Below are 72089 nucleotides of genomic sequence, written 5' to 3' on the forward strand. Positions count from 1 at the left end.
ACAGGAGCCAGCACCCCCTCCTGCACTCCAACCCCTTTCCCCAGCCCAGAGACCCCTCCTGCACCCTAAACCCTAGCCCCACCCCAGAGCCCGCACCCCCTGCCAGAGCCCTCACCACCCCATACCCCAACCCTCAGGCCCATCCCAGAGCCCCCTCCCACACCCTGACCCCCTCATTTCTGGTCCCACTTCAGAGCCCTCAGCCCAGAGCTCCCCTCCCACTGCCCAGCCCCCTGCTTCAGCCTCCAACCCCCTGCCCCAGTCTGGAGCCCCCTTCTGCACCCCAACCCCCTCATCTCCAGCCCCACCCCAGAGCCTGCACCCCGGCTGCAGCCCTTGCCCCCTCCCACACCCCAACCCTTTGCCCCAGCCCAGAGCCCCCTCCCACACCCTTATTTTTCTGCAAATAGAACGCTGGCCACACTAAAGGGGCAGGACCAGTCACTTTTCATGCTAGCTGCTCCGGGTCACTGTTCTGTGCAGTGTGGCAGCTGCCTGCGAGAGCCTGGCTCGGGAGGACAGAGGCTGAGAAAGCCAAAGGGTCCCCGCCCCAGCACATTTCTAGTTCGCTTGGTCACTGTCCTCAGCAGCCAGGCCCAGGTGTGGAGTGGGCAGCTGCTGCCACCACCTATCCGCCAGGTTCTCTCTCAGGCAGCTGCTGCACAGCACAGAGCAGTGACCCAGAGCTGCCAGCTTCAGCCCTTGTGAGAAGCCACTCCCTCCTGCTCCCTGCCCACGAGCTGACAGGGAGCGTGGCCAAATGTGCCATGGGGCAGGAGCAGCAGGAAAAGGACAGAACCCCCTGTCCGCTGACCCTGCCGGTAACTCTGGTGGGGCAGGGAGACAACAGCAGCCATGGGCTGGGAGCAGGGCGGAGTGGGTCACTGGGCAGAGGAGATCTATGGGGCAATCATGTGTCCTCTTTAGGTTGTGCCACCCCAGGTGTGAGGTGTAGCTCAAGTAGCACAGATTGGGCTCAGTTTTCTATATACACAAATATATAAATTTATAACCACAGTCCGTATACATATCTCATAATGACATCAGGTCAGAACATTACAGACTTATAAAAGACCTTACTCAATATACTTCTATAGTAAAACAATACAGTTTGCAAGCAGTTGGTTTTAACTGCTCATTTTTGGGGGTTTAAGCCTGTTCTCCCCCTAGGGTGTCTGAATCCTGATTGTCACAGTGAATAAACGAAGAGATTGAGCAGAACCTATTGTCTCCTTGATTTAAACTGTTAGGAAAATAGCCTGTAATATAAGGTCTGAATCCAATCAATTACCCTGCCCTAGTTGCTGAATTTTAAAGGCAACCTTGCAGAAAAGTGGAAAAGGTGGTTGGTTTAAGCAAGTCTGTTTATATAGTGTAATTAACTGGCTTGTGTACAAAGCAATGCCTTCTGTGGATTGGAATCTGACGTACTCCCTTGTGTGCAAACAAAGATTTTTCCTTCTGTTGAATTGGAAGGAGCTGGAAATAAATGGAAGCATATCAATTACTAAAGTGTCCATGGAGTGCTGCCTGGTCGTGGTGTGCTGTGCTGTAAAACCTAGTTATTTTAGTATAGTTCTAGGTGACCATCAGTTGTTATATCTTCTTGCCACAGCAAAAAATCAAACAAAAAAACAAACAAAAAAAACCCTATATTGCAAAACAGTAAAGACTGCTGCAGTGTCAGCATTGTAGGGTCACGTAGCAAATCCCAGTGGCTGCCTTTTAATGTAAGGGGACTGTTATCCCCTTACTAACATTCAATGGGGGTGTTTTGGTTGCTAGCTCACAGCACTAAAAGGGGAGAGATCGATGGCAAATCAGGACCCTGAGACTGACAGTCCCCAGGAACAATGGCGAGAGGCCAATGCTCCAGGTCAGCCTGATTGACAGGGCGGGCAGGCTAATCAAAGAGACAGAAGGCCAGGGCACAGCTTTTTGGGCTGCAGCTCTGCTCCTTGCAGTTTAGCTTGGGCCCTTGCTCTCTCCTTAGCTCGGCCCTACTCTGTCTGACCCAGGCAATTTCAGCTCACACGGAGGATGGGTCTCACCCTGGGAGGGGAGCTGCAGCAACCAGAGTCAGAGGGGCCAGACAAGCAGCCCAGGAAGCAGGTGAGAGCTGAGAGAGAGTCACAGAAGCAGCCTGCAGAGCAGACCTGCCCTGGGAGCAGAGCTGTAGCAACTGGAGCCAGAGAGGCCAGAGAAGCAGCCCAGGGAGCTGAAGGCAGAGCAGCAGCAGCAGCCGTGCTGAGGCAGTGTGGAGCTGGGGCTGGAGCAGTCCGGAGCTGGGTGCGGTGAGCAGCTCGGGAGAGCGAGGGGGACCCTGGGCAGTGGGCCCAGCACAGGGAGACGCCTCAGACAAGAGGCTCTGCAAGCCGGACTTGGAGGGGGATCATAATCCTGACAGAGTGGGGGTGACACTCGGGAGAAGGGTCCCTGCCACCCAGAGCCTGAGAGTGTGTGACTACTGTCAGAGCAAGTGTCCGACCTGCAGCGTCCCTGCAGCACAGCCAGGGCCTGAGGAGGAGGCCTGGGACCTACAAGGAACAGACTGTGAACTGCCCTGACATTCCAGAGAGACTATTTGTAATGTTCTCTGCCACAGAGCAGGGTGATGTGTTTTCCTTTAACCTTTCCCATTTTTCCTTATTCTTTTTTTAAAATTAATTGTTAATTAAATAACTTGTATTTGCTTTAAATTGTATGATGTGATCAGTGGGTCAGGGAGGTGCACAGTGCAAAGAGAGTACCCCGGAGTGGAGACACCCTAGCCCCTGTCCTGGGTGACCACAGCAGGGTTGGGGGTTGAGCCCCCCCCCAGGAATCCTGGGTCCAGCCTTGTTGGGGTTATGAGGACTCTGCCAGACAGGAGAGTGGGAGGGGAGTCCTCAAGGGCAGAGAGGCCTTTGGGTAAAGGAAGCGGGAGCGAGGACTCAGATCCTTTCGCCAGCACCCTTCACCGGGGTAGTGCAGAAGCCAGGAAAGTTCCCCACAATAGCGGGACCATTTCCCCGCTTACATTTAGAAGATGTATTTTAGTTAAACACAAGTTATTGGGCTCCAGAGAAGAGTAACTGGATGAAATTCTATGCCCTGTGATACACAGGAGGTCAGACTAGATGATCTAATGGTCCCTTCTGGCCTTAAAACTTATGAATCTAAGACATTTAGATCATAATTTGCCTTTACTAACCCCACCGTCTGCTCTGTTTCCCCTATGTGTAACTGTATCACCTTGGGCTGTGATCTTATGGGATCTCAAATAATTCTATTCTGGTATAAGGACGGACATAGAATTTCAGATTGATTTATATAGTTTTGACAATAACTAGGGTGTATATATATATAGTTTGAGCAGAGATGGGTATGTGTCAGTCAAAACCAGGTTGAAAATGCATAGTAAGCATAGGCTCTTCAGAACTAAAGTAAGTAGAAATTCAGCTGAAACTTTATTTCTAGTGGACTGAATAATAGTTATAGTGTGATGAAGCTTCCCGCATCCTTGCCTTGCTGGGTAAAATGCAGCTTGAGCTCCTGCTTCCTTTCTGCAAGCACTCTATATTGTAGTGGCATTTCTGAAAGCAAAGTCCTCCACCTTTCAATCTTAAGTATCCTCAGTAATTCAAAGAATAAAATCATTGCCCATATTTTGTCCTGCAGAGTGCAAACTGGAGAATGGCCATGTCCCTTCAACTCTGAAGAGGTTCGACTTAAGCAGTGTCATTCAGCATATGCAGTGAAAATGTAGTTTAAATTTTATCATTAACCCAGAGGTTGCTCAGATGACCAAACACATTGAAACAGTGCGTGCTGCAAGGGCCCATGTAGCATGGTACAGTAAAGTAAAGTAAGGTAGCCCTAGCATGGAAGCTCCAGGGCTAATCTAGGAGGATGCCCCTCCTAAAGTATGCAAGACAATGATTCAAGAAACTGACAACTGTATGGTGTAGTCTTCCTAAGGCCTGTAGAAGCCTGAATGTAGACTTGTGAGCTCCATGGGATTCCTAAGATAGACATAAGATGCATTTTAGAATTATGGGTAAGATGTGGCTGTGCAAGGGGGTGAGTAGTCATGTTCTCTTATTTACACCTGCATTGGCATGTGGGATCATCTTTGATTGTGAGAAAGAGCAAGGGTGCACATCTGACATCCACTGATGGTTGGGGGAGAGGTTGGATCACTGGGTTCCTCACTGCTCCTCACCATCCCCATGCACAAGCCCATAGAACTAAGTAAGCTGCATTCAAAAAAGGGATGTTGCAACTTATTTTTTGCAAGGAATTGATGTAAGCAGAATTCAGTATAAGCCATTTTACAACTGATTTAAGAGCATCCACAGAGGGTTTTGCATCAGTTTAGCTAAAGTGGTTTAAAAAACATACCTTGAGGCTATGGCTACACTAGAAAGTTTACAGCAGCACAGCTGCACCTACGCAGCTGTGGCACTCTAAGCTTAATTACTCCAGCCCCTGTGAGCAGCGGTAGCTATGTCGGTGGAGAAGCTCTCCTGACAACATAAGCACTGTCCACACTGGTGCTTATGTCAGCATAAATTATGTCGCTCAGGTGATGGCCAATTCACATTCCTGAGCGACATAATTTATGTTGATGTAAGCTGTAGTGTAGCCATAGCCTAAGTTAATCCAATTCAAATTTGTAAGTAGACAAGGCCTGAGGCATGATTTGCTGCTACTGAGACTAGTGCTATGCCAAACTAAGGCTGAGCCTAGGCTCTAATCATTAGTTCTAAAAATTTAGTTAAAAGCCACAGATTCACACTGAAAGTGAAAACTCCCACATTTTGGAACTTAGCTCTTTATAACATAAGTCCCTCTGTGTGTTTAAAAAAAAAAAGTGGAAAAACAATAAGCCTGCTGGTTATTTTTAATTTTAATTCTTGTTTTTAGAAAATGCTTTGATGCAGTCCTGTGTTGTCTGATTTGCCTCCCATGTTTCGGAAAAATGTTACCTAGGCATCAGACCTTGAATCTGTAAGTGCCTGTGGTTTAGAATTAGAAGAGGTAAATTCTTTGGGGCAGGGACTAAATTTTTCTGTGTTTGTACAGGGACTAGCACAATGGGGCCCCAGTCTTGGAGAGGCCCTAGTACTACTATAATAAACAGGATTGATTAACGGGGGTGAAAAATCAGGCTTGTAGCAGAAAAATAGGTTCAACCTTAACTATGGAGGACGCAGTCGCTCCATGATGACAATCTCCTCTAGCACCAGAAAAGGCTAACACTTTATACATGTGTTGAGGAACTAGGTACAGTATTGCCTCCAATGGCAATTAGTGTGACAACTTCAGAGCAGCTTGTGCTCACCCATTCCTGAATACCTGGCAGAGCTAAAATCCAGAAACAAAAACAAACCAACCAGTGTGTGTGTGTGGGGGAAATATTCAAGAAGGCTCTTCATTTAGGCTGAATATTGAGACAAGTATTGCAACTTACAAAATTATTTCTAAGCCCAGTGTGTGTGTGTGTGTGAGGGGGGAAGGTATAGTTTTTTCTGAAGCTGAAAAAATAGAACTAATCAATGCCATTGAAAATGGAGATCTCACCAGAAATGCAAGAGAATTGTATTTACTGTTTTCTTAAAAATGTGTTAGTCATGTTAGCTGTTAGTGATCAGCTACGGAGTTTTATTTAATGCCAAGGCCAAACGCAGGAAGCCATTCTGGTGCCAGACACTTGACAAATTTTGGGTCAAGTGTGATAGCAGCTCTGTTAATGAAAATATTAGCAGGACACAAATGTAGCAGAGGGTATAATATGAAAGGTGGAAGGAAAGGTCAGCACTGGTCTGGGACTGGGAAGACCAGTGTTCACTGCTTAGCTCTGCCCCAGCTTTCCAATGTGACAGTGAGCAAGTCTGAGGAGACTAGCACTTCCTCTGCCTCAGGGGAGTTGATGAATATTTTTTGGACTGCTTTGAGGTATTTACTTTTATTTAATTGTTTATAGCTAACTTTAGCAAAGCATATAAAATTTTAAAAAATTATCACCCTGTAAAGGTGGTTAAACTATATTTCATAACATTTTAAATATTCTTTAGCTATAACAATAATACGTTAGGGGCACCTAAAACCAAGATTGCTATTTTTCTTTAACTTTTTGTATTTATTGGCTATATTTTAACTTACGCATTTAAAATTACATCTTTAATGGCGTATTTTTATGGGGATTATGAGGTACATGATGCACATAATTAATTATGGACACTGGACAGCAACTTTTAAAACACCCATAATTACCACCCATGTACATAATTTGAAATTTATTAACAAATTGATTAATAGCATAATTTTAAAAAAATTTTAAATATACATTTTATGGCTGTAAGATATTTGTGGTACATTTACTTTAATTTTACATTATTTTAATTAGGCTTTTAATTTTTAAGTAGGTTTATTATCCCAAGGCCTTTTTTTTTTTTGTTACTCATATCCTGTAATCTATGGGCTTCATTACTATTTGATTAATACTATCAGAGGGGTAGCTGTGTTAGTCTGGATCTGTAAAAGCAGCAAAGAGTCCTGTGGCACCTTATAGACTAACAGACATATTGGAGCATGAGCTTTCGTGATGACATGCATCCAATGAAGTGGGTATTCAGTTTCACCCATGAAAGCTCATGCTCCAGTATGTGTGTTAGTCTGTAAGGTGCCACAGGATTCTTTGCTTCTTTTATTTGATTAATGTTAAAGCTCAAGGCTACAACGAGAAAACCCCATTATTTCTGCATCAGACATTAGTAAAACAAATAAAGGATTTAAAGAAATCACTGTATGATGGTAAAATGTATCTTTTTTTTTTTTTTTTTAAACCAGGCTTGCAAAGCTTTTTTAATCTCTGGGTGGAATTTTTTTAAATAATGCTCCCAATTTTCAGTGGGACTCTCCTGCTTATACCTTTTCAAATAATATTGATTATATTAATAATTTATATTTGCTTGCTTGCATGCATGCCACGGTCAAGAAACATTACTCTGGAGGGCACCAGCAGCCTGCAAGAGGCAGTCCATTATTTGGGATTGCTTTTATTCCATTAAAACCTGTGCCACCCCATCTTGTATGCAGCTTATCTGATTTAAGGATACCCTCAGGGTTGCGGCTAAATTTTTTAAGTATTGCCCCACTGCATTTATTTTATTTATAACAATTTTTTAATTTTTACTATTAAGAACTTTTACCCCAATACCAATTGCTCCCAAAATATTCCTCTTCCCCCAGTTTTTGCAGGGTTTAGGAATATTATAAAACTTTATTTAATTCCTTCAGCCCTTATACAATCATTGCACAAACTTTTCACAATGGGGTTCTATTGCCAAGAGGTGAACCTCACCTCAGCAGACAACAACTTTTTAAAAATACATATTTTATTGTTTACTGTACAGTTACATACTGACCATAATTTGACTTATTTTATTTTTTATATTCATTTGAACCACATATGCTTTGATTAAATTAATTACAGGTGGTTTCAAAATTTACATTTTTCTACCTTTTATTTTATGGGGTTTTTGAAGGAGCCATTTTTCTGTTATATTGGACTACATATTAATAACTATTTTACCAAACCACTATTTAACCACCCTATTATTCAAACATTTGTTAAAATATTTTTTTCTGAGGAGCCGGGGCCTTCCAAATGCAGGGCTGCCCGGAGGAGGGGTGGAGAGCAAGTGGGGCAATTTGCCCCAGATCCCACCGGGGCCCCCACAAGAATATAGTATTCTATAGTACTGCAACTTCTTTTTATGGAAGGGGCCCTCAAAATTGCTTTGCCCCAGGCCCCCTGAATCCTCTGGGCGGCCCTGTCCAAATGCAAGGCAAAAGAACCTTTCATTCCCCTCCTGATGTCACTATCTGTAGTCTTGCCTCCCCCAGACTTTCCTGCCCAATGTTTGGGTATAAATGGGACTGTTTCAGCCTAAAATGAAGTCTTTTCCCCTGGTGCTGCCCAGTTGGGGATGCCAGTTCATAAATGAACAAAAGGGGTTTACAGGTGGAAAGAGAACTCAAATTTAAGCTAGAGTTTGTCACCAATTTGCAGTCTCAAAGTCCCATACTGGTGTTGCTTTTTTCCTTCCACCACCAGATAGCCCTTCATGGTGGCATCTGCAGGTGTGTTTTGGGTGGGGTTACTTCTGTCCCACTGATATTTAATCACTTCCAGGAGGCCACCAAGTCACCAGGGTCAACATCAGTTTCCACTATGTCATTCACTTTGCACACCACTGTCACCCCCAGGAAGTTTTCCCACAGTGTGGGCACAACAGGTTCTGGATTCACACCATCAAAGGAGTAGGTCTGCAATCCAAATGCCAGTCAAAACAGCCCACAGGAATGCATCATCTCCAAGGTCTTTCAGCATCCACACAATTAATAATCTAAAATAATCAGCAAAACAAAACTTCTTTCCTCCCTATATAGCAGAAGGTATACATTTAAGCATAATTTAAACATTTAACTAAACTTAACTTGTACTTAGACCCATCTGGGCCTAAGTCCCTCTTTTTCCTCCCCCTTTTTCCCTGGGAGGAGGCTCTTTAACTTTTAACTGTGCTTTGATTGCCTATTTGTGCTCAGCAAATTCATTAACTCTGATTTGCTTAGGGCATATTTCACTAGGTAGTGGGCAGTTTTCAGTAACACAGGGGACAATCCCACCAGATATTTTCAATGCTGCAAAAGCCCAAACTAGTGCCCAAACCTCCTCCTCACAGGGCAAATTCTCTCTCTAAAGTTTTGGAGACATAAGCTCCAGGCAGTGGTGCTGGAACCAGGGGGGCCAGGGTCCTCCCACTTTTTGAAAGGGCAGGGGGAATAGGCAGGCCTGTCCACTTTTCACCAGGGCAGACCCTGACCCCTTTCCCCCAAGGCCCCACCCCCTGGCCAGGTTAGTGTGGAGCCCAGCCAGGGAGCCCAGGCAGCTGTGGGGAGCTGTGGTTGATCCTACACTTGCCCTGGGCATAGGGGGGCTGAGAGAAGCCCTCCACCAGCAGAGTCATCCAATTAAGTGGGGAAAAATCCACCACCAGCCTCCAAGTTCTACCATCACTTTTAAGGATGGGCCAGAGGGCAGCTTGATTGTTCCACTAAAAACCCTTTGGCTCAAAAGCCCCAAAACTGTTTCTTTCAGGTTGGCTTCTGCCTCCTTTGGATACCTATACTGCTTCTGGGGTTGAGGATCAGGGCTGTAACTAGGATTTCTGCATCAATTTTATCATATCTTAGCTTTATATCATTCTTTGCTGCCATAACTTTTAAAGTTTCACTGGCAGCATCGTTTTGTAATCTTAAACCCAGAGGTGAAAGTAAGCCCGGTATGAGTACTGGTAAAAAAAGGTGCAGTAGTGTACCATCAAATAAGTGGAGCATTCAGTACTGACTTACTTTCATTTCTTTTGTCTGCATAACAAAAAGTTCAAACTCAAAGCTAATAAAAGCTTGGAAAGGGAAAACTCACTGTCACATTTGTTTGTTGTTTTTCCCCCACTCCTCCTCCAGCCAGGCTGCCCTAGGCGGCTAGGCTCCGCATTCCCCCAATCCTCCCACTCAACTGGCGCTGCAGGGGCTCCCCTCTAGCTTGTAGCAGGGGGACTGGCTGGGGGAGAAGCCTCCCCAGGTAGCCTACTGCCTGCATAAGAACAGTTTAAACTTAGCTGTTCACTAGCGTCTGAACCGTGGGATTCGGGGCTATTTCTGGCATCCTTGTTAAGTTCAAATCTATCCCATTCCCTCCCCAGCAGAGGATCATAGCTGTGATATCCAAACTGCTTGCAGATCCTCTTTGAAATGTTACTGTTTAAAAAGAAAACAACAAAAAACTTGGAGAACATGGTGGGAAGATGCGTTCTGCTGATAGGGCAAAGTAATTTTGGTAAAACAACTAAAGATTCACAGGGAAAGCAAATAGCCCGATGGACAAAACCACAAAGGGATTGAAGGGGAAAACTGGATATTCAGGGAAATTATACCTCCTTTGAAAGAAATAATAGTTTTCATTCCACCCTCTTTATATATTGAATTAAACACCTGAAATGTCCTTAGGACATAGGGGCTCAGATCTCTTTTTGTTTTGTCAGTGTTGGTGTCCTGCAGAATGCGAAGGCTGAAATTGACAAAACTTTCTCTAAGTATCTTGTATATTTCCCCCCCCCCAACAACCCTGAGTGAAATTAACAAGGATGCCAGAAATAGCCCTGAATCCCCCAGTTCAGACCCTGGAGTGAACAGCTAAGTTTAAACTGTTCTTATGCAGGCAGCAGGCTACCTGGGGAGGCTTCTTCCTCAGCCAGTCTCCCTGGTCCCTGCTCCCAGCTAGAGGGGAGCCCCTACAGCCCCTGCTGAGTGTGGAGTCAGGGGAATGTGGAGTCTAGCCCCTTGGGCAGCCTGGCTGGAAGAGGAAGGACAAAGAGAAAAATGTGACTGAGTTTTCAGTTTTTCAAGCTTATTCCAGTGGTAAAGTTTTATTACAGACAGTACTGGTAGTAGTAATAGTAGCTTTATTTTCTATATCTAAGTCATGCTATAGGAGAGATCCATGAAGTATGCAGGAGAGGTGGATTGCTTGTGTTTGGACTGTATGGTTAAGAAATATAACTTACTTCCATCCCTGGCCCCACCCCTTCTGAGGGGTAGGGGGCGGAGTGGGACCAGTACTGGTAAGAGCTGTATTTTACTTTCACCTATGCTTAAACCTTCCATTCCCTTAGAAGGCTGTGTTTTTATAGCATCACAGAACTAATTCTTATGCTTTTTGCATTAAGTTTCTTAAGTGTTGCATTTCTCTGGTAAAGACTTAGCCATAAAGTACAATCCCTGCAACATAGCTTCTTTTTCTGGAGCAACACTAAACTCAAAAGATTACGATAAAGGCAGCATTAGGGAAAGCTACCAGTATCTTTCTCTGGTTTTAGCTTCATGTCATTACAGTATACTTTAAACCCCTTATAAGTAGGCTAAAGTGCTTCCTTTCCCTGGAAGGCATCCTGTCCCCATAGGGACAGACCTCATTCCGCTACCCATTTAGCAAGGAGGGTGGGCTCCTCAGCTAGCCCCTGCCCCTCCTAGTCCCCTTTTTTGATGTCTGGTGTGATCATCCTGCCACTAGATTTCAAACTTTGGCTGGTAGAAAGGCACAGGTATCCTGTCCATCTGCTGTGTCTGGTTCTATCAATTCGGTCCAAATGACCTAGGTTGCCTGCCCAACATATGGGTGTCATTTAGGGCTCCGGGCTCTGCCCTCCCTGGGCTCGGGACACACCCATTCCTGGTTGCTGTGGCACCTTATAGACTAACAGACGTTTTGGAGCATGAGCTTTCGTGGGTGAATACCCACTTCCTCAGATGCATGTAATGGAAATATCCAGGGGCAGGTATATATATGTGTGCTAGCAAGCAAGCTAGAGATAACGAGGTCAGTTCAATCAGGGAGGATGAGGCCCTGTTCTAGCAGTTGAGGTAGTTTCTCCTCTCTTGGTTTTCACACCTCAACTGCTAGAACAGGGCCTCATCCTCCCTGATTGAACTGACCTCGTTATCTCTAGCTTGCTTGCTAGCACACATATATATACCTGCCCCTGGATATTTCCATTACATGCATCTGAGGAAGTGGGTATTCACCCACGAAAGCTCATGCTCCAAAACGTCTGTTAGTCTATAAGGTGCCACAGGATCCTTTGCTGCTTTTACAGATCCAGACTAACACGGCTACCCTCTGATACTTGACACCATTCCTGGTTGAAGAACCTTCACACAGTGAATAGAAACATGTACATGTCAATATATCAACAGAATACACATACCAAGCATCTAATGTTCACCACTTGCAATAAAACAGACAGATGTCTCCCAATGGCCAGTCAGGGTCATGTTGCCTGGGGCTCCAGCTTCTACCCAGTCTGATTGTGCTGGGGTTAAAAAGTTTAGCAGCTTTGGTTTTGAGCTGTATCCCAGAATTAAGTTCCAACCGCCCCTCCAAATTTCCACCCACTAGGGATATGGGCTCTGCCCCAGCTTTTGCAGGCCCTGTCTCCTTCCTCTTTCTTTTCTCCTCTTTAACCCTTGGCTTCCTTCAAAACCTTAAATGGGATGGTTATTGCTTTAAATGAGATTGGTTCATGCAGAGCCACAGATCCTTATGGCAGTGGGCCCAATCCTTCTTTTGTTTAATTACTGCTTTTGTCAAAACTGCTTCCAAGCAGTCTTATTGCTTGGCAACCATATCTTCAAGGACAGTAACATACTTTCAGCTGTAGCATTAACCCTTAACTTTCAAAACAAAAACACACAAAAGAAGAAAAACAGCAGAGACAGCAGGGGAGGGAGAGGAAGTGAAAGGGGGGAGAGAGAAATGGAAAAGGGAAAAGGAGTGGGAGAGAAGCAGCAAAAGGGGGAAAAAAGGGGGCAAGAGGAGTGTGTGTGTGTGTGTGTGTGTGTGTGTAGAACAACTTAGAAAAAAACAAAAACCAAAGTCAAGAAAAGTACAGACAGCAACAACAATTCTAGAAGTGGCGCTCCATGGGCCAAAGCATCAGTGAACCCATACCCCTCGGCCTTATCCTGGCTCAGAGAGTGGGAGTTGCTGTCACATCCCACTGGAGTGAGACAGGGAGTGCCAGGTATCCTTGCCAGCTATTTCAAAGCTGTGCTCCATTTTAATGGGCCAATCAATTTCCCTGTGGCTCTAAGCCCTACCCATTCTTCCCCTCCCTGGTTACCCCCTTGAGGACCAATCTTTCTGACCATGGGGGCTATAGGTGTGGGCATGTGCAGCTCCTCCACTGTTTCAAGCAAGGAACCATACAGAGACTGCCCAGAAGAGTCCAAAGAAAAAGGAAACTCATGGGGACTATCCCTCTCCTACTCATAATGAGGATACGAGTCAAGATTCTCTGACTTGCCTCCTCCCACTCCTAGGCTACAACTCCCTCTGATCATAGCCACTATTCCCTTTTGCTCTCCCAACATGGCTCTGAGAGCACAGATTTGTCTCTTACATTCCCTGTGACCTGCCTGGGTCTTATCCTGGGACTCCTTTGGCAACTCAACTAAAACTGTCGCTGCCATCCACATTCCCACACTAACCTAGGTTTCCCATTGCTTTCAGAGCTGCAGGAACACTCTGGGGCCGATAAAGGCTCCGGACTTCCAAAAACCAATACTATGCTCCTGTACAAAAATCAATCCAAGTGGTATTTCAATGCTATCTCTAACTTTCCAGATGTTCTGTCCTAACATTTTCTCACTCAATCAGGCTTATTAGCCTGAGCCCTGAATCAGTAATGGAATGTATCTGTACATCAATTTGGGACTACACCACAGAAAATTACAGGTTTGCAACCCTGTTCTGTGTCCTCCTCCCCTATTCCAAAACACACAGACTGTTTGTATCAATCATTCCCTTCCTCTCCACCATGCCTGGCTTGCCAAATCTGTTATCTGGGGTTTTCAGAACACAAAGCAATGGTAACTTAAGGCAGTGTCAGGAACAAATCAATGGGAACACAGCAATTCCATCTGATTGATAAAAGCAAGTGTGCTCTCATTTAAAGCTGTTATTTATTAGATATTAAGCACATACACACAATAAGTTTAGGACATTTCAAATATAGTTACCCATAGTCTGAGATGGTTTCAAGTGATCACCAGCTGGACTTCTAGGGGCCCTCTTTCTGTCCAGCTGATGGGGAGTGGAAATGTCAGATCCCTGCACTTAGAAAAACTCCCTCAGACTGCTCTGAGGTATATACTTTTACCTAATTTTTTTTATAGTAACTTAAGCATATAACCTCTAGTGACTCCAAGTGGTAAGTGTAGCAACCTGTACTGCATCACCAATTTTTTTAAATTTTAACAATTTATTTAAAAACGTAATATTTTTAGCTACAACAATATGTCAGAGCCATCTAAAACCAAGCTAGCTATTTTAAAAACAAAACAAAAAAACCTCTGGCGCATCCTCCCAGTCTAATTAAACCACAAGTAGGCAGCTGTTGGACTGTCTCAAAGGCCTAAGATTTCCTAGCTATGTGATGTTTGGTTTTCAGCCAGTAGTGGCTGAACATACAAAATGGCTGACTGTGGTACTGTCAAGTCCTGGGGTACACGCAGGAATGTCAAATTCTGGGGTAACAGGGTGTTGTGAAGCATAGTTACCTTAGAGGGTGTGAGGTGCTCAGCTACCACAGTAATGGCAGACATAGGAGCACCTAAAAGAGTAAAGCAAAGCCACCAGAAGGAAATGAATGACTAGCATTTGGTTTGCTGCACCACTCAGCTCACAAATGTTTGCACACAGTGAGTGGGAGACAGTTATTCTGCACCTCACAAGTGACAGAAATGTAGCAAGCACTATTACAGCCAGCTCTTTCTATACCCCATCTGATTTCTCTCCACTATTCCCCCCCCCCCGAATAAAATTCTGCTCCTTGCACTGCAGATTGAAGTTATTTTTTCCTGTTCTTAAGTATGGATAGGGAGGAATGCATACAAGGCTAGAAAACTCTTCAAATATTTTGAAAAAAAAAGCTCAATTCAAAGCTCAATTCTTCACACAGAAGCAACATCATGAGCATTTTAGTGTGTGCTGGGAGCAGTCATGCTAGGAGAAGTTCTATTTTTGAAGATGCAGACTTGGTTTGGTTTGGGGGAAGGGCATCCTTCTGATCTTTAAAACTGGCACAAATGTGTAATTGTTAAGATAACACTGAGTATGTTGTAGAGCACCTTCAAAAGTAACCAGGAGTTTGATACCTGCTGCTCTTGGGAAGGTGTCAGAAAAAGCTTTTGAACAAAATCCAACCGATTTTGTCTGTTCAGAGGGACTGTAAAGGCACAGAAGGAAAGGGAAGTCTTAGGCCTGAATGGCAAGTTTTGCAGTTCTCACCCTTCCAGTTGCGACTGGGGGGTTAGTGCCTTTCCTTGCTGTCTCTTAAATAGAGAAAATGGATGTGTTTTGGAATAAGAGCTGAAAGGCCTTTCAACCAGCAAAATCTTGCTGGATGGCATAAAAACAAAACAAATTGACTAATACTATTTGTTCGGCAAGAATAAGAGATAGGTTATCAATTCAGACAAGCTGAAATATACTTAAGAACTGAGAAAAAAATCAGTGTCCATTTGTATGTAGAGACTGGATAGAGGATTCCCCACTTATTTTCCTGTATCATGGGCTTGAATCTAGCCCTAATCACACAGCCTAAAGCCCAGAAGGGCTTAGTTGACCAAACACATATCAGCTTGTACAGTAAGTGTAAGATTGGAATGCCCAGGTGCTCACATCACAACTGGCAGCAATCAGGAACACACAGTGGGAATAGAGAATGACCTACCTTTTCACATGGAAGAAAGTGCGTTCCAGCCAGAGTTGCAACACTGGTAGGATGGCATCAGGGGACATTAGGAGGGCTACAACTAACGCTGTTTCTGGTTGTGACACCAGAGTTCAAAGAGTTGCATCTTTCACATTTTACAAGCACGACCCTCTACAAAAACCATCTCCGTGCTGGTGTTATGAATCTTTCAGTCTTTTCCCCCCTATGACAACCTCCTTCGCTTTACAGTAGATGGAAGGAAACAGTCATGGAGGCTTACTAAGAAGTGATCACAGTACCAAAAACCAAAGCAGTGACTCAGACCGATTGTGTGGAGGTGACAAGCACCCTTAGTTCTGAAAAGTAGGAGTTGAAGGCCACTCAACGGCCCATAATATTTGAACCAGAATATCCCATATAGCTTCTTGTCCTGTGCTCATCACTGCAATATCTGAGCACATTCCAGCAGAAAAATCTGTGTTCACTAGCTTCAATTCTTTAATAAAAGGAAGTCAGAGGTGGAAAGTGATCATGAAATCATAGAGTTTGCAATTCTAAGGAAGGGTAGAAGGCAATTCAGCAAAATAGAGACAATGGATTTCAGGAAAGCGGATTTTGGTAAGCTCAGAGATCTGATAGGTAAGGTCCCATGGGAATCAAGACTGAGGGGAAAAACAACTGAGGAGAGTTGGCAGTTTTTCAAAGGGACACTATTAAGGGCCCAAAAGCAAGCTATTCCGCTGGGTAGGAAAGATAGAAAGTGTGGCAAAAGACCACCTTGGCTTAACCATGAGATCTTGCATGATCTAAAAAATAAAAAGGTGTCATATAAAAAATGGAAACTAGGTCAGATTACAAAGGATGAATATAGGCAAACACCACAGGAATGCAGGGGCAAGATTAGAAAGGCAAAGGCACAAAATAAGCTCAAACTAGCTATGGGAATAAAGGGAAACAAGACGACTTTTTAATCAATACATTAGAAGCAAGAGGAAGACCAAGGACAGGGTAGGCCCACTACTCAGTGAGGAGGGAGAAACAGTAACAGGAAACTTGGAAATGGCAGAGATGCTTAATGACTTCTTTGTTTCGGTCTTCACTGAGAAGTCTGAAGGAATGCCTAACATAGTGAATGCTTATGGGAAGGGAGTAGGTTTAGAAGATAAAATAAAAAAACAAGTTAAAAATCACTTAGAAAAGTTAGATGCCTACAAGTCACCAGGGCCTGATGAAATGCACCCTAGAATACTAAAGGAGCTAATAGAGGAGGTATCTGAGCCTCTAGCTATTATCTTTGGAAAATCATGGGAGACGAGAGAGATTCCAGAAGACTGGAAAAGGGAAAATATAGTGCCCATCTATAAAAAGGGAAATAGAGACAACCCAGGAAACTACAGACCAGTTAGTTTAACTTCTGTGCCAGGAAAGATAATGGAGCAAGTAATTAAGGAAATCATCTGCAAACACTTGGAAGGTGGTAAAGTGATAGAGAATAGCCAGCATGGATTTGTAAAGAACAAATCGTGACAAACCAATCTGATAGCTTTCTTTGATAGGAGAACGAGTCTTGTGGATACGGGAGAAGCGGTGGATGTCGTATACCTAGACTTTAGTAAGACAATTGATATGGTCTCGCATGATATTCTTATAGATAAACTAGGCAAATACAATTTAGATGGGGCTACCATAAGGTGGATGCATAACTGGCTGGATAACCGTACTCAGAGAGTAGTTATTAATGGTTCCCAATCCTGCTGGAAAGGTATAACAAGTGGGGTTCCGCAGGGGTCTGTTTTGGGACCGGCTCTGTTCAATATCTTCATCAACGACTTAGATGTTGGCATAGAAAGTAGGCTTATTAAGTTTGCAGATGATACCAAACTAGGAGGGACTGCAACTGCTTTGGAGGACAGGGTCATGATTCAAAATGGTCTGGACAAATTGGAGAAATGGTCTGAGGTTTAATAAAGTTTAGTAAAGACAAATGCAAAGTGCTGCACTTAGGAAGGAACAATCAGTTTCACACATACAGAATGGGAAGAGACTGTCTAGGAAGGAGTATGGCAGAAAGGGATCTAGGGGTCATAGTGGACCACAAGCTAAACATGAGTCAACAGTGTGATGCTGTTGCAAAAAAAGCAAACGTGATTCTGGGATGCATTAACAGGTGTGTTGTAAACAAGACACGAGAAGTCATTCTTGCGCTCTACTCTGCACTGGTTAGGCCTCAACTGGAGTATTGTGTCCAGTTCTGGGCACCGCATTTCAAGAAAGATGTGGAGAAACTGGAGAGGGTCCAGAGAAGAGCAACAAGAATGATTAAAGGTCTTGAGAACATGACCTACGAAGAAAGGCTGAAAGAATTGGGTTTGTTTAGTTTGGAAAAGAGAAGACTGAGAGGGGACATGATAGCAGTTTTCAGGTATCTAAAAGGGTGTCATCAGGAGGAGGGAGAAAACTTGTTCACCTTAGCCTCTAATGATAGAGCAAGTAGCAATTGGCTTAAACTGCAGCAAGGCAGATTTAGGTTGGACATTAGGAAAAAGTTCCTAACTGTCAGGGTGGTTAAACACTGGAATAAATTGCCTAGAGAGGTTGTGGAACCTAAAAGTAGGTTAGATAAATGTCTGTCAGGGATGGTCTAGACAATATTTGTTTCTGCCATGAGGGCAGGGGACTGGACTCGATGACCTATGGAGGTCCCTTCCAGTCCTAGAGTCTATGAATCTATAAATGTAAAACTCCTGTAACACAAACAAGAGGATGTTCATTTTTCCTAGGTAAGCTCAGGGATAACATGAGTATAATGAATAGCCCATCACAGGCAGTGGAGTGTCATATTGCTCCAGTAAGAGCACAGAGGGAATAAGATAGGACCATGATTCTGCATGTTACCGCAGAACTTAAGTTTTCTTTTAGACATTGTGGAGAATTAACAAACAAGTTATAAAGGAAAAGTTAGGGGGTATAAGGGTCATTATAGTCCAGGGTAGAGAACAACATTGTTAGGGTCTGAGATGTGCCTGTAAACAGCGTGATACTGAGAGTTTTCTCCGTGGAAATACCTCAAATGGAGCACACTGCAATATTAAACCTCTGAGAAGAGAGGCGGTACAGTGCTCCTAGAGATTTTATTTTTAAAACCAACTTCCTATAAAAGTCACTTGTTTCAAGCATATTACAATCCGGGGTTTTCACAACCCTTCCTCCAATCTAACAAAGGAAAAAAACCCCCAAAACAGTCAAGTACGGGGTCTGGCACTGGAAACAGCATACAAGAGAGTCAGAAATTACACAACAGGAAACTTCTTTGTTCCAAATTACAAGGGACAATTGTCCCTTAATTGGCTTTCATCAGTATCATTTAGGAAAACTATTAAACCTGAGATTTTGGCAGCTTTCTTTAAAGTAAGCAATCCAAAAGGTCCCTGTCAGACTCTATTGCCAGCCCCCTCTTTCCACCATTTCTCTTTTCAGCCCAACCTTTGAACAATCATTAACTAAACTCTGGTCTTTCTTCTGGGTGGATTATATCGATTTTTAAGAGTCTACATGGCACCCAAACATTTGAACCACAAATAAGGAGAAGGATCACTAGTACAGAAATACTTTCTGAGCTTCAACATCCCTCCCCCCACCCCACTTTAGCTCTGTGATATTCCCAGAAAAGCCACCTTCTAAAAATTATTCAGGCCAGACTTTTCAGTTTTGTTTTTTAAAAATAATTTTGGATGGTTTAACATTAGACACCTGCAGCCTGGTTTTTCCAAAGAATGTTGAGTACTTTGGGGGGGGGGGGGGAGGGGAAAGAGGACACATACCTAAAGCTGCCTATGCAAAGTTGAGGAGCACTTTCAAGAATTTTAGGACAGAATACCTGAAAAACAGTCCACAGCAGCTGCAGTTAGTTCTGTGGCAACCCACTGCAGGTAGACGCATAACAGTGGGAATCTGTCCATTTTCTTTAAAAGACCACTATGAACAAAAGCCCCTAAGCCTTTGCCAAAAGAAATGAAGCCCATAATGCTGAAAACCACCAGTATGTGTCTATTATTATGATGGTGAACATCAATATAAGAAAGGAGAAGATTTTGTCAAGGAAATGGATTTCACAGTCCATATTCCACTAGCTTGTTGTATTAAAAATTAACTAGCTAGCTGAGGTTTCAAACAGAGGGTAAGTTTTTTCAGCTGGTGAAGATCACATCTTTCCCTGCCTGAAATGGTGCAACTACACGCCTTGCTGGCCACCAGTGGTTGAAATCAGGGTTTATTCTCAGAATATTAAAGCCTCTCTCTAGACTGCATTACAGTATTAAGCAACATATGTCATCATATACTCCTACTTCACTTTTTAAGAGTATATTCAGTACAGTCCCTGGGAGTAAAGGAGTGAAAGGGTGGGGAGGGGCAAAGCCACTGATAAACAGATACATCTTCGTGTTTTTGTAGGGAACAGAAGTGTAATCTAAAATGACATGCATAAAGCAAAAGCAGACAGGTGTAGAAGCATGTCAAGTTAGCACCTTTGTTGTTTGCATCTGATCTTGATAAGACAGTTGTCTCCATTTTAAAATTCCCTTCTCATCCTCAAAGACAGGAAGTGATATAGTCACATGAAACACAACTGTTCAAATTCAAATAGAAAAAGAACTTAAAAAACCCAAACAAACATGAAGAGGCAGATACAAGCCAGTCTGGCAGATTTGTGTTTTTTTTTTTTTATAAATCTTAGAGAGAGTTAAAAAATACCCAAAACAAACTGCACTGTAGTAAAAAAAAAAATCAAGCTCAAAAGGTAGTCACGAAAAATAAAGACTGTATTTTTCCTCCAAAGATCAAAATTATAACTAGTCTAAAGACATTCATGTCAGACAGAAGTTCAGTGTCCAGAATGATTTTTTTTGTAATACAAAAATCAGATACTGCAATATTGTTTCTGCTCAAGAATCCCCTTTGCTTAAACTGCTGAATTGTTCCCCCAACAATTTTTGTGAGTAACTTGCTTTCTCTACCACGTACAAACAATTCTTTCTCCACCCTCAGCTCATCTAAAGCTCTTCTTTTGTCCTGGTTAGTTTTGTTGCATGTTCCTCTACAAATTTACTCAAATGCTCTAAGTCTCTATTCCCGCCTTCAAATTTAATAGGATGCTTTTTGTTGTTGCTGGGAGCAAAATAGATGGTGGGAAATCCTTCCACTTTGTAGTGATCACTTGTCACGTCATTGGCAGTAGCATCCATCTTGGCAATGACTAGGTTTTTCTGATTCTTATATTTTTTAGCCAGCTCAGTGTATACAGGTTCCAGTTGCTTGCAGTGTCCACACCAGGGAGCATAGAACTCTATTAGGACATCAGTCTTTGGATCCATTACTATGGTGTCGAATGTTTTACCAACCACAATCTTCACAGGCCCTTTGTTATTTTTTGGTACTGGCTGGGATTTCACAATAGGTTTCAGTTTTCCTAGAAAAACAAAACAAAACAGAAAGTGAAGTCAACAAAAAAAAGATGCCACCATTAGACTGAATTAAGTCTCCCCTAGAGATAGGCTTTAATATTCTGAGGATAAATCCTGATTTCAACCATTGCTGGCCAGCAAGGAGTGTAGTTGCACCAGTTCAAACAAGGGAAGACGTATGCTTCACCAGCTGAATAAACTTACCCTCTGTTTGAAACCTGGGTTAGCTACTTAATTTTTAATACAACAAGCTGGTGGAATATGGACGGTGAAATCCATTTCTTTGATGAAAATCTTTTCTTTTCTTATATTGGTGTCCATCACCATAATAATAGACACATACTGGTTCATTATTCATAGTCATTGCTAGTATAAAGGACTGCTGTCATTTGAACATACATATTTCATGAGCAAGTATAAGAAAATTTGAGGCTTTCAAGTGACTGACAGACAGTGTGTTAGTACATAGCTAGAATTGTCTAGGTGCCACTGTGAGCAACACACAGTTAACCAAGATACAAATGCAAGAAAGGGGCAAGAGATAGCTATCACCTGTCTAACACAAAGTTCTGTTTCAGAAACAGATCCAGGAGGAGGGGTGTGGTGGGGAAGAACCAGGACAAAAACACCTAACCACCACCAAAACAAAACCCCCCCAAAACACAACCTGCCTCCATATGCACACAGTCCCTTTGCCACCCCCACAGATCACCAACCCTGTGTTTTGGGGTTTTTACCTTTTTTGAATGCCAAAATGAATTCCCTGAGCACATCAGAGTCAAACTCCTCTGGTTCCATGGCATATTTCTTGCCACCTTCATCAAGGATTGCAGCGTTAATATCTTCCCCACTGTCAATCAGCCCCAGATCCTTTATTTCAGAAGAATAATCTTCCTCATCAGAAATGGCAAAAGTATATTCAGGGAAGTCTTTGGCCACCTCTAAGACTTTGCTTCTCCAGAACTGGGTAGCTGAAATCATCAGAACACAATAGGATTAGCAATTTCTCTCTTCTCCAAAGACAATTATTTTGGGGGACGCTCACAAGAGTTAAACTCACCAACACGATAATCAAAACTAAAGTCTACAGTATAGTAGACAACCACAAGAGGACGCTTAGCATATCTCTTAGCATCATTGGAGGTCTTGCGATGACCAACTAGTGGCAAAGCATGTTTTGCCACGTGATCCTTTATTTCAGACCCATCAGTAGAATCCTGTTTAAAATAAAAAGAGTGCTGCACTTAGCTTAAATAAATGAATAAAATTTCAAGTTGTATATATCTATTATAATACAGACTTATTTTGTATATAAAACATGCACAATAAGTCTCTGAGGTCCTTGAACAGGAGAAGTAGGTTCGGTGTGGCCTCATGAAGCCTTTGGACATGGAAAAGGCACAATTAAAGTGATTTCATGTCATTTTAGGAGGCAAAAAAAGCTGGTTCCATTCTCACTTGTGTAAGTAATAGGAGTAACTCCATTGAGGTCAATGAAGTTATACCAGCATAAAACCAGAGTGAGGACAAATCAGTCCCAATGTAACTAAAACCAAGCCAAAGTAACAGTTAGGGTCTGATCCAAAGGCCACTGAAGTCCATGGAACGATTCCCATTGGGGGCTTGGATCAGGCCCTTATAATCTTAAGGAAATATCTAAATTAACTGGACTATTAAATTCCAGTTGGAGGATATGAACTGCTCATGTGTATGAATGAAAAGGGTCTTCATACATACTTGTAATCAAGCAAGCAGACTTCATTTTCCCTAATAGCCTAGAAAACTACTCACTTTAAGATCCAAAACATTCATTTTGGGCTCATGTTTTGACTGAAATTTTTCAGGTTGCATGACCACCAGTTTTCCAGGAGTCACTTTCAAGAATTTTGCGATCTCATTGCTGAAGGTGTGGTGAAACTTGTAATCTTCTCTTAGGCCATTAGCTGAGAAATTAAGGTGGGGGGAAAAATAATTAGCAACTAAAAGCTACTGCACCTGAGGGCTTGTTGACACAGCCTTGCAATTTGGACTATGGTGTGTACCAAAGTGCTGCACTGTAACTCCCCCATGTGGATGCTACAGACATGAATTTAGAGGCTCCTAGTTTGCATTAACTTAATCCTCTTCAAACAGGATTACATTAATGCAGATTAGGAACCTTTTAGGTCATGCCCACCGCAGGTTTAAACTAAAACTAGTGTAAAATGGTGAATTCTCTGTAACTTGGAAGTCTTTAAACAATGGCTTAAAGGACTTCAGTAACTCAACCAGAGATTAGGACCCTGCCACAGGAGTGGGCAGGTGAGGTTCTGTGGGCTGCAATGCGCAGGAGGTCAGACTAGATGATCACGATGATCCCTTCTGACCTTAAAGTCCATGAGCATCCAGAGTTACAACACAGCATTTTTTGGTACCCCGCCCTCCATCCCCTCCCCCCCCATAATCCAAACTTCAGGGCAGTGTAGACATAGCCTAAGATTAAAATCCTTAAACTCTAGTTTACAGAAAATCTCCCCTTGCCCCAAGATTTGGAAAGTAGTAGCATCTTAGAGACTAAACTTTTAGAACTTTATACTGCCTCAGGTATTATTATATTTCCAGCCACAGGTGAGACTCTGCAGACAAATTCAGCATGTAACTTGGACGGCACTTCACCTGAAATCTCCCCTGAAATTTATTCTAGTATTCCAAAACCCTGAGCAACTTCAAATAGCAGCTTTATAATATTTATTTTAATATATTTTGGAATAGGCACCTTTCAAAGTAATGTTTCTGGCTCTCTCCCAAATGAGAGACAGTGCAACAGTTTGCTGTGTTGGAATGGCCAGATTAATTGTGAAGCTGTACTGCCATGCTGGTGATCAGAACAGCAAGAGCTAACAGGTATGCTTTGCCATGAGGAGAGGAAAAAGGGCATGTCTTGCTGCTCTCTATCCTCCTCAGGTGGATGCTAAGAGGGGCACTGACTGGTTCTAATGATCTGTGTCCAGCCTTCTCCACCAAAGGGAGGGAGGCAGAAATGCTTAGCCTCTTGTATATTTAAATACTGCACTCCTCCCAGAGCACTGAATAGGAGTAACTGGATTGTCAATGATCTGCATGGAGGGACTGGAGAGAAGTGCACCCATCCTCAATACTTCCCCCTTCCTCTTCACTCCCAGCCACCAAGGTAGAGCCCCTATTCTTCAAGCTTCTTCTCCCTCCCCTGAGGAAAATAAGGCCCTTCCCACCAGTCTGCGCCCTTTGCGCCCACGACTTTGAGCTTCCTCTGCGCCCCACTGCCCCCACCCGGTGCTCATACACCCCAACTCATTAACTGCCTCTCAGCTACCAGCATTGCCTTTCCACACACTCCTCCTGCTGGTTCTGTATCAGTTCTTCTCCCACACCTGGCCTGACTTCCTATTGCAGCCATACAGCCGGCTTCTTCCCACTGGCTCCCTACTCAAGGAAGTATGAGGCAAGTGTCATCTGGAACAGTCAGGAGGGAGGCAGCAGACGTCAGGAGGGCAGGCAGGGGAGCGGAGAGGTCAGGATTGGTCTCTCTCAAGAGTCTTAGAGTACGTCAGCTACCAGCAGATAGAAATCCTCCCTCTTTCCCTGGCGTAACGCACCCCACAGTTGTCCCTAAGTATTACGAAATAGCTAGTCCTCAGAGGACCTCTACCTGAGTGTTTGCCAGTTTCCTAAGGATTAAAGATAAACTAAAAAGCTAAAATAAAAATTAAACTCAGAGCAGAAATAGGTGAACACTCCCGCTAGGCAGTCCATGGGAGAACACAGAAATGCCTTTAGCTTAGTATTTGAAAAATATAATTTACCAGCATCTTGATACAGCTGATAGGCTTTGTCCGTCTCTCCATTAAAGATGCCAATGATTATGACATCATCACCATCCTTCAGAAATTCTTGTACCTGTTTGGTAGCCTGAATCTGTTTGGATGGAGGACCAGCCTGGTCAATCATGTAGTCAACAATACCTGGGACAAAAACGAAAAAAGTTACTCAGAAGATTTACTTGAAAGCAAGGTTCAGGTATTGTGCCTCTGAAGCAATTTCAGTCTTGCAAAAACCACATTTCAGTTGGAGATCAAGCTTTCTAAACAGATGTACTACAGCAACAAACAACAACAAAAATGCTGAATGATCAAGATTTAGGCCCTCTAATTTCAGGTGTTCAATTTAAGACTGCTTTTCAGAAGAGCTGAGCAACTGCTATTTCTACCAAATTCAATTGATGTTGCAATAACTTGCCTCTTCTGAAAATCCAAGCCCCATTTATTTGAAATTGAGCATCCAAAACACAAGAGACCAGCTGAAAATGCCGATTTTAATTCCTCCTGGGTTTTAACCTGGTTAAGAACAGCACTCACTGTCAGCACTTAAGTGAGACATCTCTGTGTAGTGGAATGGCTGCCCATACTGGCAGTGCTGTGTCATCTATATATAACTTCTTGTTTTTGTAAACTGGTTTGAGTCGTATCCCATATGAAAAGGTGCTATAAGTAGAGCCCTACCAAATTCATGGTCCATTTTGGTCTACTTCACGGTCATGAGATTTTAAAAATCATAAATTTCCTGATTTCAGCTATTTCAAATCTGAAATTTCAGAGTGTTGTAACTGTAGGGATCCTGTCCTACAAAGGAGTGGGGCGAGGGGAAGGTCACAAGGTGATTGTGGGGGGGGGGTTGTGGTACTACTACCCTTACTTCTGCGCTGCTGTTGGTGGAGTGCTGCCTTCAGAGCTGGGCACCCGGCCAATAGCCGCCACTCTCCAGCCACTCCGAAGCAAGAGTGGCAATACCACAAACCTCTTAAAATAACCTTGTGATGACCCCCCCCCTCGCAACTCCCTTTTGGGTTAGGACCCCCAATTTGAGAAAACGCTGGTCTCCACCATGAAGTCTGTATAGTATAGGGTAAAAGCACAGAAAAGAACAAATTTCACAGGGAGAGGTCAGATTTCATGGTCCCTGGTGCATTTTTCATGGCCGTGAATTTGAGAGGGCCCTAGTGATAAATCCGAGGGTTCTGAGAGATTCAGTTAATCCTGTTAACCTAAGCAAAGGAGAGAATGCAGTTTTCCATGCCCTATCACTCCAGCTACACCAACAGCAGAATTTACACAAGATTTTTTCAAAATGTTTGTGGTTCATCCTTCCCTCCTCCCCAGCCCCCGCAATTCTAACTCAAAATAGTAAGACCCATTACCATATTTTTCTCGTGGGCCATTGTAGTCAAAAGGCTTGCCCTTGCGGAAGATTTTCAGAGTTGGATAGCCAGAGACGTCAAACTTCTTTGCGAGATCTGTTTCAGCAATGGCATCCACTTTAGCTAGAGGAATTGGGGGGGTGCGTTTGCTGAGCTCTTGGGCAGCTCTCTCATACTCTGGAGCGAGCTTTTTGCAATGTCCACACCTAAACGAAAAAAAAAGGGGGGGGGGCGGTGCACGATATTTTAAGGATAACAATATCTAGTATGTGCTTCTTACCTTCTAGGCGTGTCAAGTGGGGAAATTCACATTTCCAGAATGGAAAATAATTAGGGATGTTACATTCTTAATTTTTTCCCCTCTTAGTGACTCTTCAGAGAGGTGCTTTCTTAATGAAGGCTGTACCTGACTTGGTTCCAACCACATCATGACATGCCCTTAGCCTATTAAAACATGGAATATCTCAGGGAGGATAAGTTGCAACAGAGAGTTACTCCTCTAGCTTTTCACCTGCTGAGAACTACATCTCAGCAATGGATTAAGTTTTGAGTTTAAAGTGACCAATGATTTTGTCATAGCCTGTGACGAGGGAAAAAACCAAACAAAACACCAAAGCTACAACAAATAGCAGCTAACTTTTTCCTCAACAGATGCTCAAGACTGGAGTAACGGGGGTGATAAAAGCCAGAAATGCATCATGTTATAGTGTTACCAAACACTATGCAAATATCTCCAATGCTACCTCCCCACCCCCTTTCATGAGGAAGAGCTCTTTAAACTATCAAGTTCAGTTGTACGGGGAGACTTGGCACTGGGTTGCAAAAACCCTGGGTAACACGGTATAAGGAGAATTCCCTTTTAAATACACAACTCATTCAAAACAGAATACCATTCTAAGGATGCAGTCAAGCAAACAAGCCATTTTAAGAAGGAATAGGTTTATAGGAAAACTAAATTCAACAGGTGGGGGCCGCTAGCTGCCCCTTCCTTTCAGTTTCATAACTATGCCACATCTACGAAAGAGGACAAATTTGCATTTTGTCTTACCACGGGGCATAGAACTCCACCAGCATTATGTCAGCATCATTCACTACTTCATCAAAGTTATCTTGGGTCAACACCAGCGTAGCTTCTGGAGGAGGGGTCCAATTTGGATCAGAAACCTCTTTAACTTTAGCCACAATTGCTGAAAGACAATTGAATACACAAGTTCGTAATGCTGCATATCCATGACACCTGTATCTTTCCTAGTGCTGTAGCGTCAGTCTATGAAGGAGATTTGAGGTCACCAAGAATTTGAGACATGAGTGACTTGAGTATTGTCTTGGATTGAGCAGATGGCTAGGACCAAGGAACTCCTGAATTCTAATACCAGCTATACCCTTACTTGTTTGGGCTCCTTTTGTGCCTTACTCCTTGTTAATGGACACCGCAGAAATGCAAACAATAAACAAGAAGTCAGTATTTCAATTCATGCTCCTCTAGATTTACAGAGTGCAAATACAGGACATTGCAACAAGTTATTTCAGTGTCTCCTTTTCTTATTGAACATTTTGAAATGACAGCTCTGGAACAGCGAGCTTTTCTCCCAGCCTGGACTGAAGTACATAACATCTCCTTAAGTGTCAAATAAGTAGCACCTTCACAGCCATTGCCAATATACCAGTACTGATACTACTGTTAGCTGGCCTCACTCAGAGCATGAAAGAGTACCATTTTAACAGCCAAACTGCTGTACATTAGTAAATTGGTGCGGGTGAGCGAGACTCCATTGGATATCAGTGACATCCATCATCTGGTGAAGTCATACCGTAACATGAAGCTGTTCTAAAGGCCCTAAAAATAAATAAATAAATAAATAAATAAATAAAAATAATCTTGGCCTTAACATTCCTCTTTAACTGAAATGAAGGTGTTGTGCACTCAGGAACAGACCATACAAATGGATCAGCACGTTTAAAAAGCTCCACTTAAGTTGTAAGATGTTACTTCACCCTTCCATTCGCTTCATTACACTGAACTCAGAGAGAGCACTGCTTACCATCTTCTGTTCGGGATCCATCATAATCAACTGCCTGCCCCTTCTTCAGAATTTTGATGGTTGGGTAGCCGCTAACATCAAAACGACCTGCCACAGCAGTGGCTGCAGTAGCATCTATTTTGGCAACTGGAATGGGAGGATCATTTTCCTTCAGAGTTTTGGCTATCTTTTCATATTCTGGAGCAAACTGCTTGCAGTGCCCACACCTGTAAAATCAGAGACATGAACTTGGAGGTATATTTTGCTACTCTGCATTTCCACAGAGGACCTCAGAATTAGTGAGATATTTTTCTTGCTATGATTTCAGATCAGAATAGATAAGAGTGTCCAACTGTATTGTTTTAGTAACGTTTGCCCCTGCTATACATAATCTCTCCAGTTCTTACAGTCACATCGGTTACCATAAGATAGTTAAACTCAGGATACTGCCCTTCCTCACTATGGAAAAAAGAAAGCTCTCTCCCTCTTTCTTTATGTATATATTTATAATAGCACACAGTATAGATGTAAGATTTCCATTAACACCAGCCAGAGGACTAAATCCCTAAAATTTCCCATCAGCATTTTACTCATGTCAAGTTCTTTATCCCGATCATAATCTAGGAATCTTGATAGGGCTTATCTTTATGATCTGTAGGGTCACTTATGAATGGGTTGGAATGAGGTAAGGAAGAGAAGTGAGAGTTGCCTCTTGGTGAGATGGGAAGGGATCAGGCCACTCCATGAGTTGCAAATCCAAGCTGTTGCTTGTGCATAAAAGGTGACATTTTTTCAGGTGAAGCAGGATAAGGAGACAAAAAAATGAACTATATTGCACAAAGTGGTTTTAGAATGTTGCAGCCGAGACAGGGGAAAAACCACACAACACACAAAAACGCAGTCAATACAGCAAATAATTTTTAAACTGCTGTGCATGTGTGGGTCCACCAGAAGAGAGAATGCAACAGTCAAGTTCGGTGATCAGGTTGTCAGTGGACAGCTCTTGTCTGAAGCGAGAGCAGAAAGGGTGGTGAGCATTAGTTGAATCAACGGTCTGATCTAGTATGACAGGTCTCACTCCTATCTTGGAGTCCAAAATTATTGCTGTACTTGCCCACCCAGTAACTACATTAACATTATTTAACTGATACTGTAAAGTACTTTTGAATGGTAAGATTATTAAGAAGTGCTATCTACATGGAAGTTCGAGGCTCTGACCTTCAGCCATAGTTTCTATTATGACCTCTGTTTTTAATATCAAGAAACATTTATGCTTTGATTTGAAGTTGTCCACGCCTGAAGAGGAGTTTCAGAAAGTTTAAGATCCATTCAGCTATTTTTGAGTTAAAAGGCAACCAACTCCTCCTGTCGACCTCCAAACCACTCCACTGTAAAAACCATAACTGCTATTTGAATAAGGCTACAGCAGAACAGAACTGTGAACCCTGGCATAGATGTAACCATCATGAAAGACTTTGGGTGAAATCCGGACCCCCACTGAAGTCTTTTGCTAAAGCCATAAGTAATGATTGTGGGAGGGAAATAAAGACAACTGTGTGAGCATACATGCATGGGGGACCACTATGGAGCATGTTCAATCATCAGCTAAGAAGAAATAAAAGTGGTCTAATAGAGTCCCATCCACCTATGACATCATTGCACACCCTCTCTGTCTGGCCATCCTAGAAATCCATACAGGGGCTGGGGCTGCTGGGACAGCCTGCATGACAGAGAGTGTCTTATTTCCATAGGGAAAACACTATCTTCAATCAGTTTTGTTTAGCATCAAGGCCAGGTGAAAAAAGTTAAAAGAAAAAAAAAGTGTTTCAATGTTTTCCATTACAAAGATATGACCATCACATACGTAACTATGCCCTACAAAAAAAAAATTGCAGGCAAATTACAGCTAAAAGGGTGGGAACTCATCCCTTCCTGATTCTATTCAGATATTACATGATGGAAGCCAATATAAAAAGCTAGATGGGTTCATCTAAATGCTAACTGGGACCAAATTTTCAACGTTAACACTAAGCAGAGACCATCTTTCTCACTCAAAAAAAAGTGTTTTGCATTTAATTTCCTTGGCTGCTTTTATGTTAATACACTGTTAAATTACAGTTTAAAAAAATAAAATCACAGAGTCAGGCAATGCAAAAGGTTCCTGCAGCCATGCTGACTCAGCATCTTGCGAACAGTTTCTGTTCCTATGTTTTCCTTTTCTTTAGTATATTACTGTTCGTGGTGTAAAATGCACTAGATTAAATATATTGGCCTAAATTCTGTTTCCAGTTGTATCAATATAAATCCAGGATAACTCCTCTGAGTGCACCAGAGTTACACCAATACAAATCGAGTATTTGTAGAACTGGACTACTGAGATGTACAGCAAAATGCTGTTAAAAATGCCAACCTTATGTGGGCCAATTTTCAGTTATACCATATCCCTATTACACTGTTCCACCAATGTCAAGTGGCCTTAAAGCAGGCAGAAATAGCCTCATGACAATACCCTCGAACAGGGAGCTCCCCAACCAGAGCAGCACTGGTGTAAAGGGCATGTCTTAGCCCTGTTCCCAGCCCCCAATGGAGGGGGATGATCAAAGACTGGCCAGAGCACACTGTATTATGGCTACTTTCTGCTTCTCAGGGCCACGGAGAACCAAGGGAAGCAAAGCCAGCTGGACCTACTTACAGTGAGGAACCCCTGCATGTCTTTGGCATATAGGCAACTATATACAAAGGTAATTTGAAGCTGCCTTTGCCTCCCAATTCAGTCCCAACTCCTGATGCATTAAGGGGGTAACTGAGAAACAGGCCCAGAATCTCTAGCCATTTTCTGATGCTGGGCTGAATTCTGCCTGGACCTTACCTGGCTGTGCAGTGGGAAGGATGCAAGGGGACTTCTCCTTCCTTACTTTCCCACATGATCTACATAAGAGCCAGGCACAATTGCAATGTCTGTGGTCAGAACAGCTCTGTTTCTACTCCCCTAGGGATACACAGTGCCCCAAGAGGATAGAGCCATGGGTCTACCTACGGTGTGATCAGCAGTCAGAAGGAACAGGCTGCAGTTCATACACAGGTGCAGCTCCTGGCATACTCCTAGAGCAGGCTGGGGAAGAGTTCTATCTCCCAGGGGTAGAATGCCTCCCAGTGCTACCCCTGCAATCATGCCGTTCTACGTCACACCTTATTCTAGGCTCTAACTGGCACAATCCAGATCTGTGATTTTATTTATGTAGATTTTCATGTTATTAAGCTGCAAGTGGCAGATCTGTCCATGAAAGCCTTAAGTGGATCTCACAAACCCAGCTGAAATATGTAAACTAAAATAAATTTGACTGACTCCTGAGGAAAGTATTTAATGGAGGCTCGAACCCCATATTCATATCCATTCGGGATAGAAGGGATATTAAAATTCTGCAAGTTTCAAACCTACCATGGTGCATAGAACTCCAACAGCACGGTGTCTTTGTCTGCAGTAAAGGTATCGAAATTTGCATCATTCAGAACTAAAACACCATTTTCTTCTTTAACTTCAGAATCATCATCCTCATCATCTTCATCGTCGTCATCATCGTCGTCAGCATCCTCTTTTGTAATAGATTCTAGAAAAGTGGGGGGAAAAACCAATACAGGTTAGGTTGTTTCAAGTTTAGTGATAAAGCAACACTGTTAGGTTAAAAATTGTATTTTTTAAAAAGTAAATAAAACCCTCTTCAGAATATGATCAGAGAGTGTAACTGATGCAGCTATGTTTGCCAGAGTTTTCAGAGAGCCTGAAACAATAGCTCTGAAGCGGTGTCCTATACATTTCAATGGATGCTAATTCAGATGTCAATGAGGATGACACCTGAAATATCAACACAACTGTTCTTCTGCTCAAAGCGTATAAAAAGAGAAAAGCAAGTACATTATGAATATTTACATCAGCATTTCCTGAAGTGTGGGGCATGCCTCCTTCGGGATGGGTGGGGCAGAGGGAAGAGAGAAACACAAAGAACTAGCCAGGTAGGGAGAGGCATGGAAGACATATAAATTAGGATCTAAGTCTTTAATACCACATGGTGAGGTTATGGTGGGTGAGTGTGAAATTGTTTTCATTTAATTTTTCCCCCAAAGTATGGGAAATGCTGATTTTATTCTTGCATTTGCTCACTGAAATTATATTAGTCAGTTTCACTTTCTCGTTCTCAGTTCAGGAGATTGTTCAATCCACAACAAGATTTTCATTACATTAAAAAACAAAAACAAAAAAAAACCTCCCCAAATCCAACACTTTTGGAAATTTTATCTAGATACAATGGTTTCAAAGACTTTCTATGTGTTGCACCCATCATGGCCTTGCTCCTGCATTGGGATCCTCTAGTGCAAACCCGAGTCCATGTGGGGTCCCCATAAATGTGCTGGATATAGTAAAATTCTGTGTGATAATGTAGACAAATCTGAATAAACAAAGAGCTTTGATTTTGGCCTTGAATTACCTGACAGTTTTTAACAATGATGGAAGAGAGCAAAAGACTAACTCAGATCACCACTCTGGATATAACCTGAAATTAAGGCGCTTGTTTGGATTTACACTAAGTATAATTTGACCTGCTGATTATGCTGTTGCCAACTTCAGGATAAATGGGCAATATACCAGCTAAAACATTACAGCTTTCATCAATTCAGTGTTTATTCAGAGTGCTATTTTAAGAGTGAATGTATCTGAAGCATTTCCCCCTTGTTTAACTATTTTGTTTTAGGACGCAACCATGATTCAGGCCATAGAACTTACTAAATAGCCCTCAAATCTACAGATATTGGGGGAGTGGAGGAGAGAAGCAAGCAGCCATTCAGTCCTGGGTGAAGGTTGTCCTAGCTTTGGTTTGTGTAGGTTATTTCCACTGCCACATTCATTGTTGGTTTGGAATTAAAGATGTCCCGTCTCGTGAAGAAGCCATTTGAGGGATCAAACCACACCAGCATCAGATAACACTCATATCATTCAAGAAAAAGTAAACCTTACTGAAGAACTTTCAGAGAGTTAATTTAATAGAACAAGCACTAACAAAGCCAAAGCTCTTATTAATGGCAGGAAAAAGTATTGCCACTGGAGAGCCCACATTATTAAAAAGATTATTAATTTCCTCACCCATGTAGTGGTGAATGTCCAGTCAGCTTGTCAACAAACAGATCAGCATGTAATAAGACAAGAAACCATCTAGGTACCTAGCCAAACTTATCTGTTCCGGGCAGGATTCCCAGCTAAGAAAATGTTCTGGCTGCAACTAGAGTTTGTGCACCCAGGATTAAAGAAACACATGATGGCTAATGGGCAAGGGAGTGGAATAATGGACTACGTTCTTTTCTCAGTTATGTAAGTCCACTGATGGCAAATGAATTACTTGGATTTTCAACAGTGTAACTGAAAGCATAACTGGACCAGAGAGCAGTAGCTTCTAGGGCCACAGGAGGTAAGTTTTACTGCAGGGAGAGTGGCATCGCTCAGTAAGTTTATCCTGTTTTTACCTCCCCCACAGCCCCACAGCAGTTTGTATTTCAGGTGGATGTGTGTTACTTTTAATTAACATTCAGCTTTAGAGGGTATCTGATACCATAGCTTCTGATGAAATGAGTGCTTGCGGGAGCCAGAAGGCTTGCAGAGGTTATCTATCTTAAAGGAACAAACATCTGGATGCAGATTAAGTTTCTTTAATCAACACCGACTACTGTTTCACTTGCTCTCAAGTGGCAACTGCAAACACTGATTTATAATTGGTCAATGCACTTGAAAAACATGTTATTACTTTGTATTTCTAAAGCATTTCCCCACACAGATCCCAAAACACTTAAACATGAAAAAAAACTCAAAGCATTCCTGAGAGTTAGAAAGTCTTACTATATCCATTTTATAGATAGGGAAACAAAGAGGTGCAAAGAATTGGATTTTCAGAGCTGCTTAGCACCCAAGTTTCCAGTAAACTTGTGAACAGAAGCTGCAAGTAACAAGTTTAAAAAAAACAAACAAACAAAAAAACACAGGTCTGCACGGGTGTTGAGGTTGTTCATCATTTTTGAAGCAAGTCACTCAAAACTGGATTTTCAGGTCACAATGAAATTCTGTGATAGAAATGGGAAGTCAGTTGAGGACTCCAAGCCTTGTCACTAACCACCAGACTCCTCTGTGTACCATTGCTTACTTATACCCATCCATCACCCTATAGGTTGCAAAGTCAAGCATTCAGAGTTCAATGTCGAATTAATATTGCCTCCACAAAATGAACTCACAAGAACATGGAAGTTTTGCATGAGTAAGAAGATAAAAAGTCCAGACCTAGTACTACTAGTTTATTAAATGGAGGTCTAATTTTACTGCAGCTTCTGTAATTACCTCAGTATCCTTAAAACGCTTCATAGCTTTCTAAATAAGTACTCCTTGATAGACGCCACAGATCATTCTACACTGCTGACAGTAATATTACACTACTTCATTCCCTTGCCTCTTTTTCTTCACTGTCAGAAACACAAAAAAGCATCATATTCCGGGTGGATAAAAAATAATGGTGCTCCCCCAATCAGATTTTCTTTTGATTTTGTTATTTAAATTAGAATACGTTTTTCTTTTTTAAAATAAACCGGTTTTGTATTAAATTCAGATTTCATTTTAAATATGTTAAGGTCTAAACTAATTAGGTCTCTTAAAATATGTAAATAAAAATAAATATGCTGAACCCATGAGCTTCTATCAAAAACTTTGAGTTCAAGGCTGCTTTTCTATATAAAGAAAGAATCGGGGACAAACATTTAACTTTTGAGGTCAGCTTTATAAATTTGGCACAATAGAGCAGCCTATGTAACTTAGGAGACTCATTTTTAGGAGACTTAGGCAAGGGCATATTTGAAAATTTTCCCAGGCTGACCTGAAACAGCCAATTTAATTCACTGACTAGAGTTAACTTCTCAGTTTAATAAATCATTTAGTTGTAAATGTGAAACTCGTTTTGATAAGAGAATTTTATGTATTCAAAAAGTTTAATGTTTTGTTTAATAAAAATAAATTTTATATGCTGTTGTGTGTTTAAATTCTAGTTGCCATCTTACTGCAGCTGGACACAAATCAAGATAAAGTTAATTACTCAGTAAATAAGCAATATATCATTCACCCTCTTCTAACATAACATCTCTACCCCAATATAACACAACCCGATATAACATGAATTTGAATATAACGTGGTAAAGTAACGCTCGGGGGGGCGGGGGCTGCACACTCCGGCAGATCAAAGCAAGTTCGATATAACATGGTTTTACTTATAACGTGGTAAGATTTCTTGGCTCCTGAGACAGTGTTATATCGGGGTAGAGGTGTATTAAAATGTACAATTAGGAACCTGAAAATATTAAGCTATATAGTTGCTTAAGTTAGTGTACCCTCCTAGGTAGCAAGAAGATGTGCTAAATCTAGTGTAAAGGCTCTATTTAGTTGTAAAAAACATTTTTAATGGCTATACCAAAACAATAAGAATGCACTTTTCTTTATAAAATAACTGAAGTACAACAGAAAATGTTGATTAAAAAGAAATCCCTGATTCAAATCAATCCACCTCTTGCACTTTCAAGAGTAGACTTATAATTCGTTGGTAGTAGAGTTTATCTACTTTTGCTGCTAGTTTCACTAGTGTCATTGCTTCTTAAGAGTGAATTGAGTGTCATCCTTCTGAAACTGAGAGCAGACTTGAAGGTAAAGACCTGCATTCCTGCCATCAGAAAACTGAAGGAACTGAAAGACCAGTAGAAGCTTCTACCTGTTATCATGATTCATACCTTCCTTTTCCAGAGTCTGAAAATCTCTACCATTCTCTTGTCAATTAAAAGGGTGTAGTAGAATGGAAAAAAAAAAAAAAAAAAAAAAAAAAGATGTGATGCAAAAACAACACCGACACACACAGCCCAGCAGATGAAACTAAGTTAGAGATTTACATTTTTAAGAGTCAGGTGCCCTGACAGTTACAGAATGAGGCTAGTCTATTGAGTGACTACAGCTGAAATTGCAGAAGTAGCAAATAAATATTTGCATATAAAGACAGAGGTCTGTGTGGAAGGAAAAAGAGAAATAGCTATAATAAAATTTAAGTCTATGTTTTTCTTTAAGCTTCCTGCAAAAGAAATTGATGAGGCAGTTAAAACAACAAATTTTGTTTAAAAATAAAACCTCACACAAGCAGTCACACCAAGTGACCAGCAAATTCATCAAGTCATTATTGAGGGTTAAACTCTACCCATATTTATGAGAAGGTAACTTCTGATCACTTCAGTGGGAACTGAGCACACAGAGGATGGAATTTAAAAAAAATAAACTTGTTGCCTCAACCCTGCCACAGGTCTTAAGAAACATACCAGAACATTCATCCCAAGCTTTGGGTGCATCTGAATGATCTTCGTGCATATTTTTGGCTGGAAGTTCGCATAACTGTGGTGGATCACATAGATAATGTCTGCATATTTATCATTAAGGAGCATTTATCAGCAGTAGGGCTATTCAGTTTTTTTTTTAAGTTACATATGGTCCCACACCAAACCCCTGGATCCAAATACTAATGATTTTTGGATCTAGATGCAAATTTCACAGCTGGCTCCATGTCTAAGGTCCTGAATCTGAACCAGACTCCATTGAACTCTGAGGCAGTTCAGTCTTGGATTCAAATCTGAACTTTGGAGCTTGGGCCCTGCTCCAAAATAAATATGCATATGCATAGGAGATGAGGGAAGGACACTCAATGTTAGAACAAAGACAAAATATCTCCCAGAAACTTATTCACCTGAGGAGGATTCTCTCTTCGTTATAATTAAGGCTACGATTATGTCACAGAGGTCTCAGAAGCCAACCTCCAGGACATTTTCTGCCCTGGGGCTGGAACTCTCAGCCAGCCCCACCCTCACAGCTCCTAGCTGTCACAGGTGGACCCCACGCAGCTGCCCAGACCAGCAGGTGGCTGGGGGACTCTGCAGCTACCAGCTGTCTGGGATGAGGGGACCCCACATCAGCCCAGACCCAGGGGCAGCGGGATCCTAGAGCTCCCATGTACCGCATTGATGAGGGACCCAGGAGCCCCAACAGCAGTGGGTGCTGAACCCGCCTACCCCTTTTGTCAGGGATATATTTAGTAAAAGTCAGGGACAGGTCTCAAGCTGCTGTGAATTCTTGTTTATTGCCTGTGACCTGTCCCTGACTTTTATTAAATATATCCCTGACAAAAATTTAGCTTCTGGCCAGAGGGGTGAAAACATTATCTAAGTTATATCTGTTCTAGTTCTTATTGTTTAGATGCTCATGCTACATGTTCTTCTAATGTGATGCAAAAATCAAGGACCTGATAACTTGTAATCATTACAGAGCCTATGGCACTTTTAATGTCAGTCATTCACAATCTTTTCTGTACCTGTGTTCCCTCTTCCATACCAGGATCCACCTGTTACCACCTTCCCATTTAACAACTTAGGAAGAACATGGTGGCTATCACTCCCAGACACGTGGTCACAAGATTGAGCCTGATAAATCCACCAGTAAGAATATTAACCCAGGTGTCCAAGCTGAAGCTCCCAGCAGGAAATGTCATAGCCAAACTACCCCTCTGGTCCCCCTGCAACTTAAACTATATTTAGTATTCTATGCTAGAAAGATCCCTGAAAGACGCCATCTGCTACCACTACATCGAGAACCTCAAGCAGAAGCCGGACCAGGGCAAGTTGTTCAAGGTGTCCAGCAAGTGGGACGCCAGTAATCACTTCCTCCCCGGGGGCAGCTTCACCAGGTTCGCCGACTGACAGTTCATCCACAGGGCCCAACTCAACTGCATTCCCCTCAACGGAGCCATCCGCCATGACAGCCAGGACAAGCACTGCAGGAATTGCGGCTATGTGAACGAGACCCTGCCGCACGTCCTGTGTGGATGCAAGCAGCACTCCTGGCGGCACCACCACAACACCATCCAGAACCGACTAGTGAAAGCCATCCCACCGTCCCTGGGGAAGATCACAGTAGACTCCGCCATCCCTGGGTCAGACAGCCGACTGCGACCCGACATTGTCATGATGGACGCAGAAAAGAAGGTCCTCCTGGTAGATGTCATGGTGCCTTTTGAAAACCGGTCCCCTGCCTTCCACGACGCCCGAGCACGGAAGGAGTCGAAGTATGCCTCGTTGGCTGAGAACTTGAGAGCCCAGGGCTATGAAGTCCAGGTACACGCCCTGATCATGGGAGCCCTGGGCTCATGGGACTCCAGCAACAAGCCAGTTCTGAGAGCATGTGGGGTCGGTCGACGCTACACTCGGCTCATGAGACAGCTCATGGTGTCCGACACCATCAGGTGGCCCAGAGACATTTATATCGAACACATCACCGGACATCGCCAATACCACACTGAGTAATTGAGACAGCCGACCAGGGAAATAACCCACTTCCCTCCCTGAGGGACCAAGGGACGCACCCCACCACCCACGTACCTATCTGCTCCACCGATACTGACTTGGACTCCTTATTCATTCCATGGGTGGTGAACCCGAGCTCATTTATTCACTGACACTTTAAAAACCCTTACACCCCAATCTGGGTCTATGCAGATAATGCGATATGTATGTATCTTTTCATCCTTGCAAATGGTATCTGTAAACCCCCAGAATCCAAGCCTGACCCCAGATGTACAGTACCTTCCCTCAACCTGTGTATATTTCATTTCAAACATTTACTTTAATACATTTTTAAATTCTTCTTCTTCATTTCCCTATACAAACTTAGTTAATGCAGAATAACACTAAGTAACTGCTGTATCCCCAGACACGTATCTGCATTTCAGTGGTGAAAGTAGTGGCTTGAAAATATACCCCTTAATTAATTATCACAAAACCCCTGTGAGATAAGTAAGATCTGTAAAATACCTTGTGGTCCACAGATGAAGGGTATTATGGGTATGTAATGGATTACTATTAAACTAATGCATATCAGAGGAAAATAAACCTCCAGTTTACATATAAAAGTCTTTGATATTGGCAGTGTGGTACTGTACTCCGTACACCAGTCATCTGCAGATAGAGGGCAAAATTCTGGCCCATTGAAGACAATGACAAAGCTCCCACTAACTTCAATGGGACCAGGATATCATCCTGAGATGTTTGAGCAAATACTCTGCAGGTAATAGGGAAATAAACTCTAGGACAGCTGTATTCTGAAAGCTGACCACAGGAAGTGTTCAGGTGAGCAGCCAAGCAGCATGGACAGTGTCATACTAAAGAAGCTTCCTAAGAAAGAGTAAAGGAGTCTCCTGATTGCTTTTCAAAATAAGTAGTAAAACAGAGAGAGCAGAATATACCCTCCCTAGTAAAGTTCTCCTGATCCTCATATAGCAAAGCTAGAGAACCTTAATTGTTGTGTTTCCCTCATGGCCCTAATCTTGTAAATGCTTATGCAGGTAAGTAATTCTACACACCATTACTTTCAATGGGACTATTCATCTGAGCAACTATCTGCAGGATTGGGAGCCAACTGATTATCTCAGAATCTCTGCTCCCACAAAACTACATAGAGCGTCTAACATTTTAGAGGACAAACAAGAAGATTATTGTTTTCATTTGTGTGTGAATAAGGTTTCTAAAAAACTGAAACACCATTTTATATCATGTCCTCAGTCCAATCTAGACTATAAATTATTTCTAATTCAAAGCAGCTTTGTTTCATCTAATTTTGGAAGTGAGGAAATATGCATGGATGACACAGCTACTTAAGATTCAACAAAACAAAATTACAACAGATTATTTGAGGAGCCCAGTCAGAATATAGAGGTTGTAGATATCCTCAGTATTCTGTGTTCCTTTTAATTTTGAAACACTTGTTATTTTTAATGTGAAAGGAGACAGTGAGTACTGAGGATGCTAGCGCTTCATTTTGTACTTTGCAGCAGGAGACAAGAAGAATGAGCTGCAAGTCAAAGTACTAATTTTCATACCCTAGGACAAGTAAAAGCCCCATAAGAATATTAAAACCCTGAAGAAAGCAATCAGCAGAGTCAGCAAATTGTGATGAATTTTTATTAAATCAAAGTAGGCTTTGAGGTCTGTCATTATTTCACTCAAGAAAAAGTTTAAGGGGGAAAAGACCCCCAGAAATTATTCCACACGTCATGAAGTTAATTCTTTCCTATCTCCTATAAAAGCTCTCTTTTACAATGGTAGTTTCTTAATTTGGAAGGTAATAATTTTTAGATAAGTTGCATTAGGCTAACCACTATCACTTCTTATTGATTAGAGGTTTAGACTCATTTCAAGTTCACCTTTGGAAAATAAATGTGCGTGTTTAGAAGAGTACAATTTAATCACCATCAACATTAATTTAAGTAGCAGTTACATATTAAGAAGCGAGAAATTCTTCAAATATAAGAACAGGTATTTCGTGGCATTATCCAGTTAACGTTATGTTAACATTTCAATATGGAGTTGTTTTCCAGGCCATTTAGTTCCTTCAGAAGGTCAAGTGCAATAGTTAGTTCTAGTTATATTAACATAAAAAGATTGAAAAATATATTTTTCCTCTGCCAAAATAAGATTAAAGATATAGAAGTTATGAAATAACTTGTCTAATTTTTAAACCATGTTTACTTTGCATCACTCCCTCAGGACACAATCCTACAAACAGGCTTCATTTACAAACATGTTTGCTGGAATAGGTCTTAGAAATGAAATTCACCCTATCACATAGTATTCACCTAAGATGTTATCCCTCAAAATTCTGAGGCCCTGAGCCTACAACTTACTGTGCACAGACACACTCCTTGTACTGCAATTAAAATCAATGTGCAGTGCATCCATATACATTCAATTGTGGGATTGGCCCTTTAGTAAATGCATAGGCCTCATGCTGATCCTCTGCATTGAGATTAATTTCTCCCTTGGAATTTCTAACCTTATAACTGAGTTTTCGCTTTCAGTGTGAGTGACCCAAGGCAATGAGTTACAGAATACATATCTACAAAGACAGCATAAACAAAGCGCAAAATATTTACACAAAAAGAGAAGAGTCAGTCTTTAGATTTCTGCAATGCAAATAAGAATAGGACACAAGCCAGTTGATCAAATGCGATCAATGAGTTTCATAAATATTGTAAGGGATGTGGCAATTTTATCTAATTTGCAGATCAATAGTCTTTAGAGACTCTGGCAAGCATTTTCCCCATTTAACCTCAGGGCTTTAGGATTACAACTGCCACCTCCTATTTCCAGAGATTTTGGCTTCTTTACACTTTAACCCCTATGATCCTCTAACTACGCTTATTTTCTCATTATTTTTTCCTGCATTTTTTAACATTACTTAACATTTTACTTTTCCACACCGCCTCTAATTCTTTTAATTGCTTACCGACCAGCCCTTGCTTCCCTCCCCCTCCACTAGCTTTAGTCTATTCCTCCTAACTCAACAAGAGATCTCAAACATCTCTAACAGTACCTTCCCAGGGTACCGCAGATTTAGTAGTTATCCTTTACCAACCCCTCCTCCCTTAAATGTTACAGTCCACGACATTCTAACACAAGCCCATTCCCTTTTCAGGCCTGAGACAAACCAGCTCTCATCCACTGCTGCAGCAGAACTCATCACACACTCACCTTCACCTTGTTCTTCTCCTTGGCACCTTGCTAATATAGCAAGCTGAGCCAGCCCCAGCAGGAGCACTAACAGGCAGACTTTACTGACATTCATCTTTGCATGTACTAGCAGTGCCCTAAAAATTGCACCTTCCACCACCTGACTTGCTTTGCGTCTCCCCTTTTCCTTTCCCCTCTTCCTCTTAGGGGGCTGGGCCCACACTACGCCTGCTCTGAGGTGCCTCTCTCCGATTGGCTGCCTCGGCGACCACCAATCACCAGCTGCCACTAGTTTCAGCGGCCCCAGCCCTGAAGCAGAAGGGGAGGGCAGAGGACAAAGAAGAGGAGGGGGCGGGAGGTGGAGGAGGAAGGGGCGTGGCTTGCTGCGCAGAGTGGCCACTTCTCGCGTTGGGATTGGTGGGTAGGTCAGAGCGCGAGGCAATAAGGGGGGCGGGGCGAGGGCAGGCGCTTGCTGAATTCGAGCAGCCTGTGAGGGAGCAACACGTGGTTCTTGGGGAGCGGGGCTGGGCGCGGCGCGGCGGGCTCTCGAGGGGGGCACGGCGTGAGCGCCTGGCCGCTGCAGTGTAACGGGGCGGCTTGGAGGCTGCTAGGGGCGGGGGCAGGCCAAGGCTTGTAGGGCGCTTGACTCTGAAACCACGGAACACAATCTTCGCCCGTCACACACAGGGGAGGGAGGAACCACAAGCAGCTGGAAAACCCTGGTGCCTGAAGCTAAAGCCTGGGAGGCGGTGTGCACCGATTAGCTCTGCTTTTCGGCTGTGGTCTGCAGCTTAATCTGTATTGTAAAGTGCCTGCTTTCTGTCGCTAGCGTTTGCTTTCAATCGCTCCCACTACCCGGAAGGCCGTACGGAGGGGCGAAGAGGTTAGAGCCTTAGGAGAACCTTTTTTTGTTGACTTGATATCCTCTGTTATCTTTACACTCATGCAAGCTCCAATCTGACCAAATTTTTTTGTAAAAAGTAAAATACACAGATGGGGTTACTTTTCATTCACTTCAGTTTACTTCAGAAAATTAGTGGGGAAGGGGGCATATGCTACAAAGGAGGGATTATGCTTCTCCACATACAGCTGACTCATCTGCAAATGTTCAAACCAAACTTCAGTTACTAGTGTGACCTAAAACAACTGTGGGAGATTAGAGAGAATGAGGCCTTAGAGCTGTATCTGTGGAGTGTCTTAACTCCCCCTTCCCAAACTTTTCAGAATTATAGAGAGCACCACATAAACAAGGTGCTCTACAAAGGGCTAGAAAGCTGACACTGCCCCACCAAGTGTTTGTAATCTGATTTCAAGATGTTAACTAGGGTAATAGTCCAAAAGCAAGTAAAATTTCAAATTTTAATAGCAGTGTATCCACAATCTCCTTTGTTGCTGCTCTGAACAGTTTGAGTGAGGATGCATTGAGGATTATGTGTGAACAAGTTAAATACGAGTTTGCAACATTCTTAATTGGACAGGGAGACACTATACTACCTCCTCGAGTGAGAGCAGATATATAGAATCAATTAGGGCACCTCATTTCCAGAAAGGTGTAGACAAATTTCAATGAATTCAGAGAAAAGCAGCAAAAGTAGATGGAGGATTTAGGGATTGACTAATGTCAAAAGTTACACTTTTAAGGGGTAGAGTACCTAAAGGGTATAAAAGAAATTAATTAGGATTGTACAAGCTTGTAATTAGGAGTAACTGGATGCAGTGAAGAAAGGGAATTTTAAAGTGTAATATCAGAAATTCCAGATAGGTTTACCTGTGCTGTAGAATTTTGTTCCCACTGTAGCCTTATTGGAAAACCTGGCACTTGCCCACTTCTAAAGGCATTTCCCTCAGCCTAGCGGGAGGGACTGCTGGACCCAGGAACCAAATGAATATGGGAGACAACTAATGAAAAACAGGGAATGGAAAACAGATTCAAAACAAGGGTACTGGAAGGGGTCACTGAGCAGAGGACCCTAGACAGTGCCCACTGCTCCTCAAAGGTTTCTAGGGAGCCAGTGGATGCTACCCAGTGGAACTCCGCGCAGAGGTGTGAGACTAGGGAGTAATGGAAATAGGCCCCACAGTCGCAGAGCACCCCCTCATACAACATCCTCCTACTGGTATTATAGATGGTGACTTTGGCCAGAACCAGGAGGAGGTTGACGAGGAGGCCTCACGAGTTTGTGGGGTCACGGATAGGGTGTGCAAAAATGAACAGGTGCGGGGAAAAGTGCAGCCAGAACCTCAAGAAGAGGTTCTGAAAGAGCCAGAATAGGGGCTGCAACCTGGTATATTTGAGGTAGGCCTGTGCCAGGCCTCCCTCATGCTGCAGAAAGAGCTGCCAACCGATGTCCCCGGTGGGCCATGGGACCAAGGTGGAGTAGAGGCTGGCCCACTGGGGCTTTTCACCCTCCACAGGTGGTAAATAGTCCTGCCACTTGGTGTCCGGGGAGGGAATGAGAAGGTGAGGAAATGCAATGTGTGGAGCATGAGCATGTACAGTTGGTCCTTGGGCATGGTTCAGATGCGAACCGGCTGCAGGATGCGCAGCTGGCTCTCGGCGTCTGGGAATGGGGGCTCGCGGAACAGGGGCCCAATTAAAAAGGTCCGGAGGGCCCAGGGTGAGGGGTGAGTGGGGAGCGCCCTCTCGCAGGGTCTGCTGCAGAAAGACAAGAGACGGGTGACAAGGCAGCAACCACCTCTCACTTTTTCCTACTATAATAGGCTGGAAGCCTTATTTCCTAAGATATTAAGCATCGGATAAAATGGTTAAGAATAGACAATGGTGAGAAATCTTACATTAGGTGAATGTTGGACTATAACTAAGATAATGTTTTCACCCCTCTTTTAAATCAAAGCCTAAAAATAAAGTGATGGATTAGACTAACGCTACTGCAAACTCTCTTTTCCATTTTCTTTTTTGATATTCCTCTTAAGGATCAAGATGTCTTGCTCCCATCCTATCCTTGATGGAAAGTCTTCTTTTCTTAAAACAACTGCTGAACTTCTCTTTTGAAAGCCATGTTGTTAGAGTGGGTTCAAAATGCACTGAAAGAGGACTTGTTTTTCCCATTTATGAGTGTACTAAGTGGATTTTTTCTTGATTAAAGCAACTTTGGTTAGATCTTTCATCAGATAAATATTTAAATGTGAACTTAGACAATATTATAATTCACATTAAAAAAAAACCTGGATTTTAAGAACAATTTACAGAACAGGGAAGAGATTGTATTTATATAGCTATTTTGCAGGCATTTTTATAGATGAAATACATGAACCTGTTTAAAATTTGCCACTAATCTTCCCCTTAAGTTATATTTCTCCTTAACTCCTACAATGTTTTGTTTATTTGACCAGTTATAAATGGTAAATATTTCACTTAGTTGTGCAGTCTTTTGCACATGTTCACTATTTTTTCCATGAGTTGTATTAGGGTTATTACCATTCAGCCTTAGTATGTGCATATAGTATCTACTGATTTGTGCAGGACTAACATGGTTGACATAGAATGATAACTTTAATTTTCTCTTTTCCCTTTTATTATGGCAGCATTGCTCTGCAATTCTATTCAAAACAGTAGCAGGTATCTGGCTCCTACCTATATTGGTTGTGAGGATGCAATATTTGTAACCATGCCACTGAGAAACATGGCAACATTCAGTGAAAATGTAGTATAATTTTAGTCATAGTTTAAGTACACTACCCCCAAACAAAGACACCCCCCCCGAATACACAGCATGCTATAAAGTTGGTACCCACGAGTACAACACAAGCTGTGTATCTGTTTTCCCCTCTGCAATTAAAAACACACTGTACCTTACTGTAACAATTATACTGGGATTTGTGAACATCAAGTACAGGAAGGGATATACTCAGTGGTCAGGACTTTTGGGTTATGTTACCATCTGGGCAACTGACTTGCTTTTGTTATTTTGGACAGATCACACAAACTCTGTGTCTCAGTTTCCTGATCTGTAAAATGAGGATAATACTTAACCCCATGAGGTAGCTATTTAGTCTGTGATCCTTAGACAAAAAGTCTGCATAAGAGCCCCTTTATTTCATTCAGTTCACAATACGTGCACCCTGTCATAAAAAGATGTCATAGTGCCAAAAAAATTAATATAATGCAGTGATTAGTAAGAATTTTCAAGTATTAAATATTTTAGTATTGGGACAAAATTTAGCTTGGCTAAAGGAACACAGATGTCATCACATTGGAAGACCATCGATCCATCTAATGTGGCATTCTGTGTTTATATCAGTGGCCTGTATTTTATGGTCTGGAAAAAAGAAAAACAAACCACACAACCCTCTGCCAGTTTTGGAATGCTAGACCGTAGGGTAAGCCACCAATCAATATGCCTTAAAGAAAGGATGGCTGATAGGGTGGAGCTTGGATCACAACTCTTTCTCTTGTGCTTATAACTTTTCAGCTTAGTTGTTGAAAATGCAAATATTAATCCTGCCTGCAGAATTCATTCAATCCCTTTTCAAATGTTAATGTGTGACTGTTGTTCTGGTTTCATGATGCTTTTGTTACTTTTCACATTAGCCAACCTGTCTGTCTCCTCTCATAAAATGTGATCCTGGTGAGAGCTTTGAAGTTCTTGATAGAGTAGCTTGACCTCATTAATGTCCTGTGCCTTCTCTCTTTTTGGTTACTGGGGTGGGAACTTGTTCTGTTGATTAATTAGCACTCTGTTTTATTGAGGTAGATTTTTTCAATAACACATTGACAGTACTTGGATACAAAGTGTTCCGAATGGGGAAAACATTTTGAGATATATGAAGTCCCTTTACATTCAAGAGGTCAATATGTGTTGTGCTACCAATTTTTTTTTTATAACGATTGTGCCGCTAGTCAATCACTGGTGACTAGAGGCAACTGACATACTTCTAAACACTGTTAGATAAAATGCTGTTAATCAGACTACGGGGTTGTGAGAAGGTATCTACTGGTCACATTTAGGTTGCAGTGTATGTAAGTAGCTGGTGCTGGCCACGGAGGCTCATTGTTCCCAGATATCAAAGGAGTGTATTAGTATGTGTAGGTGATGAAAGGAGTTCCTGGGTTCAAAACTGTGGGATAAGTTCTGAAACAGGAGCCATTTCTAAACTGGTGTGTCCAGCACTGCAGAAGAATCCAGCTGATGGTTATTCTTGTATACTATCCAAAACTAAGGCTACATTTTTAGCAGAACATGTTCTCACATCAACCATATCATATTGTATTCCCTATAAACTTCACCTTTGATAGCCCAACATGTTTCAGACAGATGACACATTATGGTCAATAGAATGCCTTCCCAGTCCTTATGTTAGTCATCTTAAGAGTCAAAATCATATCTGATGTCCCCCACTTTCCCCCAAAAAACATTTGCACATGTGAAATATCCTAGTTTAATATATGTTGGGTCTGCATTCCCAGTACTTACTAGTAATGTACAAATAATTACACAAATCAGTTTATGAAAACAGCAGTCATGGGAAAAACAATTGCTATTAAATTTAGCTCTAATAAATCACTACAAACAACTTGTGGCGCCACATCTTGTCTCTTGAGGGCATAGATGTTGGCAGAGAATCAGCATTGTTTTAGACCCAGCCCAAGGTCATGCTCCGTGTCACAACACCCTTGGTATATGCTGCACCCACTCTTATACGCAATGCCTACAAGCTTTAAATGGTGTGGTGCTTGCCTCTCCCTGGGTTCCTGTGTTGCTCCAGACACTTGACCAAGCCTGTCATCACATGCATATTCTTTGTCTAGAGCAGTGTTTCCCAAACTTTTTTGGCCACGGAACACTTTTTAGCCTATTACCGAATACTTTATAATATTATTTTGTAGTTGTTTGGTTTTCAAATAAAAATTGCATTATTTATGCTCAAATATTTTATAAAACAAAGCAAAAATACAAATTTAAAGTAACTTGAACTAACAATTTCTAACTGGAAAGCGTGCATAAAGTAGTATAAAAATCAAGTGCAAGAGTCAAAATTAAAAACAGTGTTCTACTTTACAAAAACCTGTTTTTTATATATTCACAAACACCAAACAAATTAGATTTTTACTATTCAAATCTCTTTTATAAACAAATACAAATTTGGATTTAATGGGATTGGTGTTTCTGTGTTTTTCTATCACAAATTTGCTTAATATTAGGAATAATGCTGGAAAGTTGAATCCTCATGTTAGATGCAGCATGAAGTCTATTTCTATATTTGGTTTTTGTTGCAGTATAATACAATAATCCTGTCTCACACAAATAAGTTGTAGCAAAAGGAAGGAGAACTCGAACTGCACGTTTAGCCACATTAAGGTACTCTTCTGTTAGGCTGCTCCAAAATTTATTCAGCGGAAGATCCTTAAACTTTTGTTTCAAATCAGATTCAGAAGTTAAGTCAGTTAGGCTTTCATAATCATGTGCAGTAATGCCGGCTGGCTTGGCTGTAATTACAAACAGATTTTGAACCCAAGCATTATCATCAGTAGTTGTAGGAAAATGTTCTAATAAAGAGGCCTACAAGTCACACAGGTGCTGTAAAATGGTGCTGGAAACTTCTTCATGGACTGTAGAATTTATTTTCAGTCAGAAATTCATGTACTGTAGGGAAGCAGTCGAAGTTATTCTGTTCTACAGAAGATGCCCAGAATTCCAGTTTCTTTAACAATGAAATTTTATCCATTGTAGTAAAAATGTGGTCATATTCTTTCCTTCAGCGACAGATTAATTTCATTTAATTTTGCAAAAATATCTGCAAGATACGCAAGTCTCATTAGCCACGAGGAATTTGTCAGTCATTACATTTTCCTCCTGAATTATCCGAAGTGAAGAATACCAGTAGTTCACTATGAAGCTTAAAAAGCCTCACAAGCACTTCTCCTCTGCATAGCCACCTCACTTCCGTATGTAAAAGAAGCATTTTGTGCTGACTACCCATTTCCTCACACAAAATTTTAAATAACTTGGATTGAAGTGGTTGAGATTTTGACAAAATTGATCCTTTGTACTGCTTCATCCAGCATAATTTTCAGATATGCCGGTATTTTTTTAAACTGCAAGTGCTAGTCTGTGTAGAACACAATGGCTCTTAGTGCTTTCTGGTGCCACACTAATGATTCGCGTTACAGCTCCCTTCATCTAGATCATTGCCCGAGCACCATCAGTACATACATCAATACATTTTCCCCAACTAATTTCATGCTTTCTGATAAAATTGTTGATGCAGTGGAGTATTTTTTCTACAGTCATGTTGCTTTGCAGAGATTCACATAAGAGCAGGTCCTCTTCAATAATATTATTAAATCTATATCGGACAAATACTAGTAGCACAGCAAGTCCTGAAAGGTCAATGGAATCATCTAGCTGCAATGAATACTCATGGCAAATTTTCAGTCGGCAAGCTAGCTCTTTTTCTATGTTATCAGCAAGATCTTTAATACAGCATGCAACAGTATTTGACAAATATACAGCATCAATTTTTTTACCAGACTGCTTGCTCAATATGCACGTTACAATATCTTTCATGGAAGGCTTTTTAAGCGTTTCTCCAATAGTGTGAGCTTCTCCGGCAAGCGCTATATGGTAACTTACTTGATAAGATGCCTCTGTTGCACTTTCGTTGTCTGTTTTAGCAATTTTAATCATTGAAAGTTTACAATTTTCAAGTGAGTCACGCTGCCTCTTGAAAAACTTATGTCTTTGCCTTTGTATTCAGCATGCTTGGTTTCTAAATGCCTATGAAGTTTAGCAGGAGCCAATGAACTGTTTGCATCATATGCAACAAAATACTAGCACTGCGCATGAGGAACATCTTTATTTCCAACACACATAAAACCGAAAGACAAATAACTTTCATCATACTTTTGTTTTGGTCTTTTAACACCTGCGTCTTGTTTTTTGATATACTTTGGTGGAAATTCTTTCACCTTGGATAACTCACTGGTACTAACAGATTTTTCAGCAACAAAAGATTGTGGTTGTTCATCCTCACTTTGAAGTGTCACAATATTTTGCTTGTTTATTTCGGCCACAGTAGGGGTACCAGAAGAACTTGCTCTTCATTTCAAAGTTCCTACTTTTAGCCACAAATCCATGGTGATTTAGGTTTAGTAATAATATTTAGAAATGCTGATTCTTTTTTGTCAAATTTTGTTACAAATATTTATATTGTTTTGAAGAAAGCTAGTTTAGTTGTGCTTATTACATGGTAAAGACCCACAGGTTTGAACGTGTTGCATGGATATGTTATATTCAGCATGACGTAAAGAGAATGGTGTGTGCATACTGCTGCAGTTCATGCAGCCTCGAGCGGAAGGGGTATAACGTCACTAACTGAAACATGCCCGAAAGGGGTAGACATCAACATGCTTGTGTGCCACGTTCAATTTATGCCATGATATTCAATAGATCTATCGATAACCAGAAAAAGTTTTGTTAAATTATAGTCATTCAAAAGAGTTGTAAACTGTGCATCAAATATGCCAAATTTAAAATTAAAAAAAAATTAAAGACTCTCTTAAAAAAATTATGATTCTTTCATGGAACACCAGTGTTCCGCAGAACATAGTTTGGGAAACGTTGGTCTAGAGATTAGGTAGTCTCTAGAAACTAAAGTGTTGAGGCCCTAAACATGTTTTCCATTTCTCCCTGTGGAATCGTGGATCCCCTGAATTCATCTCTGGTAATAGTAGATCTAGTTATAGTTGGGGGGACAAGGCTGGGTGATTAAGATTGCTCTGAAGCTATGTCCATCTGCTGGAATTGCACCCACATGGCAGGTGATCCAGGATATTATGAAAAAAAACACACTGAAAGTGCATTTAGGACTGTGGGTCTTGCATATGAGCACATGGTCTTCAACTACATGCAGTATACACTTACAGAACCCTCGTCATGCTGGTCAACATGTGAGACTAAAGCAAATACAAGTTTACATAGTTTATTCATCGGCTTGGATATTGGCCACCCACATTTTTGTCATCAGCGGAGAGAAGGTCAGCATGCCAGACTCACAGTATCGCAACAGCTGTAGAGGCTAGTACATGCAGGAACTCATTTTCTGTGGAAATGAAAGCATGAATGGAGAAGAGTACTCTAGAAATGCAGCATCTGATTCTTTACAGTTGAGTCTACTTCCTTACAGAAGTCCAAGAATGCTGCCCAGCAGCAGGCAACCACCACCAGTGTAGTCCCTTAGGCAGGCAGTCAGTGTTGTCCTTCCTGTGGCTTCAGCTCAAGTCCCTCAGCTTAGCCTGCACCATCTGCTACCTTGAAACCTTGTTGTCTATGTCCTGCTGTATATACATGTTATGCACCAAACTCCATAAAATACCAAAGCAATAGTTACAAATGTGGGCATTTTGGTGGCATTTTTACTTTAGTTGGCTCATATAAAGATACAGGCTCACATTTTAAATCAGAAAAAGAGAAAAAAATGTGCTCACTCACTAACAGGGTCCCTGTAGGCTCTATTCATAGAGTACTCCAAGAAAAGGTCCTCCACTTCATTGTCCTAGTCTTCTGTGCTTGAACTTTATCTGATTCCTGCTGCTGGTATGCAATGTGTTGAATCTGTGTAGAATCTCCACCATTGGTGGGAAATCCTTGGAACACATCTAGTCTTCTCATTCCATAGAGCTCTGAAAACAAGCCACATGCCAGTTACATGCCTCACTTTAATCCATTGTAAGCACCAAAAAAGACATTCATATTCCACTTCCTTGCACACAAATGTAATCAGGATGTATCCCATTCTGCTGCAACCCCCTGGAACAAAATCAATTAAATAAAACTCCCAGTCTGGCCCCTGGATGGCAGGGTGCCTTAAGCATGTTAGTTGCAAGTGGCTCAGTCCTCCAGTTGTGTGGTTATGTGCCTCCAGAAGTCGAAGGGTGATGGCTACCATCAGCTGTCTATCGGTGTTGCCTTTTCTGTGGGTTCAGTGCTGTGGCCCTCAGGTCCGCACCATCTTCAAGCCTTGTTGTCTATGGTTCTCCTCTATTCCTGTTCTCTGTTGTGAACCAAACTCTGTTAAATACAGAAAACTAACTACTTAGAAATGTGTTAATTTTGGTGCTGCTACTCCTGAATTTTACTTTAGTTGCCTATGACAAAAGGTAAAGCTTACATTTTAAACCAGAAAAAGAGAAAAATGTGCTCACCTCACCAAGTATCCCAACTGTAGGCATTAATCCTGTTCCAAGAAAGTCATACTCCCTGTCATCCTGGTCTTCTGTGCTTGAACTTGGCCTGCTGCTGCTTATTCCACTGTACACTGATGAATTGAATCACTATAGCATCTTCTGTTAGCTGGAAATCCTAGCAGCAGATTTCTAGACTTTTTTTATCCAAAGTGGATATGCAATATGCTAGTCATTGTGTTTTGTCCAAGTTGATTTCTAAGCTTAGATATTAGTGCTCATTTGAGAGAATATCCTCTCCACATCCACATTACTTAGTGGCATTGACAACCAAGAGTGAACTGTGCAAGTTCCTTAAAGCGGTGTTCTCAACCATTTTTCATTTGTCGACCCCTGAAAAATTTCGAATGGAGGTGCAGACCTCTTTGGAAGTGTGTGTATAGTTGAATTCTGTTCAGTCGTAGTCTTTTGTGGACCCCTTAGACATAGTCCACAGGTTGAGAACAGCTGACGTAAAGCACTTCTAACTGCTTGTATTAGTGTGTTTGTACACCTATACCCAGAACAGTAGGGCATTCTTGTCCTCTTTGTTTTGAGCAAGGCTTGAGAAATGGCTTTAGCTGTCCTCTTCTCCAAGGTAATCAAACCAAGAAACACTGATTGTAAATGTTTTGCTGAAATATCAAATTATAACGCATAGCTGGCATTGAGCTCTACATCGCAATGTTGTCAGACTGCCACCTTTGAATCTTGTAGCTTCCAGGAGAAATTTTGTACATCTGAATTGATTTTTAATTCAGAAATTGAAGTAAATTGTTTTGGTGCAATATAGTTCTTGGCATCTTCGACTTCTGCATCCAGATTGCCAAAATTGGTGCCTGTTGATCCATAATGATCGGCAATTATTTTCACTTTCTTGTAATCAAGAAAATTTTCACTCTTTGGATCACAAGCAGAAAACAAACTTGAGTTGGAGGTGAATAATCTGTCAAGTGCAGCAAGAATTCTGTCCAGAACAGGATAGTAAAAATCAGAATTTATAGATTCTTGAGTGCTCTTTGGAACATCACATGTAGATGACCGACCCAGCCTACTAGAAACAAAAAACAAGGCAAGCTTGGATGATATTTTTGCCATTTTTGCATGGTTGTGCTCAGCAGTTGTGACTGCTTGACCCGGAATAGCAATTTCAAGTTCTTCTTCGAGTGATTGCTCACATCCATTCCAGTTAGGTGTGCGCGCCGTGCGTGCACGTTCGTCGGAAACTTTTTACCCTAGCAACTCCAGTGGGCCGGCAGGTCGCCCCCTGGAGTGGCGCCGCCATGGCGCCCAATATATATCCCTGCCGGCCCGCCCGCTCCTCAGTTCCTTCTTACCGCCGTGTCGGTCGTTGGAACTGTGGAGCGCGGCATAGCTGTCCTCCACGTCCCTAGCTCTCCTCGTTATCTCTCGATTATCTCTAGTACTATTATAGTTGTTAATTAGATTGTTAAGTGTAGATAATAGTAGTTAAGTTAAGTAAGTTGTAAATAGTTCTTCGCCGGGGGCTTAGCCCTTCCCGGCACCCGGCACCGGGCTCATGCCTGGTTCGCCGGGCTTCAAGCAGTGTGCGGCCTGCAAGAAGCCTATGCCCACCAGCGACCCCCACGACGCGTGCCTGAAGTGCCTGGGGGAATCGCACAGATCGGACAAGTGCCGCATCTGCAAGGCTTTTAAGCCAAGAACAAAGAAGGAGAGGGATCAAAGACTCCGAACTCTCCTTATGGAGGCGGCACTTGACCCGGCGGCTTCGCAGGCCGTGATCTCGGCGCCGGCACCGGATCGCGCCGGCACCGAAAAGACTCCCCGGCACCGACCTTCTCCGGCACCGGGGACAGAGCCGAGGCCGTCGAAGTCTGCTACTCTGGCCAGGCAGACCCGACTGGAGCGCCCGGCCTCAATATCGGCCGCGGCGCTGCCGGCACCGTCGACTCCGGGCCCGGCGGGTCCGTCGAGTCCGGTGCCGCCAAGCTCCCCCATAAGATCTGGGGTTGAGATAGTGGTCCCATCCACACGGGAGACCTTCGCCTCGGCTCGGGACCTCATAGCTCTGACTGAGTCCACTCAGCTGCCTCCCCCGGTACCTCCGGTGCGGGTCGTGTCCAGAGGCAAGCCCATGATGTCGGCACCGTCTCGGGACTCACGCTCACGATCCAGGTCCCGACGCCACGGTCGCTCCAGATCCCGCCGCCACTCGCAGTCCCGGCACCGCTCCCCTCGGCGGTACCGGTCGCACTCGCGGCGCCGGTCGACATCAAGACGATCGCGGTCGGACTCCAGCCGCCGATACCGGCACCGCGACTCCAGGAGCCAGTCCCGGCGTTACTCGCCGCACCGGTCGACCTCCCGGCACCGAGCTGGTGGCAGGTCCCGGTCCCGGTCGACCTCCCGGCACCGAGCTGGTGGCAGGTCCCGATCCCGGCACCGAAGCGGCGCCCGGTACCGGTCCAGATCCCGGCACCGTGACAGAACCCGGTCCCGATCCCGGCACCGATATGACTCCCGGCACCGAGACGTTCGTCCGTGCCGACCCGCGCAGACCCTTACCATCCAGGGTCAGCCCCACCATGGCCCTCTAGACAGCCGTCCGTATCTTCCCAAACGGACAGTGGGTATGCGCTGGGCACCGACCGGCAGGCGGCGCTGTTTAGCGATCCGCCACAACAAGACCAAGGCCCGCAGCAATGGGGATTCTGGACACCCTGGGCATACCATCAGGCCCAGGGCCCCCAACAGCTCCCTGCTAGGCCGGCGACGGCGGAGCGCAGAGCACCAGAAGCCTCATTATCTCGCCCCCCTCCCTCCCCGGATGGGGAGGAAGGGTCCAAGCAACAAGACTCCGCTTTGGCTCCTGAGGCAGAAGCGAGGGCCGAAGGAGACCCGCCGTTAGACACTCTCTTGCCGGGGGTCTCCTCATCCTAATCCCCGGATGAAGCGGTGGCTGGTACCTCCTCCAACAGCCCCCCCCCGCTGGATCTCAGGGCGCACCAAGACCTCCTCAGGCGAGTAGCTCAAAATCTGAGTCTGCAAGCTGAGGAGGTCTCGGAAATAGAGGATCCAATCGTCACCATCCTCTCAGCAGATGCTCCCACCAGGGTCGCCCTACCCTTCATAAGAACCATCCAGGCCAACGCCAACACCATCTGGCAGTCTCCGGCCTCCATCCCTCCTACTGCGAAGGGCGTCGAGAGGAAGTACATGGCCCCTTCCAAAGGCTATGAGTACCTCCATGTGCACCCGACACCGTGTTCCCTGGTGGTTCAATCGGTGAACGATAAAGAGCGTCATGGGCAGGAGGCTCCAGCCCCCAAATCCAGAGAGGCCAGGCGAATGGACCTCCTCGGCCGTAAGGTGTACTCGGCTGGGGCGCTGCAGCTCAGGGTCTCCAACCAGCAAGCCCTGCTGAGCAGATACGCCTTCAACTCCTGGGTGGCAGCAGACAAATTCAAGGAGCTGCTGCCACAAGACGCTCGCCAAGAGTTTGCAGCCATCTTGGATGAAGGCAAGAAGGTTGCACGCACGTCCTTGCAAGCCTCCTTGGACGCTGCAGACTCGGCTGCCCGTACCCTCGCGTCGGGAGTAACAATGCGTCGCATCTCCTGGCTGCAGGTTTCTGGCCTTCCGCCGGAGCTCCAGCATACCATACAGGACCTCCCTTTCGAAGGCCAGGGCCTGTTCTCTGAAAAGACAGACCCCAGGCTCAAGAGCCTGAAAGATAACCGAGTCATTATGCGGTCCCTCGGGATGCACACACCGGGGACGCAACGCAGACCCTTCCGGCCGCAGCAACAACAACAGCGCAGGCCGTATTCCCAATTCCGCCAGCGGCAGGACCTTAACAGGCGCCGCGGCAGGAATGGAAGGCGCAGGCATTCGGGGAACCAAGGGGGGCAGAACCAAGGCTCCTCTAAGCCCCCGCCTGGACCTAAGCCTTCATTTTGAAGGTGCGCCCGAGGGCGCAGTAACAGTTTCCCCCATGGATCCTCCCCCCCCGTTTTCCAACCGCCTTTCGTTTTTCCTCCCGGCGTGGTCCCAAATAACATCGGACCGCTGGGTCTTAAGCACGGTGCAGACGGGATACCGCCTGCAGTTTGTTTCATTTCCTCCTTCCCGCCCCCCTTCCTCGTCCCTCTTCAGGGACCCCTCTCACGAGCAATTCCTTCGACAGGAGGTGCAGACGCTCCTCAGCAAAGGAGCTATAGAGGCGGTTCCGGAAAACGAGAAAGGCAAGGGGTTTTATTCCCGCTACTTTCTGATCCCCCAGGCCAAGGGGGGCCTCAGGCCTATCCTCGACCTGCGAGAGCTCAACAAATACCTGGTGAAGTTGAAGTTCCGCATGGTATCCCTGGGGACCATTATCCCATCCCTGGATCCGGGAGACTGGTACGCCGCCCTCGACATGCAGGACGCGTATTTTCACATTGCCATTTGGCCACACCACAGACGTTTCCTCCGCTTCGTGGTGGGCCCCCTTCATTATCAATTTGCAGTCCTTCCATTTGGCCTGTCCACGGCCCCGAGGGTGTTTACAAAATGCATGGCAGTTGTTGTAGCGCATCTTCGGCGCAATCGTATCCACGTGTTTCCTTATCTGGACGATTGGTTGATTCGGGGCACGTCGGAACAACAAGTCTGCAGCCATGTCCGCGTGATCACCGGCATGTTCGCCACTCTGGGCCTCTTGATAAACACGGACAAGTCCACCCTGATTCCCACACAGAGGGTGGAATTCATCGGGGCCGTCCTGGACGCCACTGTGGGCAGGACCTTGCTGCCATTGCAGCGGTTCCAGGCATTGTCGGCGATCGTTCAACGACTGCGGACAGCCCCCTTGACGTCAGTGCGGACATGTCTAACCCTGTTAGGCCACATGGCGGCTTGCACCTTTGTGACCGGTTACGCTCGGCTCCGCATGAGGCCCCTCCAGTTGTGGCTCATCAGTCATTACAGGCCGTCAAGACAGCCGCTAGACATGTTAATCACAATCCCCCAGAGGGTGTTAGATTCTCTCGGCTGGTGGCTAGACCAGTCCGTGTTATGTGCGGGTCTCTCTTTCCACCCACCTCAGCCCTCGGTGTCCCTAACAACGGATGCCTCGGATCTAGGCTGGGGGGCCCACCTAGGGACCCTGAGGACGCAGGGCCTGTGGTCCCAGGAGGAGGTGGGGTTACACATCAACATGCGGGAGTTGAGAGCGGTCCGCCTTGCTTGTCAAACGTTCTGTCATCAGCTTCAGGGTCGCTGTGTCGCGGTGTTCACCGACAACACGACGACCATGTATTATATCAACAAGCAAGGAGGCACCAGATCCTCCTCCCTGTGCCACGAGGCAATGCGACTCTGGGACTTTTGTGTAGCCCACTCCATTCACCTCATGGCTTCCTTCCTCCCCGGAGTACGGAACACGCTGGCGGATCGCTTGAGCAGATCTTTCCTGTCGCACGAGTGGTCCCTTCGCCCGGACGTCGCCCTCTCCATCTTCCGGAGGTGGGGTTATCCCCGGGTGGACCTCTTCGCGTCCAAGGGGAACAGGAAGTGCCAAGCGTTCTGCTCCTTTCAGGGCAGGGAGCCCGGGTCGATAGCGGATGCCTTCCTTATTCAGTGGTCGACCCACCTGTACTATGCGTTTCCCCCGTTCCCTCTGGTCCACAGGGTCCTTCTGAAGGTGCGCAGGGACAGGGCTCACGTGATCATGGTAGCCCCGGCATGGCCCAGACAGCACTGGTACCCCATGCTGCTGGACCTGACCATAGCCGACCCAGTTCCCCTGCCCCTTCATCCGGACCTGAATACCCAGGAGCACGGGACCCTCTGTCACCCGGACCTGCAGTCGCTTCACCTAGCGGCGTGGCTCCTGCGTGGCTGACTGGCTCCGAGCTGCGCTGCTCCACGCCGGTGAGGGAGGTGCTCTTGGGCAGCAGGAAGCCGTCCACGAGAGCGACATATTCGGCCAAGTGGAAGCGTTTCTCCTGTTGGTGCGTGGAGAGAAATCTCCGCCCTATGGAAGTTTCGGTGGCCGACATCCTAGACTACGTTTGGTCCCTCAAACAGCAAGGTCTGGCCATATCGTCGTTGCGAGTCCACCTGGCAGCTATCTCCACCTTTCACCCGGGTGCGGATGGTCGCTCTGTTTTTTCTCACCCAACGGTGTCTAGATTCCTTAAGGGGCTGGAACGTTTATACCCTAACGTCCGTCCCCCTGCTCCAACCTGGGATCTTAACCTGGTGTTGTCCCGGCTCATGGGACCCCCCTTTGAGCCGTTGGCTACTTGCTCCCTGCTTTACCTATCTTGGAAGACTGCCTTTCTAGTAGCTATCACCTCAGCTAGACGGGTGTCGGAGCTCCGGGCTCTTGTGGTAGACCCCCCATATACGGTCTTCCACAAAGATAAGGTGCAGCTGAGACCACACCCTGCCTTTCTCCCCAAGGTGGTCTCAGCCTTCCACGTCAACCAAGAGATATTCCTCCCGGTTTTTTTCCCGAAACCTCACTCCTCAGGCAGGGAGCAGCAGCTCCACTCGCTTGATGTCCGTAGGGCTCTCGCGTTCTACGTGGAGAGGACCAAGCCCTTCCGCAAATCCCCCCAGCTTTTCGTGGCGGTAGCGGACCGCATGAAAGGGCTTCCTATCTCCTCCCAGAGGTTATCCTCTTGGGTAACGTCCTGCATCAGGACCTGTTATGACTTGGCCCATGTCCCTACGGGCCGTGTGACTGCGCATTCTACCAGGGCGCAGGCGTCGTCGCTGGCTTTCCTCGCCCGTGTGCCCATCCAGGAAATCTGTCGGGCAGCGACCTGGTCATCGGTCCACACCTTTGCTTCCCACTACGCCCTGGTCCAGCAGTCAAGAGAGGATGCGGCCTTCGGAACTGCAGTGCTCCATGCCGCGACTTCTCACTCCGACCCCACCGCCTAGGTATGGCTTGGGATTCACCTAACTGGAATGGATGTGAGCAATCACTCGAAGAAGAAAAGACGGTTACTCACCTTTGTAACTGTTGTTCTTCGAGATGTGTTGCTCACATCCATTCCACACCCGCCCTCCTTCCCCACTGTCGGAGTCGCCGGCAAGAAGAAACTGAGGAGCAGGCGGGCCGGCAGGGATATATATTGGGCGCCATGGCGGCGCCACTCCAGGGGGCGACCTGCCGGCCCACTGGAGTTGCTAGGGTAAAAAGTTTCCGATGAACGTGCACGCGCGGCGCGCACACCTAACTGGAATGGATGTGAGCAACACATCTCGAAGAACAACAGTTACAAAGGTGAGTAACCGTCTTTTCCTTGGCAATGGTTTCAACTTGAAATAGTTCCTTCCATTTGCTTTCAGATGTTCTCATTTCTTGAAGAGCAGCAATATTGCTACCTTAATTACTATTCATTTTATACCTATTTATACTATAGCTTTAACTTTAAAACATATCCCTATACCTTTTGTTAATGGGAATGTACTAAACTTATTTTTACTCTTGTTGCTTGTTTGTGCTTCAGCAATAGAGTTTGAATAGCTGCTGCATCCCTTGATCTCATGCTTAACACATTATCTACTACCTAATTGAACCCAACCCATTACATACTTATTTCCTAACATTACGAACATTATCTTATATCCTATAATTTAACTTTTTTACTTTATAATTATTTATTCATACTTTATCTAGCTGCTCCCCTATTAAATTCCACATATACAGTAGCTTTTCCCCAGTTATTTGTTTGTAGATCATGCTGATTTACTGGCACTATCTTCTAATGATACCAGGGAGATAGGGGGTGCTCAGTATTCCTATGCCTGATCTTTAAGGGTAGGTAAAGTCATAGATATGTTCTTTTCATGGTTATCTAATCTTTGGCTCATCTTTCTGTGGGTAAACCATCAATTTGATCTCTAGGCTCATATTGCAATAACTTTTTCCAGAGACAATTTCTTCCTGCTGTTTTTCCTGTTATGGCCAACCGTGGAACTAATGTTTCTTTAGATCAGGGATCTCAAACTCAAATCACTACAAGGGTCACATGAGGACTAGTACATTGGCCTGAGGGCATCATCACTGAAACCTTTCCATACAATGATACAAAAGTATAGTAAAAAATGAAGAATAATATAGTATGCTATTAAAACTCAATGGTGCCAACATGGAAGGGCATCGGTGCAGGCCCAGCAGAGACCCAGCTCGTCCTTGTGCCCAGCTTTCCTGGCCAGTTAGCCGCCACAAGCTACCAACCCAAGCTGCAAAATCAAGCCACGAACTCAAGCTACATTCAGAACTGGTAACTATGCAGCAGCTGCAAAACATCTGATGGATGTGTGTGTGTGTGTGTGAGAGAAAGAGACTCTGTGTGTACAGGTATTAGGTATAATGTGTGTGTATAAGAATTAAGATATTAATTATTGGTCATAAATCAAATTATCATAATAAATGTGGCATCTCTGTCTTGCTCCCTGAAAAGATCCTGTGTAATTTTGTCTGTACAACAATGTGGGAGATTAGGTGTATGTGAGGCTCTTCCTCCTCCCCTCCCTAAAGCTGCAGTAGGAAAAAGGTCTTCCCTCCCTGGAGAATGCTGACTGAGCTTTTATATGCACCATGCAGGTTCCCGGATGGCTGAGGAGGTGGTATCTGCTACTTAGCTTCCCGATTTCATCAGTAGTCTCCGTGGAGAATCCAAGGGATTGGGAAGCTCAGTAGCAGATACTGCCTCCTCAATCACCCGTGAACCTGAATGGTGCAAAATGAGCAAAAGAAAACCTTCTGGTGGAAGCTGGGAAACCCCCTCCCAGCCTGGGCAAACCACAAAACCCAAAATAAAACCAGCTGCAAACACACAGGCCCAAAACCCCACAACAAGCAACTCTACAAAATGTGAAAGCGACTTGAAAAAAAAAAAGCCCAGTGATTTGGCCTTTGACCAGCTAACTGCTCAGTTAACTGATCTGTGTCATCCCATACTGCATGGCTCAGTAGCCACCAATCTTGTACATGCTCACTGTTGTTTTCATTTACCTCAGAGTTGTGATTCTGCATTGATCCACATGCACACACATATCTGGCTCATTTCCAGAGCATCATTTTAGAAATCCTGGGTTTTCACTGAGCATGCTTATGGTCTGCAGTGTTCATCTCAAGGTGGAATGACTTTTTCTTATTTGGAATAAAGATTAGAAAACCCCAGTGGAGACTTGAGAATTTCTCTGGTAATACTGGTGTGAACCTATAACGTTGTAGATCTTGGGTCTCTGACATGTGCAGGAAGGTATGACATGGCTAATAGACCCCGTTAACATAAAATATGGTCATATCCACAGGCGCTGACATTTGTTTTTTCCTGTGGGTTCTCCTCTCTGTTCCCTTCATCCCCATGCGAGTGGTGGGCTGGGCTTCAGGAGGAAGAAGCTGAGTGGAGGTAGGATGTTGGGGGAGGTGCCACAGTCTGGGCACCAGGGCCCACAAAAGATTAATTGGGCCCTGTGGATGCCGAGCACCCCCTATTGTTTGTTTTCAGTGGGTCTTTGAGTCCTGGAGTTGGCACCTATGTCATACATATCCTGGGTCTCAACCTGAGTCCTCCTGACCCTCTCTTCTCTTTTGATTGCTTGTTTACAAACATATGAAAGAAATGTAGCTTGATGTTTTGCTTCAAATGGTGTGTTTCTGCATCTCTAACTAGACTAAGTAACTCCAGAAGGCTCTCCTACAGCCCTATCCCAGAAGAAAGGGCTGTCACTGTTTTGGTAATTCCTATTTTCCAACTCCAGTAGCTATTCAGACTGGGGCATGGACTGGCTTTTGTTCTGTGTATGTACACAATGCTTAGCATAATGGAGTCCTGGCTATGACTGGGATTCCTAGGCACTACCACAATACAAATAAATAATAATAATAATAATAGTAGCTAGATCTGACAGGCTCCACAGAACATTTTGCTGGGCCCAGAGCAAACTCAACGTGGGCCACTATCTCATTGCACACAGGCGCACTAATTAATGAAAGAGAAATACATATTTTATTTGTAAAATGGTATGGACAGGCCTTATTACTTTACAACTTTACTTTTCTGGCCTTTTACATTATGAAATCATGAGTAACCCCACAAAAGAAATTTGTATTGAGAGTTCACACACAATAGACAAAATAGCAAGAGGACTTAAGTTTTCCGGTGCCATAGTACATCTGCAGTTTTCAATGAGTGCCAACTTGCTGAAACGTCTTTCAGCTTCTGTAAGTCACTGTCAATGTGCAAAAAATTCATAGAACTATGCACTCTTCACTAAAAATTAGTTGTAGCTTTTTGTTTAAAATCTCATTCATGTCGATAGCTTGTCATGGTAAAAGTAGACAAAATTCACTGAACAGTCATGGTAAAAATGTACAAAAACAGGGTATGGTGACGGCAATGGATATGAGTGCTTGCTCATATCCATTCCAGTTAGGTGATTCCCAAGCCTTACCTAGGCGGTGGGGTCGGAGCGAGACTTTGCGGAATGTAAGACCGCTGAGCCAAAGGCGGCATCGTCTCTAGACTGCTCGACCAATGCATAGTGGGATGTAAAAGTATGGACGGAAGACCAGGTAGCTGCGCGACATATTTCCTGGATGGGAATGTGGGCCAGGAAAGCGGCAGACGAGGCCTGAGCCCGAGTAGAGTGGGCGGTGAGATGGCCAGTCGGAACGCGGGCCAAGTCGTAGCATGTTCGGATACAGGACATCACCCAGGATGAGAGCCTCTGGGAAGAGATAGGCATGCCTTTCATGCGCTCCGTGACCGCTACAAATAGCTGAGGGGAGCGTCTGAAAGGTTTGGTCCTCTGGATGTAAAAAGCGAGGGCCCGGCAGACATCCAGGGTATGTAGCTGTTCCCGGCGCGATGCGTGCGGCTTCGGGAAGAAGACTGGTAGAAAAACATCTTGATTAATGTGGAAGGCAGAGACCACCTTGGGAAGGAAAGCCGGGTGCGGTTGCAGTTGTACCTTGTCCTTGTGGAACATCGTATAAGGGGGATCTACCATCAAAGCACGAAGCTCCGATACTCGTCTGGCCGAGGTGATAGCGACGAGGAAGGCTGTCTTCCAGGATAGGTACAGCAGCGAGCATGTGGCTAACGGCTCAAAGGGAGGGCCCGTGAGCCTAGCTAATACAAGGTTGAGATCCCAGGTAGGGGAAGGGTGCTTAGCCTGAGGGTAGAGCCGCTCCAAGCCCTTAAGGAATCTGGAAACTATAGGGTGAGAGAAGGTCGAACTGCCAGATTCCCCAGGATGGAAGGTGGAAATCGCAGCCAGATGCACCCTTATCGAAGAGAGTGCCAGGCCCCGCTCCTTGAGGTACCATAAGTAGTCCAAGATAATGGGGACCGATACGCCTTTGGGAATAAAGTTATGCTGGGCGCACCAATGGGAGAAGCGCTTCCACTTGGTGAGATATGTCACCCGCATGGAAGGCTTTCTGCTTCCCAGGAGGACCTGTTGCACCGGGGTGGAACAGCGCAATTCGGATTGGTTTAGCCAGACAGCAGCCATGCTGTCAGGTGGAGGGACTGTAGGTCTGGATGGCGAAGTCTGCCAAAGTCCTGTGTTATCAGGTCCGGGTAGAGTGGCAGAGGTATCGGGTCCGCTAGAGATATGTCGAGCAGCATGGTGTACCAGTGCTGCCTTGGCCACGCCGGAGCGATCAGGATTAGCCTGTCCCTGTCCCTGCGGAGCTTGAGCAGGACTCTGTGGACTAGGGGAAAGGGCAGAAAGGCATAAAGTAGACGACCTTCCCAGGGAATTAGGAATGTGTCCAAGAGGGAGCCTGGGGAGCGACCCTGCAGGGAGCAGAACGCCTGGCATTTCCTGTTCTCTCGGGAGGCAAAGAGGTCTATCTGGGGAAAGCCCCACTTCTGGAATACTGAAAGGAGGATGTCCGGACGGATGGACCACTCGTGGGACAGGAAGGACCTGTTCAGGTGATCTGCGAGAGAGTTCCGGACTCCCGGGAGAAAGGAGGCTACCAGGTCTATCGAGTGGGCTATGCAGAAGTCCCACAGTCGCATCACCTCTTGACAAAGGGGGGAAGATCGCGTCCCTCCCTGCTTGTTTATGTAATACATGGCTGTTGTGTTGTCTGTGAAAACTGCAACACAACGGCCCTGTAGATGATGCTGGAAGGTCTGGCAAACCAGTCGGACCACTCTCAGTTCATGGACATTGATGTGAAGCGCCAGCTCCTGAAAGGACCAAAGACCCTGGGTGCGAAGGTGCCCTAAGTGAGCGCCCCAGCCGAGAGAGGAAGCGTCTGTTGTCAGAGACACCGAGGGCTGTGGCGGATGGAACGGACGACCGGCACACTACCAGGGAGGGCGTCAGCCACCAGTCGAGGGAGCCCAGAACGCTTAGTGGAACCGTGATTATCATGTCTATGGTATCCTTGTGTGGACGATAGACTGAGGCGAGCCAAGTCTGGAGAGGACGCATGCGCAGTCTCGCGTGCTTCGTAACGAAGGTGCACGCAGCCATGTGACCAAGGAGGCTGAGGCAGGTGCGGACAGAGGTTGTTGGGAAGCTTTTTAGTCGCTGTATAAGGGAGACTATAGTCTGAAACCGCTGTAGGGGCAAGCTAGCCGTTGCAAGATTGGAGTCCAGTACGGCCCCTATGAATTCTATCTTCTGCGTGGGTAGCAGAATGGATTCGTCCAGATGGATAATCAGGTCTAGATGGGTGAATAGGTCTTTGATGACGTTTACATGAGCGGTGACCTGAGCCTCGGACGTCCCTCGAATAAGCCAGTCGTGGAGGTATGGGAAGACGTGTATTCGATGATGGCGGAGGGAGGCGGCGACTACTGCCATACACTTTGTGAATATCCGAGGGGCCGAAGAGAGGCCAAAGGGAAGGACTGCAAATTGATAATGTTGATGATTCACCACAAAGCGTAGGTACCTTCTGTGTGGAGGGTAAATCACGATGTGGAAATATGCGTCCCTCATGTCGAGAGCAGCGTACCAATCTCCGGGATCCAGGGAAGGGACGATGGTTCCCAGGGACACCATGCGGAACTTGAACTTTCTCATGAATTTGTTCAGTCCTCGCAGGTCCAGGATAGGCCGGAGGCCCCCTTTTGCCTTGGGAATTAGGAAATATCTGGAATAGAACCCCTTGCCCCTTAATTCCTCCGGAACCTCCTCTATAGCTCCCATCGCAAGGAGCCTCAAAACCTCCTGCAGAAGGAGTTGCTCGTGAGAGGGGTCCCTGAAGAGGGACGAGGAGGGAGGGTGGGAAGGTGGGGTTGAAACAAACTGAAGGCGGTAGCCACACTCCACTGTGCGGAGGACCCAACGGTCTGAAGTTAGCTGGGACCACGCAGGGAGGAATGCAGCAAGGCGGTTGGCGAACTGAAAAGGATCCTGGGAGGTCATTGGTACAGTGCTCTTGGGCGCACCCTCAAAAGTTTTTGGCTTTGGTCCCGCTGGTGGCTTGGTGGGACCAGAATTGTTACCCCCCTGAGGTCCAGACTGACGTCTGCAAGAGGTACGACCTCGCCTTCTGGTGAAGTCTTGCCTTGGTCGAGGAGGGGGGTAGGGGTGCTGAGGTTGCGACCGGAAAGATAGTTTTTGAGTCTGCGATGTATGCATTCCCAGCGAACGCATAATTACGCGATTGTCCTTCAGACTCTGTAGCCGAGGGTCCGTCTTCTAGGAGAAGAGGCCCTAGCCATCAAAGGGTAGGTCCTGTATCATGTACTGGAGTTCAGGTGGCAGGCCTGACACTTGCAGCCACGATATACGCCACATGGCAATCCCAGAGGCGACGGTTCTAGCTGCTGAATCGGCGGCATCCAGCGAGGCCTGGAGGGAGGTCCGCACAACCTTTTTCCCTTCTTCCAGGAGAGCTGTGAATTCCTGGTGGGAGTCCTGCGGGACGAGCTCTACCAACTTCCCTACTGCCTCCCAGGTGTTATAGCTGTACCTACTCAGGAGGGCTTGCTGGTTCGCCACCCTGAGATGGAGGCCTCCTGCGGAATAGATCTTCCCAACAAATCCATTCGCCTGGCCTCCCTTGATTTAGGAGCAGGGGCTTGCTGGCCATGGCGCTCCCGTTCATTGACGGACTGTACCAGCAATGAACAAGAAGGAAGATGTATATACAGGTACTCGTACCCCTTGGAGGACACCATGTATTTACGTTCAACCCCTCTGGCTGTGGGCGGTATGGATGCCAGGGATTGCTAGATGGTATCCGCTCTAGCATGTATCGAGTGGATGAAAGGGAGGGCCACCCTCGTTGGAGCCTCCGCCGACAGTATACTGACAACCGGGTCGTTCACCTCAGGAACTTCCTCTACGGGCAAGTTGATATTGAGAGTGACGCGGTGCAGAAGGTCCTGGTGTGACCTGAGGTCGATTGGGGGCAGTCCAGATGTAGACGTCCCCGCCACCGCTTCATCCGGGGAAGAGGATGAAACCCCAGGAACCAGCGGGTTTTGGATTGACTCCTGGTCTTGGGGGATGTCCTGAGGCAGCGGATCTTGTGGGTCTGGCACGTGGGTTGGAGATTCCTCCGTACCCGCTGGGGGAGGTCTGCTCACAGTGGTCTCTGGCGCCTGATGTTCAGAAGGGCCGGAGCGCGATGGTATATGCGGATCACCTTGGGTTTGGTGGTAGGCCCAAGGTGTCCAAAAGGGCCACTGATGAGGTCCCTGGTGGTTATCCGAATCCCCGTATGATGCAATATCTGCATGGGAGGAGATCGACGGATGACGAGACGGCCACGGGGGAGCGGAGACCGTTTGATGTGGGGCTCTGCGTCCACTCAAACCGTCCCTACGCGGTGCCGGAGAACGGTACCGAGAGTCGTGATGGTGCCGGGAGTGGGACCGGGACCTGCGACCAGCGCGGTGCCGGGAGGTCGACCGGTGCCTGGAATCGCCGTGCTGAGATCAGCTGCGAGAAGTACGGTGCTGAGAATGGTGCCGAGATCTGGAGCGGTGCCGGTAGCATCTGGGTGGCGACCAGGACCTCGAGCGGTGCTGCGAGTACGACTGATACCTCGATGGGGAACGGTACCGGGACTGCGAGCGGCCGTGGGACCGGGAATGCCTGTGGGACCTAGATCGGGACCAGCGACGTTCCGTGGTACTGGGCGAAGAAAGTCTCTTGAGGGCCGGCTTGCCTATGGACTGAGGAACCCGCACCGACGGCGCCGGGGGTTGAGGAAGCTCAGGGTCCGTCAAGGCAATCAAGTCCCGTGCCGTGGAGAACGTCTCTGGAGTGGAGGGCATGATAAGCTCAACCATGGCACTTGCCGGGGAGCTGGTAAGCACCGGACTCGACGGCTCCTGTGAGGCCGGAATCAACCGTGTGGAGGACGTCGGTGCCGCAGCAGTTGACAGTGCCGAGCGGTCCGACTTAGCTAAGTGCTGAGACTGCGGCGTAGATATAGCAGCCGCAGGAGGCTTGTGCTTCTTGCTCCGTGGTGAGAGCGAACAGTGCCGGGTAGAAGGTTGGGCCGGTGATGGCTGATGTCAAGGAGTCTTCGCTGTTGGTGTGCGCTCCAGTGCCAAGGACACACTTGTTCTCGGTGCCGCTGACGGCGCCGAGGACTGGGGAGTCAATGCTGCCTCCATTAGCAGTTGTTTTAGGCGAATGTCCCGCTCTTTTTTAGTCCGGGGCTTGAACACTTACAGATGCGGCACTTGTCCGTAAGATGGGATTCACCCAAGCACTTAAGACAGGAGTCGTGAGGGTCTCCTGTGGGCATCGGCCTATGACAGGCCGAGCACGGTTTGAAGTCTGGTGAACCGGGCATGGGCCCCAGTACCAGCGGAGGGAAACGGGGCTAACCCCCGATCCCTCTTAACTATCTACAATAACTACTACAGAACTAATAACTAAACACTAACTATACTGATAGAAATCGAACTATATACACAAATACAATAGAAACGAGTGAATCGCTAGGGAGGTGGAGATCAGCTAAGCTGTGCTCCACTGTTCCAATGACCAACACGGGCGGTAAGAAGGAACTGAGGAGCGGAGGGGCCGGCAGGGGTATATATCCGGCACCATAGTGGCGCCACTCCAGGAGGCGCCCTGCTGGCCCACCGAGTGTTGCTAGGATAAAAATCTCCGACGAACGTGCACGCGGCGCGCGCACACCTAACTGGAATGGATATGAGCAAGCACTCGAAGAAGAACAAAGACTTCCCTCCACCAAGATTTGAAAGTATCTTGTCCTCCTATTGGTCCTCTGGTCAGGTGTCAGCCAGATTCACTGAGCTTCTTAACCCTTTACAGGTAGAAGAGACATTAACCCTTAACCATCTGTTTATGACAATCTCTAACTACCCTGGGCCACCATCCCATAGTGAGCAATCTATCTAACATATTTCCTGCAGTTAAGTGTCCTTGATGGTGGGCTAGTTGAATGAGCTCTAGTCTAATAGCTGATGGAATCATCAGCACTGGAAGGGATGTGGTCTGGCCGCTACTTTCTTTTTGTGCCATTATTAGTCCATTTTAATTTTTAAATACTGTGTGTGATTTGTTCTTGCCCGTCTTCGACAGCTGATTTAATTCTGGGTCCCTCTGTTGCAATTTAATTATGTCTACCTAGGTCTTGAGAGGGTTGTCGGTTCCAATGATTTCACTTATCTTTTTGGTTTGTCTCTTCCACAGGAGTGCGGTTTTGGCAGCATGTTTTGTCATTTGGTCCACCTGATTGCTCAGGGCCGTTATCTCAGCCTGGTTACGCCAACGGGCCAGTGGCGTAGCCAGGTTCTAACATCAGGAGGAGCGAACGCACAAAAAAGTCGCCACCCGACATATCAAATTACTAATACATACTTTTAAATTCATTATACGTATTTATTTGTACTTAAAATAAAAATACAAGAATGATCCAGCCATGGAAGGGTTTGCACAGCCGGCATTTCGCAGGAGAAAAGACGGTTACTCACCTTTGTAACTGTTGTTCTTCGAGATGTGTTGCTCACATCCATTCCAGTTAGGTGTGCGCGCCGTGCGTGCACGTTCGTCGGAAACTTTTTTACCCTAGCAACTCCAGTGGGCCGGCAGGTCGCCCCCTGGAGTGGCGCCGCCATGGCGCCCAATATATATCCCTGCCGGCCCGCCCGCTCCTCAGTTCCTTCTTGCCGGCTACTCCGACAGTGGGGAAGGAGGGCGGGTGTGGAATGGATGTGAGCAACACATCTCGAAGATCAACAGTTACAAAGGTGAGTAACCGTCTTTTCTTCTTCGAGTGATTGCTCACATCCATTCCAGTTAGGTGAATCCCAAGCCATACCTAGGCGGTGGGGTCGGAGCGAGAAGTCGCGGCATGGAGCACTGCAGATCCGAAGGCCGCGTCCTCTCTTGACTGCTGGACCAGGGCGTAGTGGGAAGCAAAGGTGTGGACCGATGACCAGGTCGCTGCCCGACAGATTTCCTGGATGGGCACACGGGCGAGGAAAGCCAGCGACGACGCCTGCGCCCTGGTAGAATGCGCAGTCACACGGCCCGTAGGGACATGGGCCAAGTCATAGCAGGTCCTGATGCAGGACGTCACCCAAGAGGATAACCTCTGGGAGGAGATAGGAAGCCCTTTCATGCGGTCCGCTACCGCCACGAAAAGCTGGGGGGATTTGCGGAAGGGCTTAGTCCTCTCCACGTAGAACGCGAGAGCCCTACAGACATCAAGCGAGTGGAGCTGCTGCTCCCTGCCTGAGGAGTGAGGTTTCGGGAAAAAAACCGGAAGGAATATCTCTTGGCTGATGTGGACGGACGAGACTACCTTGGGAAGAAAGGCAGGGTGTGGTCTCAGCTGCACCTTATCTTTGTGGAAGACTGTATATGGGGGGTCTACCACAAGAGCCCGGAGTTCCGACACCCGTCTAGCTGAGGTGATAGCTACTAGAAAGGCAGTCTTCCAAGAGAGGAAAAGCAGGGAGCAAGTGGCTAACGGCTCAAAGGGGGGTCCCATGAGCCGGGACAACACCAGGTTAAGATCCCAGGTTGGAGCAGGGGGACGGACGTTAGGGTATAAACGTTCCAGCCCCTTAAGGAATCTAGACACCGTCGGGTGAGAAAAAACAGAGCGACCATCCGCACCCGGGTGAAAGGTGGAGATAGCTGCCAGGTGGACTCGCAACGACGATATGGCCAGACCTTGCTGTTTGAGGGACCAAACGTAGTCTAGGATGTCGGCCACCGAAACTTCCATAGGGCGGAGATTTTTCTCCACGCACCAACAGGAGAAACGCTTCCACTTGGCCGAATATGTCGCTCTCGTGGAAGGTTTCCTGCTGCCCAGAAGCACCTCCCTCACCGGCGTGGAGCAGCGCAGCTCAGAACCAGTCAGCCACGCAGGAGCCACGCCGCTAGGTGCAGCGACTGCAGGTCCGGGTGACAGAGGGTCCCGTGCTCCTGGGTAATCAGGTCCGGGTGAAGGGGCAGGGGAACTGGGTCGGCTATGGTCAGGTCCAGCAGCATGGGGTACCAGTGTTGCCTGGGCCATGCCGGGGCTACCATGATCACGTGAGCCCTGTCCCTGCGCACCTTCAGAAGGACCCTGTGGACCAGAGGGAACGGGGGAAACGCATAGTACAAGTGGGTCGACCACTGAATAAGGAAGGCATCCGCTATCGACCCGGGCTCCCTGCCCTGAAAGGAGCAGAACGCTTGGCACTTTTTGTTTCCCCTGGACGCAAAGAGGTCCACCCGGGGATAACCCCACCTCCGGAAGATGGAGAGGGCGACGTCCGGGCCAAGGGACCACTCGTGCGACAGGAAGGATCTGCTCAATCGATCCGCCAGCGTGTTCCGTACTCCGGGGAGGAAGGAAGCCGTGAGGTGAATGGAGTGGGCTACACAAAAGCCCCAGAGTCGCATCGCCTCGTGACACAGGGGGGAGGATCTGGTGCCGCCTTGCTTGTTGATATAATACATGGTCGTCGTGTTGTCGGTGAACACTGCGACACAACGACCCTGAAGCTGATGGCAGAACGTTTGGCAAGCAAGGCGGACCGCTCTCAACTCCCGCATGTTGATGTGCAACCCCACCTCCTCCTGGGACCACAGGCCCTGCGTTCTCAGGGTCCCTAGGTGGGCCCCCCAGCCTAGATCCGAGGCATCTGTTGTCAGGGACATCGAGGGCTGAGGTGGGTGGAAAGGGAGTCCCGCACATAGCACGGACTGGTCTAGCCACCAGCCGAGAGAATCTAACACCCTTTGGGGGATTGTGATCAGCATGTCCAGCGGCTGTCTTGCCGGCCTGTAATGATCGATGAGCCACAACTGGAGGGGCCTCATGCGGAGCCGAGCGTAACCGGTCACAAAGGTGCAAGCCGCCATGTGGCCTAACAGGGCTAGACATGTCCGCACTGATGTCAAGGGGGCTGCCCGCAGTCGTTGAACGATCGCCGACAAGGCCTGGAACCTCTGCAATGGCAGTAAGGCCCTGGCCACAGTGGCGTCCAGGACGGCCCCGATGAATTCCACCCTCTGCGTGGGAATCAGGGTGGACTTGTCCGTGTTTATCAAGAGGCCCAAAGTGGCGAACATGCCGGTGATCACGCGGACATGGCTGCAGACTTGTTGTTCCGACGTGCCCCGAATCAACCAATCGTCTAGATAAGGAAACACGTGGATACGATTGCGCCGAAACTGCGCCACAACAACTGCCATGCATTTTGTAAACACCCTCGGGGCCGTGGAAAGGCCAAATGGGAGGACTGCAAATTGGTAATGAAGGGGGCCCACCACGAAGCGAAGGAAACGTCTGTGGTGTGGCCAAATGGCAATGTGAAAATACGCGTCCTGCATGTCGAGGGCGGTGTACCAGTCTCCCGGATCCAGGGATGGGATAATGGTCCCCAGGGATACCATGCGGAACTTCAACTTCACCAGGTATTTGTTGAGCTCTCGCAGGTCGAGGATAGGCCTGAGGCTTCCCTTGGCCTTGGGGATCAGAAAGTAACGGGAATAAAACCCCTTGCCTTTCTCGTTTTCCGGAACCGCCTCTATAGCTCCTTTGCTGAGGAGCGTCTGTACCTCCTGTCGAAGGAATTGCTCGTGAGAGGGGTCCCTGAAGAGGGACGAGGAAGGGGGGCGGGAAGGAGGAAATGATACAAACTGCAGGCGGTATCCCGTCTGCACCGTGCGTAAGACCCAGCGGTCCGATGTTATTTGGGACCACGCCGGGAGGAAAAACGAAAGGCGGTTGGAAAACGGGGGGGAAGGATCCATGGGGGAAACTGTTACTGCGCCCTCGGGCGCACCTTCAAAATGAAGGCTTAGGTCCAGGCGGGG

The 72089-nt window shown here is 45.3% G+C and overlaps 1 protein-coding gene across 1 annotated transcript; it reads right to left on the bottom strand.

Moving 5' to 3' along the window:
* Positions 1-20128: 20128 nt before the first annotated feature.
* Positions 20129-41969, bottom strand: PDIA4 (protein disulfide isomerase family A member 4). Its single transcript, XM_050937707.1, has 10 exons — positions 41654-41969; positions 31461-31629; positions 28043-28248; positions 27049-27187; positions 26001-26206; positions 24610-24768; positions 22580-22731; positions 21849-22005; positions 21526-21759; positions 20129-20793 (listed from the first exon to the last, which is right to left on the bottom strand). Exons 1-10 carry the CDS (start codon positions 41745-41747, stop codon positions 20378-20380), a joined length of 1932 nt encoding a protein of 643 aa, XP_050793664.1. The 5' UTR covers positions 41748-41969; the 3' UTR covers positions 20129-20377.
* Positions 41970-72089: the final 30120 nt, after the last annotated feature.

Source organism: Gopherus flavomarginatus, chromosome 2 (genome assembly GCF_025201925.1).
Source record: "Gopherus flavomarginatus isolate rGopFla2 chromosome 2, rGopFla2.mat.asm, whole genome shotgun sequence".
Classification (NCBI taxonomy): Eukaryota; Metazoa; Chordata; order Testudines; family Testudinidae; genus Gopherus; species Gopherus flavomarginatus.

Bases quoted from the DNA above. Each gene is read 5' to 3' on its own strand.
- PDIA4 (XM_050937707.1), bottom strand. From the start codon at position 41,747: ATGAATGTCAGTAAAGTCTGCCTGTTAGTGCTCCTGCTGGGGCTGGCT. The intron at 31,630-41,653 runs GTGAGTGTGTGA...CCACTTTTCTAG, and splicing joins AGGAGAAGAACAAGGTGAAG to AATCTATTACAAAAGAGGAT. The intron at 22,732-24,609 runs GTAAATTATATT...TTAATTTCTCAG, and splicing joins TCAGCTGTATCAAGATGCTG to CTAATGGCCTAAGAGAAGAT.